General features: G+C 39.9%; 4 protein-coding genes and 1 long non-coding RNA gene across 14 annotated transcripts in view; 2 read left to right on the forward strand and 3 right to left on the reverse strand.

Annotated features, from left to right (window-relative positions):
* The window catches only part of mfhas1 (multifunctional ROCO family signaling regulator 1), a 68,231-nt gene extending 66,076 nt beyond the window's left edge, over positions 1–2,155 (reverse strand). The window contains exon 1 of the mRNA XM_022666493.2: positions 1–2,155. This exon is cut by the window's left edge and continues 1,184 nt beyond it. Coding sequence (XP_022522214.2) covers positions 1–1,685 — 1,685 coding nt within the window. The 5' untranslated portion in view covers positions 1,686–2,155.
* A 3,268-nt stretch (positions 2,156–5,423) lies between these two features.
* Positions 5,424–16,177, reverse strand: eri1 (exoribonuclease 1). Its single transcript, XM_022666521.2, has 7 exons — positions 15,801–16,177; positions 13,881–14,047; positions 11,283–11,496; positions 9,722–9,805; positions 8,815–8,924; positions 8,570–8,684; positions 5,424–7,075 (listed from the first exon to the last, which is right to left on the reverse strand). Exons 1-7 carry the CDS (start codon positions 15,891–15,893, stop codon positions 6,833–6,835), a joined length of 1,026 nt encoding a protein of 341 aa, XP_022522242.2. The 5' UTR covers positions 15,894–16,177; the 3' UTR covers positions 5,424–6,832.
* Positions 16,178–19,357: 3,180 nt separating this feature from the next.
* ppp1r3b (protein phosphatase 1, regulatory subunit 3B) lies at positions 19,358–28,262 on the reverse strand. Its single transcript, XM_007236699.4, has 2 exons — positions 28,025–28,262; positions 19,358–20,443 (listed from the first exon to the last, which is right to left on the reverse strand). The coding sequence occupies exon 2, from the start codon at positions 20,412–20,414 to the stop codon at positions 19,515–19,517; it is 900 nt and encodes a 299-aa protein (XP_007236761.3). The 5' UTR covers positions 20,415–20,443; positions 28,025–28,262; the 3' UTR covers positions 19,358–19,514.
* A 16,525-nt stretch (positions 28,263–44,787) lies between these two features.
* LOC125782415 (uncharacterized) lies at positions 44,788–47,202 on the forward strand. 2 transcript variants are annotated; one of them, XR_007425068.1, is made up of 4 exons: positions 44,788–44,954; positions 45,038–45,084; positions 46,071–46,183; positions 46,473–47,202. It is a non-coding gene; the product is annotated as an uncharacterized LOC125782415 (long non-coding RNA). The 2 variants fall into 2 exon arrangements; XR_007425067.1 differs by having other exon boundaries at positions 44,791–45,084.
* Positions 47,203–50,207: 3,005 nt separating this feature from the next.
* tnksa (tankyrase, TRF1-interacting ankyrin-related ADP-ribose polymerase a) overlaps positions 50,208–72,089 on the forward strand; it is a 164,634-nt gene continuing 142,752 nt past the window's right edge. For 8 of the 9 annotated variants that reach the window (XR_007425061.1, XR_007425064.1, XR_007425065.1 and 5 more), the window contains exons 1-3: positions 50,209–50,746; positions 53,491–53,715; positions 65,117–65,212. Coding sequence is in view for 3 of the 9 variants with exons in the window: in XM_049466373.1 (XP_049322330.1) it covers positions 50,236–50,746; positions 53,491–53,715; positions 65,117–65,212 (832 nt within the window). In the remaining 6 variants the exon portion in view is untranslated. Of the gene's footprint in view, positions 50,747–53,490; positions 53,716–65,116; positions 65,213–72,089 lie in introns of all 9 variants that reach the window. The other variant, XM_049466375.1, reaches the window with a different exon arrangement.

Consider the following 72,089-nt stretch of genomic DNA (forward strand, 5'->3'; position numbering starts at 1 on the left):
GGGCTGGATGCCCGGACGTCGTAGCCCTGCTCCAGGGCCTGGTCCACCTGCACAGCAAGTGTATGTAGACAATCAATGTCTCTCTTCTCCTGCAGGGAGATCTGTCTGTGGATGTCCAAGCACTTCTCCTCCAGCTCCATTTCCTCACAAAGGTCAGTGTGGGTGCCCACAATGCACACCACAGCGTGGGGTACTTTAGCACTGAGCAGGTGAAGGAAATACCCCACGCTGGAGTAGAAGGTCCTGCACGTGTAGGCCTTTAAATTGACCACTAAAATGTACAGAGCTCCAGGTGAGAGGAAAAAGGGTTTGATGAGGTCATAGTTCTGCTTCCCTGATAAGTCGTACACGATGAACGTGAGACTGCGATGCAAGTCCGCTACCCAGTTGGTCACGTCTATTCCTCTATCACCAGGTATCGTCTTGGCGTCCAGCGCTTTGCTTACGATGCACTGCCTGAGCCTAGTTTTCCCTGCATTTTTCTGCCCCATCAGAACAAGCTTTAATCTTGGTTTAACAGCAGGTTGAGAGTGTGCGAGCTCCTTCTGATAGGCAGCAATATAAGGGATCCCCTTCATGCAGACCTCATACGGAGGCTGTATGAGAGGATTGTCCTTCACTTTCCAAATGTTGACTTTGGCGAGTTTACCGAAGTTGTCTGGGAGTATGGCTATTTGATTACCCTGTAAAACCAGCTCCTCCAGTTTCTCCAGCTCTACGATGGAGTCTGGAAGGAAGGTTATTCTATTGTTGTCCAGCCACAAGTTAGCGAGGTTAGACAGCAGGCCCACTTCTTCTGGAAGAAAAGACAACTGGTTTCGGCTCAAGTACAACTCCTCCAAGCGAGCGATTTTAAGAACGACCTGAGGGAAGTCTTCAAAGGAGTTGGACGAGAGATTCAGCATCTTTAGTCTTTGCAGTTTACCAAATGACTGCGGCAGGGCTGTGAGCAGGTTGTTGTCGAGCATCAAGCTCTCCAAATTCTGCAGGTCGCTGAACGTCTCGGGTAAGGAGACGATGTGGGTGCTGCTCAGCCAGAGTATTTTAATGGACTGGAGCATCATGATATTGCCCGGGAGACCTTCTAGCTTGTTGCCAGAGCAGTCAAGCTCCTCCAGGTCGCTCAGAGCCAGAACCTCTGGCGGGAAGTGCTGGAGCTTGTTATGGTCCACGTCAAGGGTCCGCAGCCTCCTGAGCTGGGAGAAGGACCTGGGGAAGTCGTGGAGCTCGTTGAAGCTGATGTCCAGCTCCTCCAAGCACTGCAGGGTGCCAATCTGCGAGGGGAGGTACTGGATCTTGTTATGGCTGATGCAGAGCTTTTTGAGGCCTTTCAGGAGGTCAATGTCCTCCGAGAAGTGCTTGAGGCAGTTGTGGCTGAGGTCCAGCTCGACCAGCTGGCTGAGCTGGAACACTGCAGAAGGTACAGCTGCAAACTTGTTCCTGCGGAGGATGAGGATGCGCAGCCTGGTCAGGGTGGATCCCAGTCCTTCTGGCAGCTCCTGCAGGGCGTTGTTGCCCAGGTTGAGCACCTCGATCTCCTTGATGTCTTCAGGGAGGGTGATGGTCTGGCTGTCGTTCTTGGTGCTGAGCGTGAGCTGCCTCAGGCTGCTCCTCAGCTTCCTGGAGCGCAGGGCTGCGTCCCTCCACAGCCTGGCCGTCTTTAGGTTCGCCTCGTTCTCAGCCATCCTGCGTGCCTTCTCATTGGGCACAGCCGCTTGAGGTTAGCCGGGCAGCGCGCTTCTGGACGTGTTCGTGGCCATTGTGCTCGCCTGGCGCACAGCCCAGCTCGGTCCTACAGTCCCGGGGGAGGTCAGCGTTCAGCAGCAGCAGAAGAGCGCGGAGGTGAACCCCACCTTCAGAGCAAAAAAACAGCCGGAGCGCAGAGAGGAACCGGGCGGAGGAGCTCCAGCAGCAGCAGCAGCAGCGGCGCGTCGCTCGTCCTCTCCCCCCGCGCCATCGACTGCAGCCCGGCTTCATCACGGGTGTGGCATGCGGCAGGCGCTGCTGGATGCTGCTCTCCACTCGTTTACTCTCCGTGTGTTTCTGTTTCCAGCAGCTGAAAAAGAAGGAGGAAAAAGAAGCAGCTCCTGCTGGATAATGGAGCAAAACAAAAGCAGCAGTAGCCTGAATACAGCTCTCTCTCTCTCAGCCACGCCCTCCTCCTCTCTTAGCCCCGCCCCTCCTCCCTCTATCTCTCCATAAGCCCCGCCTCCCTGCGTCAGATCACCTCGCCCACACCTTCCCTAAAGAAAAAAAACAATATTATAGTGATGTTTTTCCATTTTAAATGACAAAAGACATAATTTGTTACATTGGATCTATCTATCTATCTATCTATCTATCTATTTACTATCTATCTATCTATCTATCTATCTATCTATCTATCTATCTATCTATTTACTATCTATCTATCTATCTATCTATCTATTTCTTTTTTTATTTATTCCTATCTATCTATCTATCTATCTATCTATCTATCTATCTATCTATCTATCTATCTATCTATCTATCTATCTATCTATCTACAAATCTATCTATCTATCTATCTATCTATCTATCTATCTATCTATCTATCTATCTATCTATCTATCTATCTATCTATCTATCATACAGCTCTGAAAAAAAATAAGAGAACACTTCAGTTTCTGAATCAGTTTCTCTGATTTTGCTATTTATTGGTTTATGTTTGAGTAAAATGAACATTGTTGTTTTATTATTTATTTGCAAAAAATGAGAAATGTCTAAAATGACAAAAAAATGCGAAGAAAACAGTTCAGAAATCAATATTTGGTGGAATAACCCTGGTGGTTTTTAATCAGTTATTTTTTGTGCATCTTGGCATCATGTTCTCCTCCTCCACCAGTCTTACACACTGCTTTTGGATAACTTTATGCTGCTTTACTCCTGGTGCAAAAATTCAAGCAGTTCAGTTTGGTGGTTTGATGGTTTGTGATCATCCATCTTCCTCTTGATTATATTCCAGAGGATTTTTTATTTGTTAAAATCAAAGAAACTCAGCATTTTTAAGTGGTCTCTTATTTTTTTCCAGAGCTGTATATTTACAAAGAATTATTTGGAATTATTTATGGAATTCGATTTATTTTTGGTGTTGCTTCCACTTTAGAGCTGTGTGCACAATAAAGTATGTTAAAGAGTTAAATTGGTTAGTTGGAGAATGTGAGATTTTTTGTTTTGTTGTTGTTTATTTGTATTTATTTATTTTTCGATTTTCTTGCTTGTATTATGTTGGAAATTGGAAATTAATAAAAAGTTACAAGTGCACTGTGTAGCAAGGAAAAAAAAAACAATATCAGAGTGATATTTTTTATTTTATTTTAAGGTGGTCTCTAATGTTCTCGACCTCAAAGACATAATTTGTTACATTGAATTAAAAAAAATGCTGTTAACTTTTATTATATATTCTAGAAAAATTTGAACTTTTGGAAGGAATTAAGTTTTTATTTTTTTATTTTTTACTTCAAAGACACAATTTGTTACTTTGAATAAAAAATATATAATCTCTTGAAACTATAGATTTTTTTCTTTCTTTCTTTTTTTGTTGATAATAATAATGATTTGTATTTTACAGTCAAGCATGTGTTACATTTTTATTGTATTTATTAATTATATACTTCTTGGAGTAGGAAATAGCAGCATTCCCTTACCACACTTTAAACAAACTAAACGTTTTAAAAGGACAGCAGTTATTGTGCCAGTAATGCAATTCCCCTGGAGTCCAAAAGGGAAGCAGGGTCAGAAAATCTAAATAAGAATAATATTATTGAAGCTTATCTACTTCCCTGTAGATTCACAAACGAACCTTTGAGATGGACAGATGTCTCCATCTACTGGTCGCACTGGAGAGATAGAAAGAGTGTTTAAAAAAAGAGATATGTTGGATTACATTTGATTTTGGTCATCCTTAAATATACAACCATTATCTGTTTTATCAGCTCCACTTATCATATAGGACAATTTGTATTTCTATAATAATTAAAATAATATTTTTTCTCTGTATACTGCATTATTATCCTTCTTTCACCCTGTTCTTCAATACTCAGAACCCACAGATAGATAGACCACCACAGACGTACAGCTATTATTATTATTATTACTATTAATTGGCTAAATAAGAACAAAAGAGAACATCAAAAACTTTATTTTGGAGAACTGCATTCTTGTAAACGTCTTAGTGTCTTAGTGCACAGTTTGATGCTCATTGCTACCTTACACCCTGTCAACAGTCTATTTTCACGCCTTCCACTTACATTGTTTAAATAGCAACAGTGCTTCTGAATGTATCTACACTGATGGGCGTGTTGGTCTGGAAATGAGGTGTTTTCAGGTAGATTTCTGGTGTATTGCTATCTTAGCAATAAAAAACACAGGTGTCTAGACAGACACCATTTCATTGCTATTATGTACATATAGACACTGCAGTATCGAAATAGCAATCCATCTCAAAAAACGCACCTGGCTCTTAAAGGGAAAGGAATGAGGCATGCTGATTGGTTTTTATTTTTGGAGGAAAATAAGAAACACCACTGCTTTATTGGCATTTTGGCATTGGCATTCCCCTAACAAATGGGAACTAACTGTAAACAGTTGCAATAAAGCAAAAAAAACATTTAGTTTTAGTAAGTAAAAAAATATGTTTTTCCTTTTGTGTATTCATGCATGTATATATTTTTTATTGATTAAAAAAGGTATTTAAATGTAAACATGTAAAGAAATGTACCAAGTGGTGTATTGAATCCCACGTGGCTTTGATTCATAAAAGGAGCCTAAAATCAAACCTTAAATCAAACTCCACCCCCTAATTTTATTGGATGTAGACATGCTGTGACGTTATATTTCAAAAAGAACATAATTAAAAATAAAGGGATGGTGCAATAAACAAAAAAAGGTTAAAGAATCAGTACACGGCTTTTGTATGTTTTCAAGCCATGCAAGGTGTACTTTTCCTGTCGTTACGATAGCAAAGACACACTGACACTCTAAATCAAGCTGTATGGTTAAAGGCTCACCCAAACATTACTATAATTATTATAATAATAATTATTATATTAGTATATTCTGATCCTTTATAAGCTTTTTTCTAAGGAAAGTATTTGTAAGTATAGCCTTGTTTCCAATTAATACATCTAATTAATTAATCAGAAAGGCCTTTAAATAGTCTTTGCAATTTATGGAATGTAAAGTTATCACCATCACGTATTCTTAGGCATGTACTCACAGGCCTCTATGTTACCTAATATTGAACAACTGCAACATGTTTGTTAAAACGACAGGAAAGAGAGCAAAGTTCAGAAGAGTTTAAATAAATCCACAGTGACTGAGGAAAATAAACACAATAAAATTCAATTACCTGCAAACGCTTAACTCTATAACACAAAGATAAGAAAGACGAGACCACACAGGAGGACAATTCAACATAAAACTGAAAAGAAACGAAAAGAAATACAGAAATGACACTTTTTATTGGTGAAAAATATAAAGAATTGTGATGGTAAAGTGTTTCTATTAATGTGTGTGTGTGTTTGGCAACAAAAATATAACTTTAATAAGATTAAACATTGAATTTACTCACTGATGAAAATGTTTATTGCAATTTTTTAAAGCATATTGAGATATCATTTTTTTAGTCATATTGCCCAGCCCTAATTCTTTCAAATTTTCTCCCAAATTTACGAGGCCGATTATCTAACCCACTCATTAGGACTCCCCCTATCACTAGTGATGCCCCAACACACCAGGAGGGTGAAGACCAGCACATGCCTCCTCTGATACATGTGAAGTCACTGAAGACCCCGACATCTTCTTTTTGAGCTGCTGCTGATGCTGTAGCATTGCCGAGTAGCATCACAGCGCTAACGCTCGGAGGAAAACGCAGCAACTCGATTCTGATATATTAGCTAATAAGCAATGTAAAAAGTGTTTTTAATAAACTACCTGTGCATTTTAAAACTCTCAGTGCCTTGTTTAAATATCAGAATTCTACCAATGAAGTGTGGAGCTACTTTGAGTTTGATACTGGTGGTGATCTGATATTTAAAAACCATGATCATCAGACTGTATTTAAACATACAGTACAGGCCAAAAGTTTGGACACACCTTCTATACACCTCATTCAATGCGTTTTCTTTATTTATTTTCCATTGTATTTACATTGTAGATTCTCACTGCAGCATCAAAACTATGAATGAACACATGAGGAGTTTTATGTACTTAACAAATAATTAGCTGTCCTCCACAGTCACCGGACCTGAACCCAATCCAGATTTAGGGTTTGGGGTGAGCTGGAGCACAGAGTGAAGAAGAGAAAGGAGCAACAAGTGCTAATAAACACCTCTGGGAACTCCTTCCTTCCTTCCTTTAAGACTGTTGGAAAACTTTTCATTTCAGGTGGCCACCTCTTTAAGAAGCGCATTGAGAGAATGATGCCAAGAGTGTGCAAAGCAGTAATCAGAGCAAAGGGGGGCTATTTTGATGAAACTAGAATATATATTTATATATTTTTTTGTACATAAAACTCCACATGTGTTCATTCATAGTTTTGATGCCTTTAGTGAGAATCTACAATGTAAATAGTCATGAAAATAAAGAAAACTCATTTAAAAAAGGGGGTGTGTCCAAACTTTTGGCATGTACTGTATATACACAGGTGTATAAACACAGATTTTGTTAGAAAGAGAAAGAGAAATAATCAGAAAAATCGAAGGGTATGTACATGACAGATATTCTCTGATGTAATCCTCACATCTGTCCGCGGATTCTGTAAATCAAACAACATTAAAAAAAAAAAAAAAGAAGGAAATAAAGGAAATAGTCTCTAGTCTCTACTTTTGGGCTTCTGAGGAGGCGGGGCTCCTTCAAAAGGTGCATTAATAGGCACGCTCTGTAGTTCATTTCCGTGCATGTGTTCATTGACCCTCAGCTGGCACCCATCCTTCAGCATACGGATGGCAATACGTGCAATGTTGCGCGAGTCATCAAGGCCACAGTGGGGTCTGCCCTCGTAGTGCATCCCCAGATTCTCCAGCATGCAGTTGAGTTTGGTCTGGTTGCGAGCGACCTGTGTTACAACAGCAACAACAACAACAGCGGGAGACTATTACATAACCACACTAATCTCAAGCAAAACAGTGCTGAATTTACTTTAGGTTATGTTGGATTTTTTTACAAAGAAGAAAGAGATGATCATACACTGCTCAAAAAAACAAAGGGAACACTTGAATTACACATCGATTTTCAGTAAATGACAGGGGGGATTCTAGGATTAGAGTTTTAGGGGTGCTTAGCTTTCAATTAACTTTATTTTAAGATTTATTTCAAATGCCATTTTTCTCCCCAATTTTAGCTCTTTTTCAACTGCTGCTGATGCTAGGTTGTGATACATCAGCTCACAGACGCAGCCTTGTGCTGATCCACATCACTCTAGGAGTGATGAGCGGAAAGAAAGAGCGCCATCTACTGTACTGTACCCACCCAGAGAGAGCAAGGCCAACTGTGCTCTCTCGGGGCTCTGGCAGATTTAGATTCTTCAAAGTAGCACCTCTTGCTTAGATGGTAGAGTCACCTGAAATTCAGGCTTTCAGTTAACAGCTGTGCTGAACTCATCAAGAGTTAATTACTTGAACTTCTTGCCTCTTAATGTGTTTAGGAGCATCAGTGGCAATAACTACTCAACTAAGTAAAGAAAAAAATACTTTAAGAAACAAAGGTCAGTTCATCTGAAAAGAAGAACTTTAATAACTTTAAAAGTATTTTCAAGTGCAATATTTCTTCCATTTTTCTCCCCAAAATATAGCAAGGCTGATTGTTCCACCCACTCAGCTGCCACAACACAAGCAGGGTGAAGACTAGCACATGTGAAGTCAGACTTTGCCTCTTTTTGAACTGCTGCTGATGCTAGGTTCTGATACATCAGCTCACAGACGCAGCCTTGTGTTTATCCACATCACCCTAAGAGTGATGAGGGGAAAGAAAGAGCGCCATCTACTGTACTGTTCCCACCCAGAGAGAGCAAGGCCAACTGTGCTCTCTCGGGGCTCTGGCAGCTGATGACAAGCTGCTTGACAGGGATTTAAACTGAATAGCAATCTCCCAATCATAGTGGTATCACTTTAGCCTGCTGGACCACTCAGTGCCGTTTATAGAACAACTTTTAAACAAATTCTGCATACCATCTCATTGTGTTATAGTCGTTTTCTTACAAAAAAAGACGAATAAACAATAAACAAAACACAAACACACACACAAAAAAAAAGAATTATTGAGTTTAGATCCACATATTGTGCAGTAAATCGATACTGTAAATATCATGGCCAGCTTAATTGTTCTTTTTCTGAGTCACCAATTTTTCTGTTCAACTTTACAGTATTTAAAAAAGAGCAAGAACTAAATGCTTTCTAACTTTTAACTGACTTTGCCTTATCCTGTGATGACTAAGTGTTCCCTAAATTTCCTTTTTTAAGCAGTGTATAACCTTATATATGAGACTTACTTGAACTATTACCAAAAAATCTGTAAGTGAAAAACTCTTAATACAAACAACATAAAACATTACCTTGTAATAGTTTCCATAGGACTTTCTAATGTTGATCCACTTCCTGGCAAACTGAGGGTAGCGAATTCGACTTAAGCGGCATTGTGTGTAAAGGAATTTACTCATATCCCAAGACCTAAAAACAACACATATATGCAAAACAACAAGTATTACTACTACACAATAAACATTACCCAACTCTACTTCATGCAATATTGGGATCACATAGAAAATGCCACTATTAAATATTTAAATGCATTCTTTACCCGTCTGTTAGTAGAGCGTATTTGTACTTGGTGCCGAGCTCTTTCTTCTGAAGCCAGGAAACCACTCTGCGAAAAACCTTAGGAAAAGTATCTGCCTCATCTACCATTTCCTGTCAACAGAAAAAAAATATATATATATATGTGTATATATATATATATATATATATTTTTTTTTTAATTAGGTATCACCGCAATGAATTCTTACATATACAGTTTGGACACACTAAATTAAGTAATTTCCCATTATTTTAACATGATATGCACTGTAATTATTACTAAAGCCATCCAAACTATGAAGAAAAACATGGAATTATTTAGTAAACAAAAAAAAAAGAATACTAAACAAACCAGTATATGTTTTACATATTTAAAATTCTTCAAAGTAGCACCTCTTGCTTAGACAGTAGTACATCTCTGCTGGATTTTCTCAGTCAGTTTTATAAGGTAGAGTCACCTGGAATTCAGGCTTTCAGTTAACAGCTGTGCTGAACTCATCAAGAGTTAATTACTTGAATTTCTTGTCTCTTAATAAAGTGTTTGAGAGCATCAGTTTTAATAACAACTCAACTAAGTAAAGACTTTAAGAAATGAAGGTCAGTCAATCTGAAAAAAGACCATCAAAAACTTTATGATTGAACTGGCACTCATCAGGAACGCCCCAGGAAAGGAAGAGCAGGAGTTTTCTCTGTTGTACAGGATAAGTTCATCAGAGTCTCCAGCCTCAGAAATCACAAGTTAACAAAAAGCTCCCCAGATAAGAGCTTATCTAAAAGTTTCACAGAGTAGTTTAATTTGTTTAACACTGTTTTTAAGTTACTACGTGATTTCTTATGTGTTCCTTCATAATCTGGATCACTTCAGTATTCATTTACAATGTAGGGAAAATACAAAACTCCATAAGACATACCTGTGTTATTCCTGTTAGTTCAACGCAGAAGTCTGAAAGCTGAGGATTCAGCTCTGGTTTCACATACTCCTGAAAATAATCTACCTGTAAATCACACAGACAAGTAAAAAACGTCAGCTTTTCCACATAAAACTAACAAAAACAAGACTTTCTTTTTAAGAATCTTTGCTGTCACACAGAAACTATGTATCTCTGTTAGAGCTGCAACAGTTAATCTTTCATTTGTAATTGAAATGCACTATAAAATGTGCTGGGCACAGAAAAACAATGGGGAGGAATACAGGCTGCTCACTCAAATCACCCAAAGATCAGATCACATATTTATTCACTAAATACCAACATTGCTCCATGTTTAAAGCTCATTTAAATTCTATGTTTTTCTGTCTCTGTTGTGTTGGAGTGATGGACAAAGCAGAGAGCTTTAGTGTTATGTTAAAGAAAAACATACACTGGAACAGAAGCCACGCCCACAGAAAGCATGGAGAGATTAAGAGCATTAAAAAAAGTATCATTGACAATGAAAATCATCAGTTGCAGCTCTAATCTCAATTTTTAATATTTGGCATAATGCAAGTTTTGACCTTACAGTCTATATTCCTATCATATATTAAAGAATTAATTAAGTTACACTTATATAACAACACCACACACACCAGTAAGAAGCGGCAGACAATCACACACAGCATACTCTCAACCGGAAACCACTGTCCACCTGGAAAATTGCATCAGGCACTGAAGCACTTGAGTTGACCCAGCAAAGAATGCCAATCCATATCTGGGCATACAGTCATACACAAGTTCAAACTAGGGGTGGGCGATATTGCTCTAAAGTAATATCACAATATTTTACGGTATTTTTGCGCAAATATAATCTTTGCATTAACATTTTTTAAAAATTAATTTATATACTTCTACAACAAAATAAATATGAATATTACTAAACGTTTATTTAGCATAAATATTGGAGTTTCATACAATCAGTAGAAAAAAAAAATCTAAAAAGTGTCTGTTTTATAAACTGTAACTTAATAATAGTTATAATAGTTATAATAATAATAATAACAATAAAATACAAAAAAATATACCAAAATTGAAAATAATATAAGAAAATCATCCCCCTCCCAAAAAAGGGACAAATATTCACTACATTTAAACTGGAGAAAAAAATGCTAATACAGTAAATTGCAAAATAAATACAAAATGCTTTCAAAAATATTGCATTATCAAGATATAGCGTTTTTTTTTTTTTTTTGCCGATGTTATTGTGTACGATACGATATGGCACACCCATAATTCGCACACATACATATTTTATAATATCACACACAAACACACACAGGCAATTTAGAGTATCCAATTTATCAGATCTCCATGTCATTGTACTGTAAGACGAAACCAAGGACATGAAAAGAACATGAAAACTCCACCCACACAGGGACTTGAACCTAAGACCCCTAGTAATAGCACTGTGAGGCGAACATGCTAACCACTAAGGCACAGTGCTGCTATATGACCCAACACAATGCTACTACAGTGCTATTATAGTCTCTCACTCGCTCACCATCTCCAAGGTGTGTGTGTCGATCAGAACAACAGGAAACTCAATGATTTCATGGACGAAATCTGATGGATTATTCTCTTCACATGTAGCCTCGAAGTCCACCACGCAGATGTAGTCATAGTACGTGTCAGCTGGTGCTCCTGCAGCCGCCTGCTTCAGCTTCTGCTTCTTATAGTAGTTCTTCAGACGTTTATTCAGAACATCTTTAACTCCTCTAACAAACCAGATAAACAAACAATTGTTAGAATCAGCCTTTTACAGGAAAATTATTCATTTACATTACCAGTTAAAAAAATTTAGAACACCCCTATTGTTTAACAAGCTGCTAGATTATTTTATCTTTATCTTATCAATGATTTTATTACTGCAGTTTTTCTCCTGTCTCACTAACTCTAATTCTAATTCTCAGTTCTGATGAAACTGAGACTCAGTCCTTAAATCATGTTAATCTGAGCTAAAGGCTAAAGCTGCTGTTTCCATGTGGGTCAGCCAGACGTCTTCCTGTAGCAGTTTTTTTTCTCCAGTTTCTAAGAGTCTTTATTTGAAGGTGTAGGAAACAGTACTCACCGCTCTTTGCCTTTTTCTGTAATTTCTCTAAAGAAAAGAACTTCTACTTTTAAAAGTTACAGAGTTTTTTGTAGGGGTGTGACGAGATCTCGTGGCACGAGATCTCGCGAGATTAAAATGTGACGATATTTCTCGTCAAGCTTAAACGTGTCTCGTGGGAAGAAAACAGTTTAATGTGGACTTTTTAAGAGGGATCTGGCAAAACAGTAGTGATAGCAGCAAGTGTGGTGGCTGAGCAGTGAAAGCAGCTCTCAGCAGAAGAGGAAAATTCAGGTATTTGTATAGAAGATGATTCTGCTACTTTTAAGTTGTATGTCTGGCTGTATTTTGGCTCCAGTGGAAACAATAAACGGTAACAGAGTGACCAACAAAACGCAAACCATATATAAATACTGTAAGTAAATCCTACACGTGACTGTTTCATAGACAGCTGTAGTAATCCCTTAGCTCTGTACTGTATTTAAAAACATGTTCTGTCTCTGTTTCACTTCAAGCATAGTCTTAATATGACTGGTTATGGTTCTGCATAGTTAAATTACAAGAGATTCAGGAGAAAAAAAAAAAACACAAACCATAGTCTTAATATGACTGGTTGTGGTTTGCACTTATTGTTTGCACTATATAAGACCTAGAAAAGTTTAATTCTTTAAATTTTTATTTTTAAATCTCATCTCATGAACCCAATATCATGTCTCATCTCGTCTTGTGATATTAGTGTCTCGTCACACCCCTAGTTTTTAGTATTTGTGTCTTTTTTTTAGTTATTATGATGAATATTGTTAACGTCTCCTGTTGACGTATAAAGCCCTACATGGGCTCGCTCCTGAGTATTTACAAGACCTCATCTCCTGTTATGAACCACCGTGATTACTTAGATCTCAGGGTGCTGGTTTATTAGTAGTCCCTAAAATTCAGAGGAGCTCTGCAGGAGGAAGAGCTTTCTCTTATAAAGCGCCTCAACTCTGAAATAATCTCCCCGAATATGTTCGGGACTCAGACACAGTCTCAATCTTTAAGTCTAGACTGAAAACTTACTTGTTTAGCTTAGCTTTTGGTAATTAATGTTTTCCCTTTAGATAAGGCTGCAGATTCAGGGGTTCATGGACAGAGGAAATTGTGGTAAACTGAGATGCTGGTGCTGTTGTTCTCCCACTGCACACGGTCACTCAGGTTTGTGGACGGTGGAGTGGGTGGATGCCAGTGTTTCAGGGAGCCTCCATGTCTATGTTACCTTCTGGCTCTCTGCCTTTAGTTAGGCTGTTTTATTTAGATCTGCCGGAGTCATTTGCCACACTCTGATAATGTTTTAATATTCTCAGTTTTGCATAAATCCAGTCAAAACTAATTCCATCTCTCTGCTCCTCCGAGTTACTGACTGCCCACCTGTCTGACCCGATACCGAGGGATGTTGGACCCTCAGGCTCTCATGTCCTCTGTCTGGCCAGACTGGAAGTTTCTGAAGTCAGCTCTTCTCCATCCACCACCACAGATCAGCTGCTCATCATCCATCTTACTCTATAAGCCATTAGTGGAGCTGCTATACACCTGAATATATAAAACCTATGTGGATGTATGAAAGACTTTTTAAAATTAATTTAAAAGCCATTTGACCAGTGGTAGGATGGTCCCCCCTTTAATGTGAGTCTTGGTCCTCCCAAGGTTTCTTCCTCCTCCTGCAGCTCTGAGGGAGTTTTTCCCTGCCTCCGCGCTCACTGGGGGTTCTGTATTCTGTATTTTCTGTGTTTAATGTTTTGCCTGATTCCTTGTCCTGTAATCATGTTTCTGTAAAGCTGCTTTGTGCCAACACCAGTTGTAAAAAGCACTATACAAATAAATTTGATTTGATTTGATTTGAATATTGTCAATTTACTGCTATCTAAAGTTTGTATTATTTAACACTGGATTTAAGACAATCTCAGGTTGTTCACTGGACCTGAAGAGCTTCAATGGCAAGTTCTAAAACTTTTCACTAGTAGTGAACATCAATGCATTTTAAGGTCACCAGTGACAGAAACAGAATGTCAGTCTTACCGTGTGTCAAGCTTTAGCTCCGCACATTTAGCCCGCAGTTCATCCTTACTCATCTGGTTGATGGTGCCGTTTGTAAGTGCTATCTCTTTATACACAGGGTCACTAAAATCCCCATGGGCTTTAGATGGAGGATGTGCTTCTCCACAACAGTCAAGTTTTTGTTCAGACTGAAAAAAAGAAGGAGAGTAAATAAAGTTATTTATGAACTGAATTAAGCATCATGTAAAGCACCACACAGAGGAAAAAACTGATTAAAAACAGCATAGTATGTTTAGCTGGTCTAAGTAAACAGTATTTTAGCTTCAATGCTTCAATAACTGTGACTCCATACACACAGTGTGGACTGCAGCAGGTGAAGAAAAAAACAATATATTTCCCAAACTATGAGTAATTAATATTTTGTCATCTTTAAAAGGGTAAAACTGCTTTGTTATGCTATTATATATTCATTGTGTCATTGGAATTCAATAGTATAAAAATTATGATAATAATTTTGTTTATTATCTACTAATACATGATGATTATATAATGCTGTGATAATAATTGAAATATATAAAAAAAATAATAAAATAAAACTCTCCTATACAAGTGAAGCTGAATAAGTCAGACAGTTAGTTAGTTACTTAGTTAGCTGGTTAGCTAGCTAGTTAACCTAACAAGACAGGTTATACAGTTAGTCAGCAGTTGAACCTGGATAAGTGAGACAGTTAGCTAGCTGGCTAACCTCTGCAGGTGAAGCTGGATAAGTGAGACAGTTAGCTACCTAGCTTAGCTAGCTGTCCACTTCAGGTAAAGCTAGACAAGATGAAGCTAAATAAGTGAGACAGTTAAGTTAGCTATCCTCTACAGGTGAAGCTGGATAAGTGAGACAGTTAGCTGGCTAGTAAAATATTCTTTACAGGTGAAGCTGGACAAATCAGAAAGTTAGTTAGTTAGTTAGACAGACAGCTAGTTAACCTCTACAGGTGAAACTAGACAGATTATACAGTTAGTTAGTTAGCTAGCTAGATATCCTCTAAAGGTACAGCAAGACAGGTTGGAGAGTTAAACAGACAGTTATACAGACAGACAGTTAGTTAGGTAGTTAGTATTTACAAGTGAGGCTGGGCAAGCTAGACAGTAATTTAGCTAGCTAGCTAGCTGGCTCACCTCTACAGGTGAAGCTAGACAGGCTATACAGTTAGTTAGCTAGATAGATAACCTCAACATTTAAAGCTGGATAAGTTAGACAGTTAGTTAGTTAGTTAGTTAGTTAGTTAGTTAGTTAGTTAGCCAGCTATCCTTTACTGATAAAGCTGGAGAAGTTAGACAGTTAGTTAGCTAGCTAGCCTCTACAAGTGAGGCTGGGCAAGCTAGACAGTTATTTAGCTAGCTGGCTAACCTCAACAGTTCAAAAGCTGGAGAAGTTAGACAGTTAGTTAGCTAGCTAGCTATCCTCTACTGATAAAGCTGGAGAAGTTAGACAGTTAGTTAGCTAGCTAGCTATACTTTACTGATAAAGCTGGAGACGTTACACAGTTAGTTAGCTAGCTAGCTAGCTATCATCTACTGATAAAGCTGGAGAAGTTAGACAGTTAGATAGTTAGCTAGCTAACCTCTACAGGTGACACTGGACAGGTTATACAGTTAGTTAACTAGTTAGTTAGCCTCTACAGGTGAAGCTGGACAAGTTAATTAACTTAGTTAGTTAGCTAACCTCTACAGGTAAAACTGGACAGGTTATACGGTTAATAAACTTGTTAGTTAGCCTCGACAGGTGAAGTTGAAGCAGTTAGACAGTTATTTAGCTAGTTAGCTATCCCTCTACAGGTACAATTGGAAAGTTAGACAGTTAGCTATAAGTTAGTTTAGCTAGCTAACCTGGCGTTATAACACTCCTGTGATTGTTCTGACAGGTTATATTCTGTAATAAATACTTACACCGCTCCCGTTAGAGCAGCCGCAGTCCTCCTGCTGATCTCCAGACTGTGTATTTTCGGGTTTTATGGGGATATTCTCTCTGTTTTCCTCCATTATTTCTCTACACTGTTAGCATTAGCTCAGCGCTGGGAGGAGCAGCAGCAGCTCATGGCTGTTTGGCGCCTAAACTCACAGAAACAGCCTGTTCTCCGCTATTAACAGCTCTGACAGTCTTTATACTCAGAGCTCAGGTATTCTCCGTGCTGATATAACCACTGCTCAGGGTACAAATTTACCCCAGATTATATTAAACACTCATAAACAGAGAAAAACGCCACGTTTAACAGAGCTATTAGCACAGCAGCGCCATGACCAACTCTAGCCAAATTCCCTTTCAAAATAAAAGTCCGGACTGGATTGCCACCTTTCATTAAAGAAAACTAGAGAGGTCCAACCATGTTCTTCTGTTTTATTTTGTGTTTATGTTTATTTTTTACGTTTTACTTTATTTATTAATAAACTGAGTTTATACATTTTCTTAAATTTTTATTGTTGTTACTTTTTATTATTAGTTTTTTGTTTCTTATGATCTTAGTTCATTATTATTATTTCTTATCATTCTCATAATTGTATTATTATTCATCGATATTAAATGTATTTATTTAAAGTGTGTATTTCCTTTACTTAGTGTTATTTTTTCCTATTTCTAATTTCTTATCTAATGGTTTCAATCCCTTTTATACTGTGTAAACACTCAGCTGCATTATAAATAAGTTCACCCTCAATGTCCTCCTGAGTTAAAATAAAGGTTGATTAACTGATTTTAATTTATTTAATAGTCTTTTATTTTGTTTATTATATATTTGTGTAAATGTTTGCATCTTTAATTTATTTAATATTATTGTATATTAAATTATCATTCATTCAACTTTAAAAATTAAACATCATTTAACATTGCATTTAATTTATTTTGTTATTTTTATTACTTAGCATCAGTATCAGTTAACTTAATTGTCAAAAAAAGGATGATTCCATATTTAAATGGACATGGGACAATCCTAGCATTACAGCTGTGGTGATGAGTCTAATTTTGATAGGCCTGTGATTTTTGTATTTTATATATTTTTTTTGTAGCAGTCCATTCCATGCTGAGTATATAAATGAAGCCCAGGAAATACTAAATAATTAATATTTTGTACATTTTTACATTAGTAATTTATATTACATTTTAAAATTTGGTAATAAATTAATTTAAGCAACAAAAGTTCTGAAAAGCCATTTGGGAGCTGATCGAGTTGTCAAAGAGTCAAAAAGAGCCAAATGTCCCATCACTACAACAATTTTTAATAATTGTCGATTATACCCAGTGATTAAAAAAAAAAAAAAGAACAGAATGAGTAGTATATATATTTTTTAAAATAATTTAAAATAAAATGTATTTATCAAAAGGTATTTTTAATTAATTTATATCAAATTAATTTGGTATAAAACTGCAATTTACACATCACATCACCATTTTTTAGACCCAATCACACCTTTTAATTTATTTAAAGAATAGACTAAGACAATGAATTAATATTAGATATATTTTTCAGCAAAAGCTGGATTTTACGCAATTCATTAAATTCTACAGAATACATTTTACAATTTCTTTGCATGGGTAACTCTATGCCCCATCACTAGTATTGCAAGGCGCTGTATTTGGGAATACTTGAGGAGAATAGAGGTGGGCTATTCAAGCAAAGTTCATACTCATTATAATGTTTAACTACAACCCAAGTCCATTTCACACCAAATATCTCATTTAAGGAATTAAAGGATATCAATAACAACAACAGAGTAACTTTTTTCATTTTAACATCATTCTTTATTCCATTTCAAATTAATGAATTAATTAATTATTTCAGACAACTAAAACACTAAAAAGCATCAACATCCCAGAAAAAAAAGATACATTTTTACTTTACTAAACAATTCTGAAAGGCGAAAAACTAATATCAAAGAGAAACGGAACCAAAAACCTAAAAATTTCAAAAAATGTGGCGTTTTAAAACACTGCAACCGGTATCTGAATCAAAGTGCATCCTTTCACCAGAACAGAGTGACACATATTATACAGAACAGAACAGCAAACAGAACATGGTGCATTAATACTCATAAAGGAAGACTGGGCTAGACTCTGAAATAATACAGCAAATTAGAGAAAGACATTTCCTCAACATTTAAAAAAAAAAAAAAAACACACATGATTATACAGCAAAAATCGACAAACGAGTCAGGGTGTCAGACATTGCATTGACTGGTGAACCAGAAAACACATAAAATACTACAAAAAAGTAAAGTATTGCAAAACAGTGTTGATTCAGGTCTGTTACATTGCATTTATAGCAAGGTGTGTTTGAGAAGGGAGGCCTGTGGTGGACTGTGGACCTCCAGGACCAGAACTATGAGAGGATCCCAGTCTAAGATTCACAGTGTTAGCAATACGAGAACCTGAATTTCAGTATGTATATATGTATAGAATAACTTTTAACACATTTATTTATTCATTTAAAGGCATTAAAGGCAGCAGCAGCACAGGGTGGACCAGTCCCAACTATAGGAACTACACTCCTGTAAGAAAGTTGATTTACACTGAAACAAAAATTAATTATTATTACTACTATTATTATTAGGGGTGGGACAAAATATCAATATTGCGAAAAAAATTTAGTTTTATTTATTGAGTATCACAGAGTCACAGTATCGTGATCTCATTGTTATCATGGGCAACATATCGTGATAATATTAAATACAATATAGTAAATGCCCTAGGATTCCCACCCCTAATTATTATAATTCTTATTTTTATTATTAGTAGTATTAGTAGTACTGTATTGCACAGTGTTAAGAAAATAAATAGCTTGATCTACTACTGAAAGTGTAGCGTCTTGATATGTATTGTAGCAGGTAAAAGTGACCCAAATCCAAGAACACACTGAATCTGACATTTTCAATCCTGTTTTTGGACACTTCAATAAGTTGTATTGAAATCAGATACAATTTGTGATGTTAAACCGAATTCAGCACCCCCGCCAGGAAAAGCACCCCCTCTGGGGAGCCGGAAATTTCCTTAGAAAATGGAAATACCCAAGATGCTGTTCTAAGCTACACTGAGTCCTTAGAAATAATGAAAAACAGTCATGTTACCTGCAGCCTCTCCTGAGAGGGGGTGCTTTTCCTGGCGGGGGTGCTGAATTTGGCACGATAGTACTGCCGAAATCTGCATCTCCGCCACCAAAGGCACCCACTCTCCTGCAGCACATACGTTTTCTTAATAAAAGTGGCAATGTGATCTTTATATCAAGAAAAAGAAGGGGGAATGACATGTCCTTTTTACAGCGAGACCCGAGTGAATTCTCAATGATTAGCTCGAGATTCTGACGAGGCTGAAACCGAAACTTCACGTGAAGCGCTTTTGCTGCTGTTTTGTGCATGTGCATCAGGTGCACACTCCTAAAACAGTTCAGACTGATGTAAGATCTTAAAATAGATGTCAGAAAATCTGATTTGGGCTACTTTTACTTGTTTTTTACTTGTGTGAATCTAAGTAACCTAAGTGAGGACTGGTGATGACGACAGGGAGATAAACCTGAGGTTGGAATTATGGCTTTGTATTATAGATTATTTCCTTGTTTTAGAGTTTTGGGGCTTTCTGTTTGTTCAAAGAATGAGAGACGAAGGTTGAAGGATGAGTCAGTAATATGGGCCAAGTTCCTCATACCCAGCATAGCTTGGCCACTCAGCGAAAATCCCATGTGAACACCTGGGGCTTCCGTACCTGTCGAAGTGTATGTCCCAGTCACCGCCGCCGCCGTAGCGCTGGTGGGCGCTGCTGCTGCTGTTCATAAAGTCAATCGAACTCCTCTTCAGGGACGAGTGGATAATTCTATAGTTCTGTCCTCGGTTGCTGTCCCAGTACGTGATGCCGTTCACCACGTAGAAGACGGCGAACTCGATTCGTTCGTGAGGCGGCACCTGCTCAGGTAAATTCACCTCGAACGAAAACGTGTCCCGGTCTGAGCCGACGTAAGTGTCCTTGATGTACAGGCAATCGACGTCCGTGTGACTCTTCCACGTGTCGAATGTGATGCGCACTTTTACAAACTTCTCGAAGGAAAGGTTTTTGACTTTGACGGTTCCCGCCACGGCTCTGTCCTTCAGCATGCAGTTCTCCAAGCAGACCAGGTCCTCCTCCAGGCGCTGACGAAACCGCAGGTAATCTGCAGACGGCTGCGCAAAGTCGAGGACGAGCTTATTCTCCTCTTCGGAGACGCGAAGCGCAGAGGAGAACAGCTGCTGAATGCTGAGCGGGACATCAATAGGATCGTCGAACTTGGAGAAGATCTTCACCATGGTGAGGGCCAGCCCCTTGTGGTCAGCGAAGGACACCTGCTTCTTCGTCCTGCCGCGGTCCTTCAGAGATGACTCCTGCACCCCGTTCCGCTCGGGCTGCTGCGGAGGCGAGCGGAAGCCGAGCGGGGGGACCCGGTTCGGGTGCAGGCATGGCCGCAGGGGTCTCTTGTACTTGGAAGACTTTCTGCTCTGAAATTCGTCGTTGGCGTGGTAAATAGGCATAGCCAATTCCACCGGCATAATGAGAATCGTCGCAGGAACAGCATGCACTGAAAAAAAAAGAAGAAGAAAATAAAATGTTAAATTAAATCTCATAACTCTTACCACCTCCATCCCTTAAACTTTTCTCAAAGCTCTATTATAAGTTCCAACGAAATTCAAGCTTCAGTGCATCAGTGTCAGCGCGAAACGACGTAACGGCAGGAGACCCAGGAGGACTCCACTGCTAACAGAGAGACAAGAGACAAAAAAAAAAGCAAGACTGCAGTTTGCCAAAAGTGTGAGAAATGTGAGAAAGCCATAATGCAACTTTTAGACACTGATAGTTTGATGTGACTTTAGGTAATATAAAAAGGCTGTGTGTCTATTTCAGTGCTGACAACGTTAAAATGTTAACAGTTTACAAACTAAACTAACCACGTGACTAACTTTTATAGAGTCTTGTATTTATGCTGAAATATGGATTAAATCCCATAACTAACTCTTACCACCTCTATCTCTCAACGTTTTCTCAAAGTTCAATCAAGTTGCAATGTAATTCAAGCTGTCCTGCAGGCATCAGTGTCAGCCATGGCTGCATTACTGACTGGGCAAGTGGGCTCCGCTCCCAGAGGCCCCTGAGGGGCCTTGGCCAAAAACATTTTGCGATGCCCATCAACATTTATGATACAATATATTTACAATATATTTTTATTTCCGAGGGCCCTCTATTTTAATCATGCTATGACTATGAGGGACATGCTATGACCCCCAGGGCCTCTTGGGGGCCCTAGTCATGCTTTTGGGCCCCTTATGAAAATGGATGAGGTGTTGTGGCACTGCTCTGACTTTGACGTCTAGCTATTAGGGGTCCTAAAAAAGAGAGGGGCATATCAGATTATCAGATATCATATTATGGGTCCCTTGATTTCCATAGAAGTTGTTTACCATGGCTCCTTGTCTTTCTGGGGACCTACAAATTGCCAGGCGAGCTACTTTATATATATATATATATATATATATATATATATATATATATATATATATATATATATATATATATATATATATATATATATATATATATATACACTGCTCAAATAAATAAAGGGAACACTCAAATAACACATCCTAGATCTGAATGAATGAAATATTCTCATTGAATACTTTGTTCTGTACAAAGTTGAATGTGCTGACAACAAAATCACACAAAAATCATCAATGGAAATCAAATTTATTAACCAATGGAGGCCTGGATTTGGAGCCACACACAAAATTAAAGTGAAAAAACACACTACAGGCTGATCCAACTTTAATGTAATGTCCTTAAAACAAGTCAAAATGAGGCTCAGTATTGTGTGTGGCCTCCATGTGCCTGTATGACCTCCCTACAACGCCTGGGCATGCTCCTGATGAGGTGGGGGATGGTCTCCTGAGGGATCTCCTCCCAGACCTGGACTAAAGCATCCGCCAACTCCTGGACAGTCTGTGGTGCAACGTGACGTTGGTGGATGGAGCGAGACATGATGTCCCAGATGTGCTCAATCGGATTCAGGTCTGGGGAACGGGCGGGCCAGTCCATAGCTTCAATGCCTTCATCTTGCAGGAACTGCTGACACACTCCAGCCACATGAGGTCTAGCATTGTCCTGCATTAGGAGGAACCCAGGGCCAACCGCACCAGCATACGGTCTCACAAGGGGTCTGAGGATCTCATCTCGGTACCTAATGGCAGTCAGGCTACCTCTGGTGAGCACATGGAGGGCTGTGCGGCCCTCCAAAGAAATGCCACCCCACACCATTACTGACCCACTGCCAAACCGGTCATGCTGAAGGATGTTGCAGGCAGCAGACCGCTCTCCACGGCGTCTCCAGACTCTGTCACGTCTGTCATGTGCTCAGTATGAACCTGCTTTCATCTGTGAGGAGCACAAGGCGCCAGTGGCGAATTTGCCAATCCTGGTGTTCTCTGGCAAATGCCAAGCATCCTGCACGGTGTTGGGCTGTGAGCACAACCCCCATCTGTGGACATCGGGCCCTCATACCATCCTCATGGAGTCGGTTTCTAACCGTTTGTGCAGACACATGCACATTTGTGGCCTGCTGGAGGTCATTTTGCAGGGCTCTGGCAGTGCTCCTCCTGTTCCTTCTTGCACGAAGGCGGAGGTAGCGGTCCTGCTGCTGGGTTGTTGCCCTCCTACGGCCTCCTCCACGTCTCCTGGTGTACTGGCCTGTCCCCTGGTAGCGCCTCCAGCCTCTGGACACTACGCTGACAGACACAGCAAACCTTCTTGCCACAGCTCGCATTGATGTGCCATCCTGGATGAGCTGCACTACCTGAGCCACTTGTGTGGGTTGTAGAGTCCGTCTCATGCTACCACGAGTGTGAAAGAACCACCAACATTCAAAACTGACCAAAACATCAGCCAGACAGCATAGGTTCTGAGAAGTGGTCTGTGGTCCCCACCTGCAGAACCACTCCTTTATTCAGTGTGTCTTGCTAATTGCCAATAATTTCCACCTGTTGTCTATTCCATTTGCACAACAGCAGGTGAAATTGATTGTCAATCAGTGTTGCTTCCTAAGTGGACAGTTTAATTTCACAGAAGTTTGTGTATATATATGTGTATATATATATATATATATATTTTTTTTTTTTTTTTTTTTTTTTTTTTTTTTATCCTCGCAGCTGTATGGATTAACTACTAATCCAGAGCTACAGAGCTAACCTCTCTGGATGTGGACATAAGAGAAAAACTGATGAAAGGTTGATACAGATGGTGTCAGGATGGTGGATAAGCAGCCCTAATCAAGTTCCAAGGTAATTTAAAAATGTCCTGCAGGCTCAGGGTGCATCAGTGTCAGCATTAACTATTTGTTGAAATTCGAATAAAATGAAATGCTATGGCAGAAAAGCCAGGAGGACCTGATTGCTGATACAGAGACATTAAAAAAATAGAAAATAGACAGCAGATTATAATAGAAGAGTTTTTCAAAATTCCAGTTTAAGGTTTAAGAAGTTGATGATGTTTTTTGTTGTTGTTTAAAGGTTGTGCAACCAAATATTAAGCCAATAATTTTGTGCCATTTCTGGAATTGTGTGTGAAGAAATACTTCCACCAACACTTTCAGCCATTACCATATACATGTCCCCTTAACATGAGGGTTATCTGTTAAACATTAAGTGAAGCCAGTTAAATCAAAGCTAACAGCAAGTAGGTCACAAGTTCTTTAGGTCAGACAGGCCTGAGTTCAGTCCGAGGCTCAGAACTGAGTATTCAATAAAAAAGCATGAAGAGAGATGAAAAAGTGGTGTTTAGTACCCTCTAGTGATGAATTAGAGATATATTGAGATATCAATAAAGCCAGTGCTCTAAGCCACAGGCCTACACAACCCAATACATAAATTTAAAAATATACATAAACATATTTTTATTCATAAACATAAAACATGTGATTTTTTTTTTTACGTTACTGGTGAAACCTTTACTCAGCACATTTAAATATACTATAGTTAGTTACCAGAGTAACATAATCAAGAGGTTTGGTTGGTGTGGTACAGTAGATAGCCCTACTGCCTGCCAGTGAGATACCATGTGATAGTCTGGGGTTCAATTCCAGGCCTGGGTGACTGAATGCTGTTCTACACCAATTAGAGTCCTTAGGCTAGACTCCTAACACTACTTTGGTCCACCTCTGTAATAGGAATAGGTTTGCAAGTCGCTCTGGATAAGAGTGTCCGCTAAAATGCTGTAAATGTAAATGAAAATGTAAATATAAAGCACTGTGGTATAAGCTTATGTACACAGTTTAATATGTAGACAGTAACACAATTAAAATATTATGTGGTTAAATAATAAATATGTAGATATAGAAAAAAAACATACATATTATTTTCATGGTCCCAAAACAGTTAACTAACCAATTTCAGATGCTGAAATGGGCATTCTTTCTCAAATGGGCTGGACTTATGGGTTATGGTTTATTGCAGGACTGCACAAAATGTATTTAAAAAAATATATACATGCACTATATGGTAAATGCAATATATGGCCATAAAAAAAATTAGACACCTGCTCTTGTACTTCCTCCAAAATCCTTGGTATTAAAAGGATTTTATCCTGCTTTTAATGGAGTAACTGTCTGTACTCTCTCTACTAAAAAAAAAAAAAAAAAACTACAAAAAAAAAACCTTGCACTAGATTCTAGAGCGATGCTGCAAGGATTTGATTGCATTCATTGACATGAAAAGACAAGAAGTCAGATGAATAAAAGGACTAAACTTACTGCCTTCATTAAAACCCACAATATAAAGTTTATGATTCAAGAAAAGAAGTAAGATTGAACAACATTCTGAATTATCAAAATTAACATTAGAAACTTAATTTAAGAATTTAAGATGAATTGCCAATTTCTAGAATTTAATTTGTGCAAAATGTGGACAGATGTAATCTTCTTTACAGTTAATGCTTAGACATATGCATTTACAGTACCAGTCAAAAGTTGGACACCTCTTTGGTGTAGATTATTATAAAAAGACATGAAAATTATTAAGGGACACATATGGAATTACCTCCAAACCCCCTGATCTAAACCTGATTAACTGAGATGGTGATTTAATTGGGATGAGCTGGAGCTTCACAGCATGAAGGAAAAGCAGCAGCTATTGTTCAGCACCTCCAGAAACTCCTTCCTTCTAGATGCTGAGAAAACTATTCCAGGTGACTCTCCCTCATGAAGACACGGAGATTAAAATCTCACCAAGAGTCTGCAGATCTGATCTCTGAGAAATCGGATACTTAGAACGATCTAAAGTATTAAAAACATTATTTTTTTTAAACAAAATTATTTTTTGTTTACAGAATAATTCTGAATGTGTTCCTGTCTATCTTTAATATAGTCTTCAATATTAAATTTCCAATGCAAAAAAAAAAATCATAAAAAGAAAGAAACTTATTGTGTTTTAAGAAAATATGTGTTTAAGCTTTTGACTGGCACTGTGTATTAACATAAGCCATATATTCTGTCTAAACCAAGGTCCAGAGCCATTCAATTATAAGAAAAAAAAATACTTTTTTACTCATTCCTTTTTAACGTATGTGAATAAAGGAAACTCTTTACTTGCACTGGGTTCGCACTACACTACCCAGCTCTGACATGCAACAAAGCTCTTTTTGTTTTTAGTTAGACAGACAAAGTCATGCCAATGTCAAGGATTTTCCAAAGGGAATCTGCCTCTGCTCTGCTCCTATTGGTTGCTGAAAGTCACATGTGTGTACTATGCATAACATCACCAAAGTGCTGCCATATTTGAGGTATAGTTACTGTCAGCTGTGCAGTAAAAGTACGAGAAACAAACTTGCTTTTAAAATCTTTGGAGGAGAAACAGAAGTAAAATGAGGAAATAGCTCCTCCAGATGAGCTAATCTAAAATACCAGAGACTCTGGTGATAAATAATCAATACCACCTGATTATCTCAAGCTAAAAGGGCATTTCATCTGCATACAGCCTCATAACATGACCTGGATATTACAGATATTATCTTATTTACAGCTTGAGAGTTTACACCTGTAAACACTTCTGAAACTAGGCTTTAAATCCCACTCTTTTCCTATTTCAACTGAAGCTCCAAAACCCAGTCTGACTGTTCTAACAGTAAAGATAAGCTAGATGCAAGGCTACGGTGTTAGCATTAGCCACTTTAGAAGAAAATTACAAAGGAACGCGAATAAAAATAAGGCTGACTGCAGAACAGCCTGACCACAAGTTACCTTTAACATGGTGCTTAAAGCAAACTCGCCTCAATAGGCTTGCCACCTGTCGTGTAAAATACTGAATTATCCTTTTGCTATTTTGCAATTAAATGTTGTGTCCCGTAATCGTGATTTGTTCGGTAATATATAAAGTTATCCAAAAGCAGTGTGTAAGACTGGTGGAGGAGAGCATGATGCAAAGATATATGAAAACTCTGATTAAAAACCAGGGTTATTCCACCAAATATTGATTTCTTTTTTTTATTATTATTCAGACATCTCATTTTCTGCAAATAAATGATTTAAATGACTATTTTTATTTGGAATTTGGGAGAAATGTTGTCTGTAGTTTATAGAATAAAACAACAATGTTCATTTTACTCAAACATAAACCTATAAATAGCAAAATCAGAGAAACTGATTCAGAAACTGAAGTGCTCTCTTAATTTCTCTCTTATTTTGCCTATTAAAAGACATATCATACTAATGGAATTGCAGTAAATAAATAAATAAAAAGAGTTTGTATATGTATAATTAAAAATGTTTGTATATGTATGACCCAATTATTACAGCAAGGGGCATGACTTAGTAAGGCGTGGGAATTATCTAATTAAGTCATGGGGATGGCTTATATAGCCAGAGCTTACTCATCTCTTATCTCGTTCCCACACCTTATTAAGGTATGTCATCAACACGACTTAATCATCACGTTCCCATGCTTTAATAAGTCATGGGCCACACATTTTTTTTTTTTGCATGAGGTCACCTTGGGGGCTCCATACAAAAAAGTGTAAACTGCAATAATAAGAATAAGAAGAAGAAGAAGAATAAGAAGAAGAATAAGAAGAAGAAATAAATATATATATATATATATATATATATATATATATATATATATATATATATATATATGATCAAATACTAAAAATAGAAAATTTAACATTACTAATCACATGCACTACTTGTAACTTTGCCCCGATGCAGTAAATCTGTTTGAGTTATTTAGTGAAATATCCTAATCTAATTAATTAACCTAGACTTTTGCCAGGAGCATGATCTAACAGGGTGCTTCTAATATTATATACTATTAATATTTTACCTTTAGCTTTTAACCATGCATTTTTACCATTTAGAGGCTACAGGTGTTGTATGACACAAAATCCTCTTTTTTTTTTTTCAAAAAATTTGAGGGTTTGAAATCTCCTACAGGACACTGGGAGAAGCTGCCTGTTTTCTCTCTACTCCACTTAATAATAATAATTAACGATTCCTTTTCAGTAACAGGAATCAACCCAAATTCTGCAGATTTAAAATGAACTTTAAAACCCAGACAAACATAATGAAACTTAGGAAACATAAGGAAACTTAGGAAAGAGCCAATTTTATGATTTTTATTCATTGTATTTTGACATTAGCAGATTTACTTAAATATTTTTTTAAATATTTTCTATTACAATTACAATTTGAATTTGTAGTGACGTTTTAATAAAAAAATAAGCTTTTTTGTAATGCTTGAATAGAAATCATCAAGACAGAATATTGACAAAATGCTGGGCTGTTAAGGGGTTAAATAATTATAAAACGTTACACCAGCACTGGAAACCTCACTCTGGCTAGAACATTGTGCTTTATTGTGCATTTAAACGCCAATAGGCTTTTATAGCTAGGGTTAACTAACTAGCTAACTTAAGTTTAAGTTTCTTTCCTCAAGTTACACTTAACTCGTAGGTTTTGTGCAAAAACACAACATAAGCTTGCAAAATGCATCACTTTTCAAATAAAATAAACTAAAATAAACTAAAGTAAAGTAAACTAGGGTTAGATAGGCCTAGCTCCCAACTGGATCCCACCTATTGATTAGGAGTTAAAAGCTGATCAGCAGCAGCTGCGGCGGCTTACCTCTCTTTGTTCACAGCATTAGAGAAACTAAAGCAGGTAATACAGGTATAAATTGGGTCAGATCAGTCCGGTTTGAGTAGTTTCTGAAGGTTCTGGTTCTGGCTCGAGCTCGCGACCTGCTGGTGTTGAAGGTTACCAGACTCCGCCGCCGGACCGGGGGGTTAGTTTTCTTGCCGGACGCTCCACGCGCATTAACAGACTGCCGGCGCTTCCAGCCCCTGCCTTTCATTCAGCGCAAAATCCCGATCACTCCGTGTTCACGTGAACAAGCCGAACCAGCCAATCACCGTGCGCGACTCGACGCGTGCATCACACAGCCGGTTGATCGATTAATCACGTGACTCTGGGAAGAGCAGCTGTGTGCGGAAAGCTGTATACAACATTCCTGTTGTTTAGACACGAGGTTCGTGGGGAAGAAGCATGATCAATACTTTTAAAGGTGAACTCCGGTGTAAAATGGACTTTGGTTGCAAGAAAAACATGATAAAAAGAACTTCCCTTTGATGAATAGCTCACCTCCGCTCTCCCACCGTTCCGAGATCCAGAAATGTAAATAGCAATAGTAACATAATTAGTTAAAAAAAAGAAGACTTATACTTCTATGTCTGTTCCTTCCCCTCCTGAACTCTCTTCTCATCTTTCATCTTTTACATTTTTTTCATCGCCTTGTAATTTCTTGTAGTAATCTCTCTCTCTCTCTCTCTCTCTCCTTCTCTTTCTCTCTTTTTCATGCTGTCCTTTATGTCGTAAAAAGTTGTCAAAAATAAAACTGAAATGAAAACACTAAAACAAAAACGCAAATACCATTTTGCAATTTCTATTTTCAAACATGTAAAAAAAATATGATAAAATTAAAAACAAAATTAAATCACTTCATTTGCAATATTTTTGTTTTACTTACTTGCATATCTTGGGTCATATGTGACAAAAATAAAATTTTAATTTAAAAGGCTTTTTTCCCAATTCATTTTCATTACCATACTGCTATTAATTCATATAAATAAAAGCTTGCCTTTTTGTGACGAACTGCATAAAAAATGTCAAAAATAAAATGAAAATGCAATTGTAACATTTTTATTGTTATTATGTTATTTAAATGTTAAAATGGCTGCGGTTATTTTTAAAAGTAGCCCAGAAAAACGCACCCTGCCATCCCTAATTTGTCACCCGCAACTGGAATTTCAAACAAGCAACTCTGATCTGATCTGAAATCTGGCAACTCTGATCCCCCTGGATGTGTTCTTTAAATCAGGGGTTCTCAACCTTTTCTACCTTACGGCCCACCTGTTTACAACATGAAAGCGTCAAGGCCCCCCAAATAATAATTACAATAATGATCAAAAGTTCTATAACTCTGTTTTCAGCTTCTCTGTGGTTGAAAGGCAGTTGTTCTGTGTGTAGAGGCTTGTGTGTGTGTGTGTGTGTGTGTGTGTGTGTGAGGTTCTTATGTGCCTCTCTCACACACAGCTGAACTTTTTTGCCTCTCTATTGAAATGAAAAGGATGCGCTGTGCTGGTGGACAGGGAGAGAATGCGTCTTTTTTGCAGGCCGCACTAACACAAAAATGTTTTATTTCAAGTCGCGGCCCACAAAAGTCACTACACACTACATTCTCCCTCTGAGTATGAGCCTGCGGACCCCTAGAGGGTGCTTTGCGGCCCCCTGATGGTCCGTGCCCCCCCGGTTGAGAAACCCTGCTTTCAATGGTAATTTGACCTTAAATTCAGAGGTCTGGTCTTGTCTGATTGGATATAACTGCTCAGCAGCATCGCAAAGACTTTCCTAAAGAAACTCTGGAGTAATTAGCGTCTGCTTACAGCCTGGTTTGTGTATGTTGACTAAAGAGCAATGTGAATGTGTTAAAACCAGAGACTGTAAAAAAGATGGACGCCGTGTCTCCATTCCCATTCATTCAATGAAAATGAAGCCAAAATCTTCCGCCATGTTGGCGATCCTGCCACCTGATTCTGCGCAGTAGAGACCAGAGGAGGGAGAAAGACTGTGGATAGCAACCTACTCATTTAAATAACCCCGCCCCTGAGGGCTGCCTCGCGGTCACAGACTGCAGAGCGGGGCGGAGCGGAGCTGACGGTCTGTTATTGGTCCCGCCCATAAGCAGCCCTTTTACCATAACCACACCTTTTTTGAATAGAGCCAAATAAAGTTTTAAAAACCGAATTCTGTGGGGATATAAACATGTAACAATATAAGCAGAGGGTACACTAGCTGCTGCATTTAAATAATGGAGGTAGAATTACAGTATATTAGAAAAAAACGTGATTGAAAGTTGTCTGTTTTGCCATTGAAACCTATGGGGATGGGTGGGGTTACACAGCTTTCTGCAACCGAACAGCAGGGGGCGCCCGACATGTGGTGGCTTCACTTTTAAGAGACGATGCTCTATACAGTCTATGGTTAAAACTGATTCAAAGCCAGATTTAGACAAAGAGCTGATAATTACTGACTGTCTATAGACATTTTACACTCTGAGGGGTGGCCAGTTTATCCAGTTTAGCCAGTTTTGAGGGCTATTTATTAAGAAACCTCTATGCAAATAAAACAGACACAGCCTTATAATGAATTTATGACCAGTACAGTAATAACCCTTGTGTTTGTTTATGAGCTTTAGATAAGGGAGTTTATGTCTAGCTGAGAATAAAATGCTAGCTTTGTGTGTCTGAGACTGAACTGAATGAAGCTTCTCAGCAATCTGACTCAGTCAAAATAATAACTAATAGACTGTATATAATGTGTACATAATGCAGAAACAAGTCTTACACTAGCTTTTTTATTTCCATTTAGTTAAAACTGCATAGACGAGCAGAAATTACATTAATATTCAAACACAGCCGTCTGGATTTAGCTTATCTTAGCTAGTCCTCACACAACACCCCACACATTATAGCGTTTCACCTGCTTCACACATACCTGATCCAGCTAATCTGATCATTAACAACACCTTACTGAGTCAATATGAACGTGTACTCTGAAGTGCTATCACTGTGATCTGAGGATCGCTGGCTTGAATCCCAGATCATGCTGCAGCTCCATCAGCAGCCAGAGTCAGAACGAGAGCAGAATTGCAGATGTTCTCACTGGTGGGTAGGTGGTGCTGTCTCCCCTCTGTCATTAAGGGGACTTTAATAACAACAATTATTATTTATTTAAATCTAAATCAGTAATTTGGTTTGGAGAAGGGACTGAAATTTCTAATAAATTGCATTACAGTTTATTAATAAAGGGATTGGATTTACAGAGGTGAACAGAAACAGGCTGAGTCAGAATCAAAATGGCAGCGATAGATAACAACATACCAGTGAGAGTGAGAGCAGGCAAAAAGGTAATACTTGGAATATCCAAAACAGGTAAAAGGGCAAAGCAAAAAGAGTAGACTTATGACAAGAAAAATCAGTACAAGGCAAGGCAAGAGAATAGTACAAATATATAAAAATGGGTCGGTAACAAAAGAGCAATATACATAGGAAACACCAGGTAGAAAAGCTGGAGATTAACTGAAAACAAGAGGTATATACACTAGCAGGACAGGTGTGGGTAATTAGAAGCTCGGCGAGTTTGAACGCCATAGCGTCACATGATCAGCAAAGTCCGAAAGGTCTGGTGCAGGTGCATGCTAGCAGTTGGAGTCCTTAGGGGTAGTGTATTAGAGTTTATGGCAGGCAGACTGACACACTGTGCTTCTGTGGCCGTAATTGCAAAGCCAAAAATACAGTACCAGTCAAAAGTACCTTGGACACACCTTGTCATGTCTGGTGCTGAAAGCACGTCTGTGTCTCCCACATCCAGCTCTATCTGCGATTCTCACAGTAACAACTACAATACCCAGAACGCACCACTCCATGACACAACACACACTCCCGATCACATGACACGTCACATGACGCCACCAGGAAGTCCCGAGTACTGATTACTCTGTGTATTTAAGGACCATGCTCACACTCACACCTCGCCGAGTATCTGTTTGGTAAATCCTACAATACAAAGCGTTTCTCTTGCCCTTGCTATTCTCCGTGTATGATCCTGTTTTTGTTTTCTACCGACTTTGATTTTTGCCTGCTCCCTTGTGTTGGATTACCGTGTATGACCTGGACTGTTTATTGTACTTTGGATTTTTGCCTACCCTGTGATACTGCCTACCCGTGTATGAACTCTGGACTGTCCTCCGGTTATGGTATGGTTTCTCTACACTGTGTATTTTTGGTATTGACCCTGTTTCTGTTGACTACCCCTGTCTACTCTATAACTTTAATAAAAGTTATTTTATTGTATCTGCACCAGTCTCATTCCTGTCTGGCCCTGACAAGATACTCGGCCAAAATGACAGAGACTGCGGATACAGAGTCTATTAAGTCTGGTTTGGCTAACCAGGGTCGGCTTTTAGGTCAGCACCAGCAAACGCTCGCTGGTGTGACTCAAGCTGTTGACGAGCTAGCACGCCACCAGGTTAACCAACAGCAGCAGCTAGCCGAGATTATGAGTCACCTCCGGGGTTTGTCCACCCAGAACCCTAGCACAGTGGTTAGTCCTGTAGCCAGCCCTAACAAAACCACTACTCCCTTTTTCGCTGTGTGTAAACCCGAAGTCTATGACGGTAACACTGAGAAGTGTAATGGATTTCTGCTCCAGTGCTCCGTGTTTTTTAGCAACTCACCTCCTGCTTCTGATAAAGCTAAAATCGGGTTTATAATTTCTCGCTTGTCTGGCAAGGCTTTGGACTGGGCTACAGCTATTTGGGAGAATATTTCTGAATCCAGCTACGACACTTTTTTGTCTATTTTTCGCAGCGTTTTTGATCATACACGCTATGGGCAATCTAGTGGAGAGCTTCTGATTACCCTGAAGCAAGGTAAACTATCTGTGGCAGCCTTTGCTCTGGAGTTCCGTACGTTAGCCGCTAGCAGCGGTTGGAACGACCCTGCTCTCATCTCCATGTTTCGACACGGACTTAACCCCGAGATTCAAAGAGAACTGGCATGCAAGGACGACTCACTCACCCTGGATCAGCTGATTGCCCTGTCTATCCGTCTGGATCAGCTCCTTTCCCGTAAGCCCAAAGCCGTTAGCCACACTCCTGTGGTTCGCCCTGCACTACTCCAGTCCAGGAATCCAGTTCCGGAATCTGTGCCTGCACCCAGCTCTGAGCCCATGGACATCACACGATCCAGGCTATCCGTCGCTGAGAGGCAGCGTCGCATGCGCCTTCATCTGTGCCTCTATTGTGGTGGTCCAGGTCATCTAAGGGCTAACTGTGAACTCCGGCCCAATTCTGCTCAAGCGTCTGCTCTGGGACAGCGCGTGGAGAGTACTCCACGCGCTAACGCGGTATGTACCCCTGTTTCTGAACTTAAAGAAAAATGTTTCATGTTGCCTGTTATTATTACCACTCCAACGGATGTGTTTTGTGTCTCAGCGCTTGTAGATTCTGGGTCGGAGGGGAACTTTATCAGCCTGGACCTGGTTGAGGAGCACGCCATACCCACTAAAGTTCTTCCCAAATCGATCTCCATCCATGCCATCGATGGAAAGACTGTACGCTCCAAACCTGTGACCCTGCAGACTCTTCCTCTCACCCTTCAAGCCAGCGCCCTACATGTGGAACAGCTCTCTCTCTATGTGCTCCCACGCACGGAACATCCACTGGTTTTGGGGGCGCCATGGCTAAAGACACACGACCCCGTCATTTCATGGAGCCTGGGAGACATCACTGCCTGGTCTCCTTTCTGTCGTGAGAACTGTTTATCTTTAAATTCACTCTCTTTGCAATCTACCTCTGTTGAAAGCCCTAATTCTGTAGATACCCCTGCTATTCCCTCCGAGTACCATGATTTTTCTGATGTGTTTAGTAAAGCTAAAGCTACCGAGTTACCTCCGCATCGCCCCTATGATTGCTCTATTGATTTAATAGAGGGTTCTGTACTGCCCAAAGCTCGTGTGTACCCATTGTCTCGTGATGAGGAGAAGGCTATGGAGGAGTATGTTAGTGAAGCTCTTGCGCAGGGTTTCATTCGCCCATCCAAATCCCCTGTTGGTTCCGGTTTCTTCTTCGTGAAGAAGAAGGATGGGGGTTTGAGACCCTGCATAGATTACAGAGGCTTAAACGACATTACTAAAAAGTTCGCTTACCCGCTCCCGTTAATCCCTGCAGCGCTTGAACAGTTACGTAATGCCGTGTACTTCACCAAACTCGATCTCCGTAGCGCTTATAATCTCATTCGCATCAGGGAAGGTGACGAATGGAAAACGGCGTTTTCCACCACCAACGGCCACTATGAATACCTGGTCATGAGCTACGGTCTCGCTAACGCCCCAGCTATATTCCAGTCGTTTATGAATGACATATTTCGCGATCTCATTAATCACTCTGTTGTTCTTTTTATAGACGATATCCTTATCTATTCACCAGATCTCCCCACACACGTTCAGCATGTCCGCCAAGTTCTCCAACGCCTGAGAGAACATAGCCTGTTTGCCAAAGCCGAGAAATGTGAGTTCCACACTCAAAGGGTCACATTTCTCGGCTACGTTATCAGTTCCTCCGGTGTCCTTATGGACGATGAGAAAGTAACTGCCGTTACTAATTGGCCTGTGCCCCAGACCATTAAAGAACTCCAGCGATTCCTTGGCTTCGCTAATTTTTATAGGCGGTTCATCCGTAACTTTAGCTCCATTGCTGCGCCCCTTACTGCCCTCACTAAGGGGGCTGCTAAAATCCTGAAGTGGTCAACCGAAGCGGATCGCGCTTTCTGTGAGCTGAAAGCTGCGTTCACCTCAGCCCCTGTACTTAGGCACCCTAATCCCGAGTTTCCCTTCGTAGTGGAAGTGGACGCTTCCGAATCGGGTGTTGGCGCGGTTCTCTCTCAGCGTAGTGGGTCGCCACCCAAATTGTTTCCTGTAGCCTTCTTCTCACGCAAGCTTTCCCCTGCGGAGCGTAACTATGGGATAGGGGATAGGGAACTTCTTGCTGTGAAATTAGCTCTAGAAGAATGGCGTCACTGGCTGGAGGGGTCCGTTCATCCGTTTACTGTGTATACTGATCACAAGAATTTGGAATACCTCCGTACGGCTAAACGACTTAATCCGAGACAAGCACGTTGGTCTCTTTTTTTCTCTCGATTTAACTTCTCGATCTCGTTCCGTCCGGGAAACCGTAATACTAAAGCTGATGCGCTGTCCAGGGTTTACAGCACTGTGGACAGCGCATCCCAGCCCCGGGAGGCTGAACGCATTCTTCCTCCCTCTGTTCAGATCGCAGCCATTCAATGGGAGTTAGACGATCAGATTCGCCAAAGTAACGCTAATCAGCCCAATTCTGAGGACTGTCCTCAGGGTAAAACGTTCGTACCCGTCCAGTTTCGAGACAGGCTCATCACCTGGGCTCATTCCGCTTTAACCTCTGGTCATCCTGGTGTCACACGCACGTTACAATTACTCTCTGCCCGTTACTGGTGGGATTCTATGCGTGCTGATGTTCACTCATTCGTTACCTCCTGCTCTGTCTGTGCGCAATGTAAAACGCCTAAAACCCTTCCAGCCGGTAAGCTACTACCTCTCCCTGTACCTGAGAGACCTTGGTCGCATATTGCTGTTGATTTTGTCACTGATCTGCCTGTATCTGAGGGTTATACTACAGTTCTCACTGTTGTTGATCGTTTCTCTAGAGGGGTTAAATTTATTCCATTCCCAGCTCTGCCTACTGCCTTCCAGACTGCTCAAGCTATTTATATGCATGTATTTAGACACTTTGGTATCCCTGAAGATATTTTGTCTGACCGTGGTCCTCAATTTACCTCTCGTGTGTGGAAGGCATTTTTTGAACATCTCGGTGTACATGTCAGTCTCACTTCTGGGTTCCACCCTACATGTAATGGTCAATGTGAGAGGGTTAATCAGGAACTCGGGAAATTCCTCCGCACATACTGCTTCAAACATCCCACTGATTGGTCACAATACCTCGTTTGGGCTGAAATTGCTCAAAACTCCCTTGTTAACACTACCTCTGGCCTCACCCCCTTTCAGTGTGTTCTGGGTTTTCAGCCTCCTCTAGCTCCTTGGACAGCGGTGTCCACTGATGTGCCGGCTGTGGATGAATGGATGAAGCGCAGTGAGCAGGTGTGGGAAGACACGCATCGTAAAGTCTCTGAGGTACTGCGCGTGTACAAGGAGCGTGCGGACAAGCACCGTGGTGACAGCCCAGACTACCAACCAGGAGATCGGGTGTGGCTTTCTACCCGGGACTTTAGGTTTGAGGGTAGTTGTAGAAAACTCCTGCCTAAGTTTATTGGTCCTCTTAAGATTTTGTCACGTATTAATGAAGTTACTTACAAGGTGGAGTTACCCCCTCAGTATCGTATTAATAATTCTTTTCATGTATCTCTCCTCAAGCCTATGGTCCCGGGTCCGCTCGCTGACGCTGCACCGGCTGATGTTCCACCCGCGGCTGTGGAGGGGGAGGGGTCGTCCACGTATGCTGTCCGGGAGGTGCTGGATTCACGCAGACGTGGGGGTGTACTCCAATACCTTATCGATTGGGAGGGGTATGGTCCGGAGGAGCGTTGTTGGGTGGCTGCCAAAGACGTGCTGGACCCTGCCTTGCTCGTGGAGTTTCATGCTCGTTTTCCTGGTAAGCCTGCTCCTAGGCCCCGTGGACGTCCCAAGCGTCCTCCGACCTCCTCTGCTCCAACTCGTCGGGTTTCTCGCTCGGGTGAGCCCCGTCTGTCTGGCACCTCCGCTCCGACACCTGCACCTCCCGCTGGTACTCCCTGTCCGCCGGGTGGTCGTCGCCGGGGTCGGCCCCGATCTGCCTCCGCTCCGGTCCCTCAGGGGGAGGGTACTGTCATGTCTGGTGCTGAAAGCACGTCTGTGTCTCCCACATCCAGCTCTATCTGCGATTCTCACAGTAACAACTACAATACCCAGAACGCACCACTCCATGACACAACACACACTCCCGATCACATGACACGTCACATGACGCCACCAGGAAGTCCCGAGTACTGATTACTCTGTGTATTTAAGGACCATGCTCACACTCACACCTCGCCGAGTATCTGTTTGGTAAATCCTACAATACAAAGCGTTTCTCTTGCCCTTGCTATTTTCCGTGTATGATCCTGTTTTTGTTTTCTACCGACTTTGATTTTTGCCTGCTCCCTTGTGTTGGATTACCGTGTATGACCTGGACTGTTTATTGTACTTTGGATTTTTGCCTACCCTGTGATACTGCCTACCCGTGTATGAACTCTGGACTGTCCTCCGGTTATGGTATGGTTTCTCTACACTGTGTATTTTTGGTATTGACCCTGTTTCTGTTGACTACCCCTGTCTACTCTATAACTTTAATAAAAGTTATTTTATTGTATCTGCACCAGTCTCATTCCTGTCTGGCCCTGACACACCTTAAATTCTGTGCTCTATTTGAGTAATGTTCTAATCCACATTATACAAGACTAAACTAAGTAAAGAAAACAATCACTTTAGGAAATGAAGGTCAGTCAAGCTGAAACATTTCAAGAGCTTTGAGAGTATCCTCAAGTACAGTCACTGCAAAGACCATCAAAAATATATATTGATGAAGCTGGCTCTCATCAGGACTGCCACAGGAAAGGAAAAGCAAAAGTTTATTCTGTTGCACAGGACAAGTGAGTTATACCAGAGTATTTTGGTTTATTTAACACTTTTTATAAAATAAAACACATATCGTCGCTGCCCAATGAAAAACAGCAACTTTACCGGAGAGAGAAAAAAACTTTGACTGGAAGTCAATGTAAAATAGTTTATTTCAGGTAATTTTGAAGTACAGGGGTTGGACAATGAAACTGAAACACCTGACCACAATAATTTACTTGCTGTCTTGGTCACAGATGCTCCAGCAAGACGTGCACCAACAATTTGTCCTCTTTTGAACTCTGGTATGTCTCCCATAATGTTGTGTGCATTGTAATATTTTGAGCAGAACTGTGCTCTTACCCTGCTAACTGAACCTTCACACTCTGCTCTTACTGGTGCGATGTGCAATTAATGAAGATTGAACACCAGGCTGCTCCAATTTAGCCATGAAACCTAAAATCCCACACTAAAATGATGACAGGTGTTTCAGTTTCATTGTCCATCCCCTGTATTTCTCTTGGTCTGTTCATCAAGAAATTTTGGCACAGTGTAAGGGACAATTAGTGTGCTTAAATTATGTAGTAAATTGAAAATCTTTTTTTCAGTTTAATGTTTTTCATTGGAAAACAATGATATGTATATATATGTGCAAACTGTATATGATGAAACCTATTAGAAATAAGAAACTGACATACATACAGTATATGTCTGGCCCATACAAAATATGTATATTTATATATACGTCCGCCTCCACTGCCTAGCCATCTCTGACACAAATCCTATGTACTTGCATAGATTAATTTAACCCTTGTGTGGTGTTCATATTTTTGTTACTCGCTTACTTTGTTACTTGTATTTAATTCAGCAAAATTAAGCAATTTTACATTAAAATGCTTTACACATGCTTGCTTCACCTAAATTGCAAGCAATATAAACAGCTTACATGGTTAATACTTACTTTCTTATGTTACATTTCTTTCAAAAAGTGCTACTCTTTTTTTTTATTAGTTTTTTTAATAAAATGTAAAAGAAAATGAATTAAACTCAAGATATGAGTAGAAAATTTGTTTACTTTCAAATTTACAAATGAAGCAATGTTTATTAGCCTTACTGTATGTAATATAAATGTGTGTGTGTATGTGGGGGGGGGGTGGAATGGGTGTACAGTGTGTGTTTATTGAAAATGTGTTTTGATATATGTTTCTCACAAAAAATGAGCCAATGTCAATGAGTTTGAGTTAGAATTTTTTTTGATGAAAAATGAAAACGTGTCCCACAGACCCGAACACCACACAAGGGTTAATATATATGCCCAACATGCATAAATGCAACATATTATACCACATGAATATGTATGTACATATGCATATTTTATTCTGTGTATTTTATATATATGTTAGAAGCTTATATCTACATATATGCAAAGGAGATAATGAGATATAATCTTATAAGTAACATATATGGAAACACTCATTTTGAAATAGAGACATATATGTAATATATTGCATTCCATGGGCCATTCATACCAAACCAGGTTGGTAAGAGTTATTACAGAATGGCACACTGAGCTATTTCAGCAACTGAACCATGTTTACATAAAGCCATAAAGCTGTAATCCACCGTTATCAGTCTCACTCCCAGCCCTGTCCTGATAAGTGCTGAGTAATGAAGTGTGCAACATGTGCAACAGCCTATTGTGCAACAGTGGTGAAGGGAAAGGGATTCAGCCTCATCCAGCCCTCGCTGCTGTTAATGTAACAGGACAATATGACAGATCTGTTCACAATTATCCTCCACAGCTGGTTCTGCAGTGAAATAATGGAGCGATCTGTCAATCAACAGAGTAAACCAGGCCTGGAGCAGTCACGGTGACCTACTTTAGTGATCTATAGGCGAGCTGTCAATTATGCACCGTGCAGCTTGATTTAGGGCATGTCTGTAAGTCTTTGCTATCGTAACAACTGGAAAAGTACACCTTGCACTGCTTGGATGCACCTGTGTTGACAGTTCACTGCCAAGATAGCAATGAACATTTGACTGCTGATGTCTGCCTAAAAGGGGTGATATGGCCCTGACATAATATCATGATATTTCATAGTATTTTTGCAATAACGATACTCTTGGCAACATGACAGAACACTAAATTACAAAAAATAATAATTTAAGAATACACTACTGCAACATAATGAAAATATTTTTTTACTGCATACGATATGACATGGCAGACCTCTAACTGAGATATATATATATATATATATATATATATATATATATATATATATATATATATATATATATATATAAATACAATAATTTTATCATATTTGTAAAAGTATAAGTCAATGATCCAGAATTTCATGATATTAATAATGCACTTCAAATATCTCCATATATCCAGGATTAAAGTAAAATAAATGATATTGGACAGAGATATAATCTGTCTCTAGTAGATATATAATAGGAAATGAGAACAAAATAGATTTTTTCTTGTGATAAAAACAGTAAAATGTGATAATTAGGGCTGGGTGATATGGTAATGGTGACATTTCAGGGTATAATATCATTCACCATATTCAAAAATGTTGGTGATATTATCGCGTATGATACAATAATGATATAGCACACACCTACTGCCTGGATTGTTTTCAGTCAGTGATGCACCTGTATTTTCTGTTGCCAAGATAGCAATACACCAAAAATTTACCTGAACACACCTCACTTTTAGACCACAACACCCATTGGCAGAGATATATTTACAAGCACTGTTGCTATTTAAACAACACATACGGAAGGCGTTAAAATAGACTTGGTGTATAGAATGCTCAGATGTCGATTAAAATGTCTATTTACAAACCTGCAAAAAAAATAATTGCTGGTCAACAGCTTCAACTCTTCTGGGAAGGCTTTCTACAAGGTTTAGGAATGTGTTTATGGGAAATTCGATCTTCTGCATTTGCGAGACACTGATATTGGGCGAGAAGAGAAGGCCTGTCTCACAGTCTCAGAGGAGCTGAGCCAAACTCCTGAAAATCAAACCCGAGACCATAATCCCCCCTCCACCAAACTTTTGCTGATGTAAGGCTTGGGAATAGAGCTGCTTGGCCATGGAAACACAATCCATTAAGCTCTTGTGTTATAATATAACTGACAGTTGACTGTGGAAAATTTAGCAGCAAGGAAATTTCACAACATTAGGACACATAGTTAACGTGCTGTTTTTTAATAACATTTACAAATTTGTATATCACCTTAATTAATTGATAAGAGTAGTAGATTAGTAGATAAGCGTTTTATCCTTTACCATACATCAGATCAGGTAAAAAAAACTGTATCTTCTAATGTCAGCAAAAATAAACATCACTGCATGGGAACAGAACTACAGAACTGAACTTCCAGTCCTGTTTACACGCTGGAATACCTAAAATAACACCCAGAGTACAGCAGATATGGGGTAGAGACTGGGGTAAAGGCTGCTGGTGGAACAGTAGTAGGGTCACTGTTCTGGTTGCAGGCGGACGTATTTGGAGCATACCTGAAACTGAGGAGAAAACACAAGTGGACACGTCAGCTGTCAAAAGGTCATACAGTACCACTGCTAATAATAGCATTTACATAGTTTACAGTCTGAAGATATTTTACCTATACAACACACGAGCCAGGAGCTGAGGAGTGCAGAAAAGCTTAAACCCATTCTCATTTACACTTACTTTCATTTAGAGCTGGACGATAAGGACAAAATTTACATCACAATCTATTTTTAAAATTTCTGTTAATACAATTTAATTTTGATTTCTATATGAATAATCTGTATCACGGCTGAAAGCTTGGCGATATACTATAATATATGGGGGGATTTTTTACAAGAATCTTTACATGTAAACTAATATTTAAAAATGTGTACATGTTTTAAAAACATATATAGTATTGCAAAAAATACTTAAATACATAAAAACAATACAATATACATATATATTTTTTACACCGCAGGCTGATAGATAGATAGACAGACAGACACTTTATTGATCCCAAAGACATAAATTAAAGTAGTTAAATATGTAGATAGACAAATAGATGGACATATAGACAGATAGATGGACAGATAGATATATGGACAGATAGATAAATAGACAGTTAGATAGATAGCAAACAGACAGACATATAGATAGATAGGTACATATATAGATAGATAAACAGACAAACAGGCACATAGAAAGACAGACAGACAGACAGACAGACATACAGACAGACAGATAGATAGATAGATAGATAGATAGATAGATAGATAGATAGATAGATAGATAGATAGATAGATAGACAGACAGACAGGCAAATAGACAGACAGACAGACAGACAGACAGACAGACAGACAGACAGACAGACAGACAGACAGACAGACAGACAGATAGATAGATAGATAGATAGATAGATAGATAGATAGATAGATAGACCCTTTATTGATCCCAGAGACAAATTCTGGAGATAAGTTAAAGTAATTAAGTATATACATAGATGGACAGATAGACAGATAGATAGATATATGGACAGATAGACAGACAGACAGACAGATAGATAGGTGCATATATAGATAGATAAACAGACAAACAGGCAAACAGGCAAACAGACAGACAGACAGACAGACAGATTGTGTGTATAATACATAATATTTTAGTTATTGTTGTTTCAGCCATACTGTAACTCAACAATGCTGATTGGAGTGTTACAGGCATGTGGCTCGACTTTCTGAGCAGGAGTGGACGAGGGTCAGGTTGCTGTCACTCAAAATATAGTATATATGTTAAAGGGTAATATGTGAACCTGATGAACCGGTGTTTCATGTTCAGTCTTAACATGAAGCCCACTTCACTTCACTCCAGCGAAAAAAATCTGTTAAGTTTTCTGGATGTTCTTAGAATGTTTTTATTTAACGTTTTTAAACCTTCTGGTAAAGTCACTGCAACGTCAACTGTGTCAGTGTTATAATGTTTGGAAACTTTACTTTTAGTTTTTGTGCTCGTGGGCTCCCCCTACAGTTGTAGAGAGTAATAAATGTTTCAGGCTTATTAGTTTTGTCTTTCTCGTTTTCTGGCTTTCACAGACATATTCGGTCTCTTTCCAGCTTCTGCCAGAGTGTCTGTATGTTAGTTTGTAAAGAATGAACCAGTAGTTTTTGTAGAACTGTTAGAACTAAAGGTCGGAAAGCAGGTCGCAGTTCTCGCGAGCGTTGGTCGCGGCCACCTCGGAAGGAGCTCCGGCACAGACACGAGAACACCACTTTTCCTCCTATTACACCTCAATGCAGCGCTGCAGTGAATTTCAAGCTGTAACTTCTTTAAAAAGATAAAAAATCAAGGAAATCCTACCTAGTGCTGCTTTAATCTTCTTCTGACAGGAAACCACAATATTTAAAAGAAGATATATTCACAATATACAGTATTTATCTCTTTAGACATGATTGCAATCAAAATGCATCAGCAGTGACAGATCCTTAAAAAACTTGATAATTAATAATTCTTTAAAAATGTTGTATAATTTCTCTACTCTGAGCAGCAGTAGTGGAATGATTCTGGTTAATAAACAGCGAACAGCTGCTCAGCAGTTCACATAGGACAACTAAATGTAAACACAAATAGAAGAGAACCTGCAGTGATAACAGTGCCATGATATCAAGTAAACACAGTCGTTATGTAATTCACATCCAGGCAGCAATTAAACAGGCAAATGAGTGAAGTGAAGACACTGATACAGATACTGCACCTGACTCATGTGTCAGTGGGTGTTTACAGCGTAAAAACACTTTAAAGAGAAGAAAGACATTTTTTTTTACAATGAAGCCTGTATGCATATGGCACCACCGATGGACTTAAGGTTGCCCCTCCTGCCCCCCTTTGGTGCCCCCATGATTAAAAAGGCATCACTAAAGTGATAGATAGATAGATAGATAGATAGATAGATAGATAGATAGATAGATAGATAGATAGATAGATAGATAGATAGATAATTAAATATTAAGTAATTAAATATATAGATAGACAGATAGACGGACAGATAGACTGATAGATATATGAACAGATAGACAAATAGATAGACAGTTATATAGATAGTAAACAGATAGATAGATAGATAGATAGATAGATAGATAGATAGATAGATAGATAGATAGATAGATAGATAGATAGATAGATAAACAGACAAATAGACAGACAGTGTTACAGACAGTCTTAGAGTCTCTGTAAAACACAAAATCCACCGGAGATCCTATTTAAACCTATAGTTACTTACACACAGAGGTGGGTAGTCCAGATCCAGAAAGTAAAAATCCACCCCGGCAGTTGGAACTAAACCCGGGATGGATTTTTACTTTTAACTAGTGTAAATAGAACTGTTTTAAACATACACCTTCCTATCTCAATTGTAACTGGCTGGTGGTGTTTTTCCTCCATAGACTAATTCTTACCATTTGTATATAAAACACTGATGTGTTATTCACACAAATAACACAGGAATGAACTGCATGCTGTTCCTAGCACTGTTAGTTAGCTCCTATCTGACGAGACGGCATATCTGCCCGGCTTCAGCTCTGTCTGTGGGCGGTCCAGAGCCGAGGTGGGCGGGGCCATGAATGCTAATTCACGGGTTGATGTAGACACGGTGCTTTTCCTGATCGACTCGTTTTTCTAAAATATTTTCTTTTACTAGTTACTGCAGACAATGGAGGTTGAGGAAGAGTTTCATCATGTGCAGCATCATAAACAACTCTATATAGAGAGACCTACTGTATTTTACAAACAACAAGAAAAAGTAGATTTTAGCGGAAGGATACCTTTAATTTGGATTGTAATAGTTACTACAGGGGTCAGGATCTCGCTGTCCTGGCTGTGACTGTTACGATGGAGGACCTGTGTCCAGATTTGGTCAATATTGGATCAGAGTTAGATGGTTTGCTTAATGTGGTTCAAGGTAAAAAGTGACAGGGGCTTTTACAAACAGAGGCTCGCCAGAAACACATCCAGACTTTGAACTATTGCTTTGAATGTGATCCTATAAATAGAAATGCCGTGATCATGCAGAGAACCTGCCTCAACTTGACTGTGTGGTCGTGTGAGATGTGGTGAAGAAACACACTTAGAAACATTAAGAACATAAGTTTTTAAAATAAACTCTGAAGCTACATGAAGTTTGGAGGTGTGTAGTGATGAACTCTGAAGCTACATGAAGTTTGGAGGTGTGTAGTGAGTGATGAACTCTGAAGCTACATGAAGTTTGGAGGTGTGTAGTGATGAACTCTGAAGCTACATGAAGTTTGGAGGTGTGTAGTGATGAACTCTGAAGCTACATGAAGTTTGGAGGTGTGTAGTGATGATAAACTCTGAAGCTACATGAAGTTTGGAGGTGTGTAGTGATGAACTCTGAAGCTACATGAAGTGTGGAGGTGTGTAGTGATGAACTCTGAAGCTACATGATGTTTGGAGGTGTGTAATGATGAACTCTGAAGCTACATGAAGTTTTGAGGTGTGTAGTGATGAACTCTGAAGCTACATGAAGTTTGGAGGTGTGTAGTGATGAACACTGAAGCTACATGATGTTTGGAGGTGTGTAATGATGAACTCTGAAGCTACATGAAGTTTGGAGGTGTGTAGTGATGAACTCTGAAGCTACATGAAGTTTGGAGGTGTGTAGTGATGAACTCTGAAGCTACATGAAGTTTGGAGGTGTGTAGTGATGAACTCTGAAGCTACATGAAGTTTGGAGGTGTGTAGTGAGTGATGAACTCTGAAGCTACATGAAGTTTGGAGGTGTGTAGTGAGTGATGAACTCTGAAGCTACATGAAGTTTGGAGGTGTGTAGTGATGAACTCTGAAGCTACATGAAGTTTGGAGGTGTGTAGTGATGATAAACTCTGAAGCTACATGAAGTTTGGAGGTGTGTAGTGATGAACTCTGAAGCTACATGATGTTTGGAGGTGTGTAGTGATGAACTCTGAAGCTACATGAAGTTTTGAGGTGTGTAGTGATGAACTCTGAAGCTACATGAAGTTTGGAGGTGTGTAGTGATGAACACTGAAGCTACATGATGTTTGGAGGTGTGTAATGATGAACTCTGAAGCTACATGAAGTTTGGAGGTGTGTAGTGATGAACTCTGAAGCTACATGAAGTTTGGAGGTGTGTAGTGATGATATACTCTGAAGCTACATGAAGTGTGAAGGTGTGTAGTGATGAACACTGAAGCTACATGATGTTTGGAGGTGTGTAATGATGATGAACTCTGAAGCTACATGAAGTTTGGAGGTGTGTAGTGATGATGAACTCTGAAGCTACATGAAGTTTGGAGGTGTGTAGTGATGATAAACTCTGAAGCTACATGAAGTTTGGAGGTGTGTAGTGATGAACTCTGAAGCTACATGAAGTTTGGAGGTGTGTAGAGATGATGAACTCTGAAGCTACATGACGTTTGGAGGTGTGTAGTGATGAACTCTGAAGCTACATGAAGTTTGGAGGTGTGTAGTGATGAACTTTGAAGCTACATGAAGTTTGGAGGTGTGTAGTGATGAACTCTGAAGCTACATGAAGTTTGGAGGTGTGTAGTGATGAACTTTGAAGCTACATGAAGTTTGGAGGTGTGTAGTGATGAACTCTGAAGCTACATGAAGTTTGGAGGTGTGTAATGATGATGAACTCTGAAGCTACATGAAGTTTGGAGGTGTGTAGTGATGATGAACTCTGAAGCTACATGAAGTGTGGAGGTGTGTAATGATGAACTCTGAAGCTACATGAAGTTTGGAGGTGTGTAGTGATGATGAACTCTGAATCTACATGAAGTTTGGAGGTGTGTAGTGATGTAGTAACTCTGAAGCTACATGAAGTTTGGAGGTGTGTAGTGATGAACTCTGAAGCTACATGAAGTTTGGAGGTGTGTAGTGAGTGATGAACTCTGAATCTACATGAAGTTTGGAGGTGTGTAGTGATGAACTCTGAAGCTACATGAAGTTTGGAGGTGTGTAGTGAGTGATGAACTCTGAAGCTACATGAAGTTTGGAGGTGTGTAGTGATGAACTCTGAAGCTACATGAAGTTTGGAGGTGTGTAGTGATGAACTCTGAAGCTACATGAAGTTTGGAGGTGTGTAGTGATGAACTCTGAAGCTACATGAAGTTTGGAGGTGTGTAGTGATGAACTCTGAAGCTACATGAAGTTTGGAGGTGTGTAGTGAGTGATGAACTCTGAAGCTACATGAAGTTTGGAGGTGTGTAATGATGAACTCTGAAGCTACATGAAGTTTGGAGGTGTGTAGTGATGAACTCTGAAGCTACATGAAGTTTGGAGGTGTGTAGTGATGAACTCTGAAGCTACATGAAGTTTGGAGGTGTGTAGTGATGAACTCTGAAGCTACATGAAGTTTGGAGGTGTGTAGTGATGAACTCTGAAGCTACATGAAGTTTGGAGGTGTGTAGTGATGAACTCTGAAGCTACATGAAGTTTGGAGGTGTGTAGTGATGAACTCTGAAGCTACATGAAGTTTGGAGGTGTGTAGTGAGTGATGAACTCTGAAGCTACATGAAGTTTGGAGGTGTGTAGTGATGAACACTGAAGCTACATGAAGTTTGGAGGTGTGTAGTGATGAACTCTGAAGCTACATGAAGTTTGGAGGTGTGTAGTGATGAACTCTGAAGCTACATGAAGTTTGGAGGTGTGTAGTGATGAACTCTGAAGCTACATGAAGTTTGGAGGTGTGTAGTGATGAACTTTGAAGCTACATGAAGTTTGGAGGTGTGTAGTGATGAACTCTGAAGCTACATGAAGTTTGGAGGTGTGTAGTGATGATGAACTCTGAAGTTTGGAGGTGTGAAGTTTGGAGGTGTGTAGTGATGATGAACTCTGAAGCTACATGAAGTGTGGAGGTGTGTAGTGATGAACTCTGAAGCTACATGAAGTTTGGAGGTGTGTAGTGATGATGAACTCTGAATCTACATGAAGTTTGGAGGTGTGTAGTGATGTAGTAACTCTGAAGCTACATGAAGTTTGGAGGTGTGTAGTGATGAACTCTGAAGCTACATGAAGTTTGGAGGTGTGTAGTGAGTGATGAACTCTGAAGCTACTTGAAGTTTGGAGGTGTGTAGTGAGTGATGAACTCTGAAGCTACATGAAGTTTGGAGGTGTGTAGTGATGAACTCTGAAGCTACATGAAGTTTGGAGGTGTGTAGTGATCAACTCTGAAGCTACATGAAGTTAAGAGGAGTGTCATTAACCTTCTAAAGGTGCTTGCACACTGCACGCGGTAGGTGCGGCGCGGTACGCTGACCCCCATAGGACTCAATAGTGTCTAGAGCGGTAGAGCGGTGCGTCGCTGCCGCGGAGCAGAGCGGAAAGCGGCGCGTTTCCCCGCCCATAACCACGCCTCCACCGCGCTACCGCTTACCGCGGGCAAAGTTCAACATGGTTCAACTTTGACCTCGCGGCAAGCGGTACCTCGGCAGAAAACGCATGACGTGAACTCACGCGACTAGAGAGAAACTGTAGTCCAAACAACAATAAACGTGCGCGAGAGACTAATAATAGCGATTAGTGAATCCCCTCAGCTGTACATCACTTCCCTACACTCATATAGAGATAACAGGAGGAAGAGAAGAATCAGAGCTTTGTTCTGAGGCTGAGAAACATATACAGATCCACAGAGGCTGTAGAGACTCAAAACTACAAAACACCGCTCACAGAGGTGATGGGTTTTAGAAAACTCCGCCTATTATCAGCAGGAGACGCTTGGCGTCAGCAGCAGCGCAACGCACCCGCAACTGACCAGCGTAGAGCAGAGCGGCAGCACAGCGGAATGCCGCGCGGCATACCGCGTTCAGTGTGCAAGCACCTTAAGACCCGAACTTCTGCATGGAATGCATTTTTTTTATTTTTCTTTGCTATTTGGGCTAATTGGCACCAAATAAAAATATTGTCATTTAGAGCATTTATTTACAGAAAATGAGAAATGGCTGAAATAACAAAAAATAGAGCTTTCAGACCTCAAATAATGCAAAGAAAACAAGTTTATATTCATAAAGTTTTAAGAGTTCAGAAATCAATATTTGGTGGAATAACCCAGAGTCTCATGCATCTTGCCAAGTTCTCCTCCACCAGTCTTACACACTGCTTTTGGAAAACTAAATACAACTCCCATGACCCAATGCATTAGATTAATAAATTAATTAATTATCGCCAATGCACAATGCGCCTAATGTATGGTATGTAAATTTGCACAAATGTCCTTAAAGCAGACTTTACAGGAAAAACACATAATAAAAAGAGAAATATTGAAAAAAGGTCCCTTTAAGGCCCTGCTACTGCAGCCTGACAGGGACCTGAAAAATGAGACCTTCAGAGCAGGACATAAATGACCCACTGTCTCCATCTTAAGTTCAAACAGTGAATTAACAACCTGCTAACCAATTTCTCTCCTTCCCAGACTCACACTTCATTATATCCATATCTCAGCCTGTCACAACACTGAACAGCAGATGTTTTGCCCTTTTTGGAGAAATATTTGCTGACTTTGCTGCTAATAAAGCAGCATTATGTAGCACTTTTACCTTACCTTAAACTGTATACCCTCTTACCTTAAATAACACCAACAAAATCACTGGGATTGGAAAATAGTGTCTATAATAACTGTGGTGCTCTGGGCTGATAACAAGGGATGGGAATCACAGGGCATCTCACAATACGATATTATCACAATACTCTGAATCTGCAATATTTGATACATATCACAATACTGTTCTCTACTATATTTCAGAGTGTCTGTGTTTTTAAAGAGAACAAAACACTCATATCAGGAATTATGCATTTATTGGTGTTTCAGTTTAACATAATTTCACAACCAAAATTCTCCACCTATGTGAAGTTTAAAAGCACCTATGTTTTATGAGAAGTTTAAAGCACCTATGTTTCAATAAAAAGATTAATATTTGACTTAATGTTTCGATAATGTATCACAAACAAAAACGTTACAATATATTGGGATACTGATATTTTGTGTTTTTACCCATAGTGTTGCTCTTTAAAGAGGCACTTAACCATTTCCTTCGAAGAAATTAAACATACCAGTCCTGCTTAAAATTTTTTATAAACAATTTCTAACCTTTAAGAAAGGAAAAAAAATATTGTGGTAATTTCAGCTTCTGTAGCACCTTCTCAGGTTCAACTGTGTCATTTGGACTATATGCAAATCAGTCAATTAATAATATTGCCCCCCTGCTGCCTCTAAACCCATACATCACCCAGTGCCCCTCCCCATTTTAACCTTAAACAACTAGGTTAGTGCTGCAACTAATGATTATTATCATAGTTGAGATGATTATTTAGGTAATTAGTCGACAATTACTTCTGCCATGCCAAAAAAGAATGAATTAATGAAAATTAAAAATTGCTCAGAATATATATAGATATAAATATATACAAATTAAAAATAATAAATAAAAAAAAACATGGTGTTGTGCTGAGTTTGTGCACGGGACAAATCCTGCAACCGGAAGCTCGATCCCGACGCTTGCCGGAAGTATTCCAGAGCTGTTTTTGTTGCCTGCTAGAGGGATAGTGGTGAAAATGGCGACGTCTCGTCGCGCTGCTCAACAGCAGCAGCAGCAGAGCTTCTCCTCCCCGCCGCGGGCCGCTCCAAGCCCGCTCACCCCGCCGGCCTCTCCCCCGGCCGCTGCCGCCGGGGCGGCGGTGTTACCTCCGGCCGGAGCGGAGCAGCAGGAGAGCGGCGGAGAAGCGGAGGCCAGCCCGGCCTCCCCCGACACCCCCGCCGCTCTGCTGAGCAGCAGCAGCGGCAGCAGCAGCACCTCAACCTCCCCCAGCTCCACCTCCACACCCGGCGGGGCCAGCAGCGCCTCCAGCCCGGACTCCGGCACCGCCAGCCCCGGCGGCAGTAGCGGCGGCGGCGGAGGAGGAGGAGGAGGAGGAGGAGGAGGAGGAGGAGGAGGCGCGTTCAGGGAGCTTTTCGAGGCCTGCAGGAATGGAGACGTGTCCCGGGTAAAGCGGCTGGTGGACTCGGTCAACGTTAACGCGAAGGACATGGCCGGCCGCAAATCCACTCCGCTACACTTCGCTGCGGGTAATGTAGCTATTTAATAACGTTTTGATAATGCTAAGTTAAGTTGCTAACTTAACAGTTACTTGTGGTTGGGGTGGTGCATCTGCCAGTGAGCTAGTTACACTATCATGTGGGAGACTGGGGTTCAGTTCCTTTTCTGGGTGACTGAATACTGTGATACACAAATAAGAGACCTTGGGCTAGACTCCTAACACTATCGATAAAAGAGTGTCAACTAAAATGCTGTAAATGTTAATATACTAACTTACTACAGTTAATTTATCTAGCCATATCTAACCTATATACCTACCTACCATAAGCTGGTTAACACCACTATCTGCAAGTGAGGTTCAGTTCCAGGTCTGGGTGACTATACTGTGCTACACCTATACACTACACTGGCCCACCTTGTAAGTTGTTTTGGATAAGAGTGTCAGCTAAAGGCTGTCAGTGTAAATGTAAATAAGCATTTGTTTTTACCAGAAGCCAGCGTATCAAAACATCTGAAATTATTTAGTAAAGAAACAAAAAAAGTTTGTTAAACAAACTAAAATATGGTGTATATTTTGGATTCTTCAAATTAGAACCTCTTGCTTTGGCCACGTTACAGTTTTTCTCAGTCGATTTGGTACGTTTCTCACATCATGCTTTACATTGGCATCACAACAAGTGCATTTCTCAAAACAGTTGGTGCAAACAGCAAAACTCAATGAAATACCTGCAGAAGCACGTAACTCACTCAGTATTCTTTGTTTTTGCTTCGAAAGCAAATATTTGATTCAATCAACTGGTCGGTGCCATCAGAAGGCATAGTCTGTGTATCATTGCCTATGAACAGACGCTCAAAATACTTAGTCATGTTATCAACTGTATTCTGATTGAAATGACCCTTTTAGTCAAATTAAATAAATTAAAACTGTATGTGTTACACACAAAATACAAACTTACAAAAAACATAGTTAATAATAAACAAAAGTTTATAGAAATAACACAAAGAAAAAAATACAAAATTAGAAACTTACTCTAAACATTCAAAACAACCCGGGACAACAACTTAAGGAATAATGGTGATTTCTTTTTTATGCATTCTGACTCTCCTCTCTGTTGGGTCTCATGTTTTTATCCACGTCACACTGAATATCTTCCCTTGTAATGCAGCGTGGAAAAAAATCTCCTGACAAATGAACAAGTTTGCCTAATTAACTGAAGGCCAAGATTCACCTGAGGACAATTTCTTTAATTTAGGATCAATTACCAAAATGTGCCAAAAAAGTTTTATAGAAATGTATAAATTATGTCTGAGGGATTATGACAACCTGTTCAGCACTTGCTTTTAATGACTGTGGCAATGACCTAAAGCCTAATTGTTTTTGAGTATAAGACAATTCAACAGATAATCAGCACATCAAATTTTGATGAGCACGACATAAGCAATGGATAAAGCAAAAAACAGCTGAAAATTGTACTCAACCATTTGCATGAATGACAAACGCATTTGTAATATGAGAAATGCAGTTATGATGTGCACAAGTGAAAAGGAAATGTGGAGATTAAATGAACTGTTTTGAGAATTTCAATTCTGATCTGAGAAATGTACCAAATCAACTGAGAAAAACTGTAACATTACAAGCCACATTGCATTGATTTGTGTATAAACGTCTCCTTCTTAACCAACAACCAAAAATCCTCATATTAGAGAGAGCCGAGAGACTCGTAGCTTTATAAAGGGAAATGGATGAGTTAATATTAGCAGCTCATATGTGGAGCATCTTTTGCTGGAGTGGAGAGTAAACAGCTGCTCTGAAGTTCATGCTCAGCTCCAGGAGGTGAAAAAAGACGGCGTTTTGAAAGAAAGCGGTTTGCTTTTGCTGTTTTTTTGCAACTATAGCTGCACAGCTGCACTAAGAGATGCAGTGTGGGTACGAGAGAGAAGCACGTAGAGCATGCGTAAAAGAAAAAGAAACCCACTTAAGCTAAAGATGCTCCACATATGAGCTGCTAACGCATCCATTTCCCTTTTATAAAGCTATGAGTCGTCTCTCAATTTTTTTAAATGTTTTTTTATGTTGGTGAAGAAGTAGACATTTAAAGAGGTATCAATGTGCGCATGTGAGGTGTTTCAGGGTCAGATTACTATTTTCTTTCTTTCTTTCTTCAAGTTCATTCAGTTCAGTGTTCTTTATTACTATCCCTCAAAACTGCAGTATTAATATATTTAAACAGGGCTGTAGTTTCTGCTCTTGATGCTTTTTTGCACCTCGTATCCAGAGTTTTATATCTTGTGCTGAATAAATGATTCTGTACTCAGACAGATTCTAAAGATTTTTTTTTTCTGAGCTGTGGATTAATTGTTTAAATCCATCCATCTCTTTTCTGAGTGAATAATTGGATTAGCCTGTGTAACACATAGCATTTAGATCAGTGTTTCATCATATCCTCAACAAGAATATTGTGTCATATACACTGGGATATCGTTGATAATAGGGGTGTCACAATTTCTATATTTCATTAAAATCGATCGAAATTATGTCATGGTCTCGAGCCTCGAAGTCAAAAGGAGGATTGATCGAGAATCGAGAATCGAATTGAATCGAATCGTGACCCTAAAATCGGAAATAAAATCGAATCGAGGATTTAGAGAATCGTGACACCCCTAGTTGATTGTTTTTTTTTTATATATATTTTATATATTTTTGTACCATATCATTCATGTTTTTTTCAGTTTTCTTGCACACTGTTTTAAATACAGCACTTATTCTGTGCAGGTTTTGGACGTAAAGACGTGGTGGAGCATCTTCTACAGACGGGGGCGAACGTTCATGCCCGAGACGACGGCGGATTGATCCCTCTTCACAACGCCTGCTCCTTCGGCCACGCGGAAGTGGTGAGCCTGCTGCTGTGCCAGGGAGCCGACCCCAACGCTCGAGACAATTGGAACTACACCCCTCTACACGAGGCTGCCATTAAAGGAAAGATAGACGTGTGCATAGGTAAATGTTCTCCTCTTCTACTGTTCCTCTCATTACCTGCAGTGAAGCTAATATTCCTGCTTCATTTCCTCTCCGCTTGATTTAGACGCTCGCTTTTTCATTTATGCGCTTGCAATTTTGTGTCGGCTCTTCTTTACTCCTTTATCAGATTGGTTTCTCGTTTATGTATGCAAAATCCGGGCTGCAAATTAAGGCGGACGTGCTCGTTCTCTAATTGTGGGCTTATGTGTAATGATTGAGTTTTAGTAGAAAGGCTCTGAGGATTGTTGGGACTTATTCAGCCCAGCTGTGTTAGTAAGAGCGGGAGATGTATGACTTTAATTTTTTTGCCGTTTTGCCTTAGGAATCGTTTTCAGTAGGGGTTAACCGTGTGGCATTTCTCTTGATTAGCTTTGGTGGCTGACTCTACAGTTATTAATCAATTCCTCACTCGTTTGTATTCATGAGAAATTTACAATCATATCTTGGGGGTGAGAAGAAAGACAGCGCAGGGTCATTCGAGACTCCAGTCCTGCATTTGCATTTTTGCGAAATATTATCTTTCTCAGAATAATCTGTGAGGAATCGTCCTGACTGTTGATTTATCATGATTTGCAGGTTTTTCCTTTGAAAGCTTAGTCTGGAAACTAAATGGATTTTTGGTAAAAAAAGGAGAAATAAGCCCTGTAAGTTGCTACAGTAGAATCAGCCTTTATTAGACTTTAAAGGAGAAATCCTGGGTTGTAGTGAAACATGACAAAATAATGAGTACAAAACAACAGGCATCCAATGCTAGTGATATGGGGCATATAAATTCTTTTTTTTTTTTTTTTTTTTGTCATTAACAAACTCAAATTACCTCAATTACAAAAAACGATGGAGGAAATTTCTCTGCCTCGAGGAATCGTTTATTTAACTTTATAGCTCAAAGCACAGTATTGTGCACAGACTACTTTTAAGGTGGCGCACTCAACATTGGCGACACAAAAATCTTACCTTGTCAGCATAAAGCATATACAGCTTTTTTTGCACCAGGAGTAAAGCAGCATAAAGTTATCCAAAAGCAGTGTGTAAGACTGGTGGAGGAGAACTTGATGCCAAGATGCATGAAAAAACTGTGATTAAAAACCACCAGGGTTATTCCACCAAATATTGATTTCTGAACTCTTAAAACTTTATTAATATGAACTTGTTTTCTTTGAATTATTTGAGGTCTGAAAACTCTGCGTCTTTTTTGTTATTTCAGCCATTTTTCATTTTCTGCAAATAAATGCTCTAAATGACAATATTTGTATTTGTAATTTGGGAGAAATGTTGTCTGTAGTTTATAGAATAAAACAACAATGTTCATTTTACTCAAACATAAACCTATAAATAGTAAAATCAGAGAAACTGATTCAGAAACTGAAGTGATCTCTTCATTTTATCAGAGCTGTATATGATCTAGAAAGAAATGCTACCGTTTGTAAGAACTAAAGCAGCATTACTCTCTGGTGAGGATCTGTGATTAATCCATTGTGAAAAACGCTCAATAATAATCTCTCCTTTAGAGTTTCTTTTACTGTAAGTTTTTGTGACTGTTTTACTGCTTTATTTCTCAGTTTTTCCTGAGTTCTGAAGTATAATCCAGTTTCTCAGGAAAGCTCTGTGTCGTCTCTTAGTTTCCCTGTGGTTGTGTTTACACCAGCTCAGAGCCTAATGCAAGCATGGGCTTCTAAACAGTGTTTTGAATCATTGACTCCAATTTGCACTCAACTCATCATTCTAAGAGCTTTAAAGTGTCCAAACACCACACAGATTACATAACGACACCATTTGTTTAAGTTTTTGCTAAGCATAGTGTGAATTAAAGAAATAGAACTCTCACAATTTATTTGGCCAATTGTCCCATCTGTTCAGCTTCTACTGAATAGCTGTATTTCGTCCCCATTACTAGTAATGCCTTAACAACAGGAGGATGAAGACTAGAACACGTCTCCTCTGATGCATGTGAAATCAGACTCCGCCGCTTTTTGAACTGCTGCTGATGCAGCATTACCGAGTAGCATCACAGCGCACACGCTCGGAGGAAATGCAGCGACTGGGTTCTGATATATCAGCTCACAGACGCAGCCTTGTGCTGATCCACATCACCCTAGGAGTGACCCAGAGAGAGCAAGGCTAATTGTGCTTTCTCGGGCCTCTGGCAGCTGATGGCAAGCTGTATCACTGGGAATCTAACCAGTGATCTCCCGATAATAGTGGCAGCCCTTAGGCCGCTAGACCACCCAGAGCCAGAACTGTTGTCTAAAGAAGAAAACCAATTGGTTGTTCATTATTAAAGGAAACATTTTGTCTTGTATATTTGTAGTTGCCCTTTTCCCAGTAAAATGTGATTTATCTAAATAAATTAATTAGTAGGGGTGGGCGATATGGCTCTAAAATAATATCATGATATTTCAGGGTATTTTTGCGATAACGATATACTTGGCGATATAGGAAAACAGAAAAATAATTCACTAATTTCAAGAATATAGTATAATAGTATAACAGTATAATCATAATATGGCAAAATAAATAATATAGCATAAAATAATATAATGCAGCAAAAATATTGCAGAATATTTAGTGCATGCATATAAACTGCAAACTAAAACAATTATACAATAAATACAGCTAAAGCTTCACAGTAAATAATAGACTACTTTTAAGACAGAACAGCCCTATTATCACGATATGGATTTTTAATATCATGATATTTCTGCGTCACGATATATTGTATACGATATAATATTGCCCACCCCTATTAATGAGTACATTTCACATCGGATTTCTCCTTTAAGGTCTGAATTTTGTCTGTTTTTAGACACAGTGTCAAAAACCACATAAACAAGTGTTTTTCAGATTTATTAGGTAACGTCTCGATGCGGTTTGGGACTAGCATTTGGTGTTTTAGCTGCACACAGTTTAACACTAATTAGAGTGGTGTAAGCGTCCACAGTTTGCCACATTATCCCTCCAACGCTTGTATCTCCAGTTTAGAAAGTCTAAATGAAGCTGTGTATGGATACATTTCACCAAACTATGTTTTGCAAAAGATTCAGCCACCCCTTTTAGACATTTACAGCACAGGGAAAGAGACATTTGTCATTTGAAAAAGGTGACGGTAGCACAGATTTTGAAGCAGTCAGCAGAGCCACTCTCATCCAGACAGGGTGATCTATTGAGTGTGTACGCTAATGCTTAATGCTTCTTCTGGGGCTGCATTTGTTCTTTATGAAAGGTTGCAACATCTTTTGTTTTTTCACTTTCTTCTCCTTCTTCTACGTTTTCTTCAAATTTGAGTGTGTGTATTTACATTAAATCAAAGCCTCCTCTGCAGACCAAATCGCCTGAGCCTGAGCCGTCACATTAGTTCCACACAGGTGTCTGGATACGCTGTAATTTCTGTGGTAAATTAAGTGTTGGAAGTCTGATTAGTTGCACAGGAGGACAAATAAAATCCTTGAAAAGAGATTGTATTAATAAATCACTCTCCTGAACCCTTTGGAACTTCACGGCGTGTTTGCTAAATTGAATATATATACAGTTTTTGCAGGCGTTTAATGCTATTTTATTAATTTACCAACAATCTGATTGAAAAATAGGCTAAAATGCTTCACATCAGTTTAAAAATGCAGTAAAATACAGTGATTAAAAATCTCAATTCATATTGTGCAGCGTTTACACGGGGGAGTCAAGTGCTTAACATTCTGTTCCTGTAGTGCTGCATCTCCACTAGCGTGAAAAGATGTGGCATCAGCCTACGTGCAGCCTACATTTCAGACCAGTATCAATTTCCACAGATAACCCGCCGTATAAACACAGATCTCACCGGCCCAGAGTTCCAGCACTTTTCTGACAGGATGCAGTTTCTGACTGAAGCTTATTCTAGTTTTCTGTTCCACCTTTCCCGGCTGGGGCGACCCGGGTCTTTCTGTGCGGAGTTTGCATGTTCTCCCCGTGTCTGCGTGGGTTTCCTCCGGGTTCTCCGGTTTCCCCCCACAGTCCAAAGACGGCACGTTCAGGCTAATTGGAACTTGGTTGAAATTGCCCCTTAGGTGTGAGTGTGTGAGTGAATGTGTCTGTGCTGTTACCGACCTACGAGTCCTCTTCTGAGGACGAGATCATTGAACCTTGTGAATAAACGTTACCTATCCTGCCACGAAATAGCTGACGAGCTGATGTGGCGTTAAACTCGACTAACCTGACCTGACCTGTTCCACCTTAAAACTGTGTATTTGCACATCCTTAAAGTCGTAAAAGTCTTAAATCCATCTCACAAAGATTTTAAAAACGCCACAGACACTAAATAAAGTTTTTAAATGTGCCAGAAAGCTTGTAGAGCAGGGGTGTCCAAACTTTTTTTGTTGGGGGCCAGAAGGAGAAATATATTTGAAGTCACGGGCCACAGACTCTGTAATAAAACAAATAATGAATATACCACTTTAAATAATACATTTTCCTGATTACTTTCATTTACACATCATTTTACTTGACTTACTATCTTTATCTATATTTGACAGTGTTGTGTAAACTAAGATTTTTCAAATTGATGTTTAATTTCATGATGTCTCTTAATATTAAACTCCTTAATTATGGCAACTTTTAGACTCTTTGGCCCGTTTTTCTGCGCTAGAAATGTGCACCCTCTCCGCTTTTAGACTCTTTGGCCCGTTTTTCTGTGCTAGAAATGTGCAGCCTCTCCGCTTTTAGACTCTGGCCCGTTTTTCTGCGCTAGAAATGCGCACCCTCTCCGCTTTTAGACTCTTTGGCCCGTTTTTCTGCGCTAGAAATGTGCACCCTCTCCGCTTTTAGACTCTTTGGCCTGTTTTTTCTGCGCTAAAACTGCGCAGCCTCTCCGCTTTTAGACTCTTTGGCCCGTTTTTCTGCGCTACAACTGCGCACCCTCTCCACTTTTAGACTCTTTGACCCGTTTTTCTGCGCTAGAAATGCGCACCCTCTCCGCTTTTAGACTCTGGCCCGTTTTTCTGCGCTAGAAATGCGCACCCTCTCCGCTTTTAGACTCTTTGGCCCGTTTTTCTGCGCTAGAAATGTGCACCATCTCCGCTTTTAGACTCTTTGGCCTGTTTTTTCTGCGCTAAAACTGCGCAGCCTCTCCGCTTTTAGACTCTTTGGCCCGTTTTTCTGCGCTAGAAATGCGCAGCCTCTCCGCTTTTAGACTCTTTGGCCTGTTTTTCTGCGCTAGAAATGCGCACTCTCTCCGCTTTTAGACTCTGGCCTGTTTTTTTCTGCGCTAAAACTGCGCACCCTCTCCACTTTTAGACTCTTTGGCCCGTTTTTCTGCGCTAGAAATGTGCACCCTCTCCGCTTTTAGACTCTTTGGCCCGTTTTTCTGCGCTAGAAATGTGCACCCTCTCCACTTTTAGACTCTTTGGCCCGTTTTTCTGCGCTAAAACTGCGCTCCCTCTCCGCTTTTAGACTCTTTGGCCCGTTTTTCTGCCCTAAAACTGCGCACCCTCTCCGCTTTTAGACTCTTTGGCCCGTTTTTTCTGCGCTAAAACTGCGCAGCCTCTCCGCTTTTAGACTCTTTGGCCCGTTTCTGACACCTAGCGTTAAAACTTTGAATCTCACATTATAAAAACCTGCGTAACAGCAGCTAACTTTCCTTCTATTTGTAAAATACCTCGCGGGCCGCTCCAAAAAAGGAAACGGCCGCAAATGGCCTGCGGGCCATAGTTTGGACACCCCTGGTGTAGATTTAATGCCACTTTTTCTCATGCATTTGTTGTCAAGCTGCATCAAAAATGCCTAAAATGCAGGAATGTATGTATATTAACAACACAAATTGTATAATTTTTTTTATCCTATACCGATCAAGGTATTTAGATATGAAAGATTATAGAGAAAAAGTGTTGTAATTGTATTAGAAACACACAACTGACCCTGATTAAAAACATTAATGGTTACATGAAGAATTACCTGTATAGTTCGATTAACTTTATTATATTTATTTAATAACACAATAACACTATACGAAATGCAAATATACACTTGGCTGTTCACTAAACATAAACTATTCGATTATTAAATTAGTTGCCAATTGTCTTAAACCCTAAAATGCCTTGTCCTGTATATGGGCTATGGGTGTAGGTGATATAAAAAAAAAAAAATAAACAACAAAAAAAAAAAACTTTTTTTCTGCAGTAAAATATTTAAGTTTTTTACATTCTGTAAATGTGAGGGTTTGAAATCTCCTACAGGACATTTAGAGAAGCTGCCTGTTTTCTCTCTACTCCACTTAATAATTCCAGATCAGTAACAGGAATCAACCAAAATTCTGCAGGTTTGAAAATAAAGACGTACAAACTAGACAAACATAACAAAACTAAAGTTTTGGAGACATGAACTGTCTGATTTGTGATTTACTATTACAATTACAGTTATGATTTTCAGTAGAAATGGTTCTTATCAAACATGAGAGCTTTTTATGTAATGCTTGAACAGAAGCGTGGTGTAATATCAGATAGACAATTGACACATTCAGTTTAAATGGCTGTTTAGGTGCAGTTTAACCTGATGTAGTACCCAGCTAATAATTACTACAGCTATTAACTAATGCAACTACGCTGAAATAGTCTAGAATACAGAACCTTTTTCCTGTATTTATTTTATTAACCCTGCCCTGCACAGCTCTGGCCAATAAGAGAAGGGAATGTGCTCATGTGGTTTGTTGTGACTCATTTTGTCCAATTCTTTTATGTGTTTAGACTAGAGAAACAAGCTACTGGTTGAAAAGAAAATCTTCTGGTCACTTATTGTATGTTTTGGCAGAAATTGTCCAATACCAATACATTGATGGTTAATTTTTTCCATCTGTAACATTTTTCATTTATTTGAAAGTTGGATTGGCTAAAATGAGTGATGGAAATGCATCCAGTTCTGATTCTGGCCAATTCTTGTCATGCATTTTCACGTACTTTCACACCCCTCTGCTTTCAATCTCTACCTTTGTATGTTATATTGCGCCATACCATCCAAATCTGAGCTGTCAGACCCCTACTGTTCACCTGTCCCACAGGTTTCATCACCCCTGCACTTTGATCATGATAAATAAGTAATCTCCCGGCATTCTTCTAATTGGGCTTGCCGCTGGTCTCCTATCATATATTTCAGAGCTCGTCCACACAAAGCTGCAGGAGGGCGATTTAAAATTGGAGGTCGTTTGCCGTCAATCCTTAGTTCAAAGATGGATGAGGATAATGTTGACGGCGTGTCTCCTCCTTTTTGCCATGACCCTGACCTGCCTACTGGATGAACAGGTCCACTCTTTTTACTGCCGCTGGTGATGAATGAGTAAAGACGAGTTGCTCGTAAAAAAGAACCTGCGCTGGTGACGCAGTGGATGACGCAGCCATTGCTGCCGCTGCTGCTGCCGCCACTTCTCCTGGCAGTGCTATTGGCAATCTTCTGCCGCTGCTTGCTCTTATCCTTGAACTGAAGATGATTGCACTTGTTGCTGTTCCTTTGTTGCTCTTACTTCTTATTTCCTTTCTTCTTTTCCTTCTGGTTCAGCACTTCTCCAGCCAGTCCCAGACAGGATCTCATTCTGCTTCCCAACGTTAATTTGGCATTGTCACTTTTGTTTCTCACCTAATGTGCTGAGAGCTTTAATGAGCTGCCGCTGCCGTGTCAACTGGCACTGATGGGCCCGTATTTCAGGGCTGCTCTTAACTCTGATGGCATCGTGATGCATTAACCAAAGCACCGCACTCTCCCAGAGGCTTTCCATTACTCTGCCCTCTCAGTGCCTGACCATAATTATACCACTTTTCTGATCACATCCTAACCACCAATTACCGTGGGTCTGTGTGTCAGCTCTGAAGCGCAGAGGTCTCTCAGAGCAGATGTAGGGCTCAAGGCACCACCTGTTCCAAAGCTGCAGGCGGCCATGAAGCCCATTTACGACCAGGCTCTGCCAAACAAAGTGGCTTTGCTTTTTGTGTTCCAGTTCCTTGTTGATTTGTGCCATTCAGTGGTCGTACCCTGCATTTATACTGACTGAGTGACAAGTGACCAGGTGTTTCCTTTAAGAGGGCTTGATTTAGCGACAAGTGGCAAGCAATAAGACAAGTTGAGATTTTAGCTTGCTTGATTAGCCGCTATGCTGCTAACCAGCCACACCAATTACATGCAACAGCATGAGCAACCTCAAACACACCCACAAGAGACAAACTTGGGGCATCGTAAGTGACTTCCAGTCACTTCCCAGTGAAAATGCAGCATGCACAAGCAATTTCATGTGACGTGTAGTTACGCGGCTATGCCACCAGATCCGCGAATTGACCTTAAGTCTTGAATAAGTATAGTTTACCAAAATGTCAAAGACCCAGTATCCCTACAAGAATCTGCACAACCTATCCTTCTATCCCAACAAGAATTGCCTCAACCCAGCCATCTATCCCATTAAGAATCTGGACAACTTACCCTTCTATCCCAACAAGAATCGGCACACCGTTCCTCTCTATCCCAACAAGAATTGGGGACACTTATACCTCTCTATCCCAACAAGAATCGGCACACCGTTCCTCTCTATCCCAACAAGAATTGGGGACACTTATACTTCTCTATCCCAACAAGAATCGGCACACTGTTCCTCTCTATCCCAACAAGAATTGGGGACACTCTTATCTCTCTATCTCAACAAGAATTGGGGACACTTATACCTCTCTATCCCAACAAGAATTGGCACACCGTTCCTCTCTATCCCAACAAGAATTGGGGACACTTATACCTCTCTATCCCAACAAGAATTGGCACACCATTCCTCTCTATCCCAACAAGAATTGGGGACACTTATACCTCTCTATCTCAAGAAGAATCAGCACACCGTTCCTCTCTATCCCCACAAAAATTGGGGACACTTATACCTCTCTATCCCAACAAGAATCGGCACACTGTTCCTCTCTATCCCAACAAGAATTTGGACACCCTTACCCCTCTATCCTAACAAGAATTGGGGACACTCTTACTCCTCTATCTCAACAAGAATTGGGGACACTCTTACTCCTCTATCTCAACAAGAATTGGAGACATGCTACCCCTCTATCTCAACAAGAATCATCGGCACACCGTTCCTCTCTGTCCCAACAAGAATTGGGGACATTCTTACCTCTCTATCCCAAAAAGAATTGGAGACATGCTATCTCTCTATCCAAAAAAAAAACAACCATCATACCAGTCATGGTATCCCTCTGTTTCAACAAAAATCGCCACACCCTAGCCCTCTATCCCAACATGAATAGAAAATGTTATGCCTCTATCCCAAAAAATAGGGACACTATAACTCTCTATTTTTAGAAGAATCAGGGACTTGCTGTCGGTCTATTCCAACAAGAATTGGGAGACATGCTATCCCTCTATGCCAACAAGAAAGTGGTAGGGGCAAAGGATTGAAACGGGATTGGTCCTCGGTCTGCTGAGCCACTTTCTCTCCTCTGTTTGGAACATGTTGACCTGATCATTGACGTTGAGTTATTGCGGTTGATTTGTAAGCAGGTCTGCTCGTCCAAAATTAATGGAGCTTCAATCTTCAGATCTTCAGATCCCTTTCCATTTGCATCCCTGGCAGGTCTTTTGCGGAGGGACGGAGAGGTTAGCGAGCTTAACAAGGTTAGCAAGGCAAGCGAGGCTGCTCTGAAGCTCCACCTCACCTGCCTGATCTGATGGATAGCGAGGCTGTCGGAGGAACGCTTGCGAATTTTAATCACCCATCGCTGTCATCCTTCCGACAGTACACCCCGAGCCCTCCCCTTTTCTTCTCTCTTCCACTACAATCACCATTCCATTCAACGGCCCAGTGCGTTTATGACATCGTTGTGTGTGTATGTATAGGTATGTGTGTGTAGATGTGTCTTCTGTAGACACCATCATCATAGAAGGTGCATCTATCTTTTTATCTCCTGTTCGTTTTTAACTAAAAAAAAGGATGACGGCTGAAGGCTGCGATGTTGCATGCCACTTATATTATTATAATAAAATTATAAAATCAAAGTCTGCCATTTTCATGTCCCTGTCCTGTCATGTCTTGCCACTCTGTCATGTTACCATACCTCTACAGTATAATGTTTTTCTCAGCGTGGCACAGAGCTTGTCAGAACCGGGCTTCGTTTTTAACAAGAAAAGGGATGACCTATGAGTCACCAAAGTGCCAGCAGCATCAGCATCAACACGAACACGATTGCAAAAAAAAAAAAAAAAAAACGCTCACAAACTGTCCGTTTTCCCTTTAATTTTTTCCCCCCTTTTCCCCTTCATTTCTTTCGTTGCGTCGGTTTCAGCTTTCATGGGCCGACTTCAAAGACGCGATTGCGAAGCACTGCTGTGTTTATTTGGTATTTCTCTTCACATGCGAGAGCTTGGTGCACTCTTGGTGCAACATCAGAGCGCTAACCCTGTGCTCTGCTGTGCTGGATGGTGCGCAGAAAAAGAGTGCGGAGAAAAGAAGAGAAAAGAGGTAAAGGAGAAGTAGTCTCAGTAATTGCCCCTCTGGCTATGATAGCGCAGATGCATTTCGAATGGGAGAGTGCGCGCTGAAGCGAAAGAGAGAGAAAGAGAGAGAGAGAGAGGGCGTACGCGAGTGTACGTGAGCGTACGTGAGCGTACGAGAGCGTGAGATTCACATGCACGGTCACGCTCATGCTCACGCTCTAGAGTGTTGTTGTGATGCGATATGAGGAGGGGGGTGTAGCTGGAGCTCAGGGAGGGGAGGTGTACGAGTGTGTGTGTGTGTATATATATATGTGTGTGAGAGAGAGAGAGAAAGGTTGGGCGAGAGAGGCATGTAGACAGTTTACGGACGCTGGTCGCTCACTCACTGTAGGTGTGCTGCCTCTGCTGCCGCCGCTGTTGCTGCTGCTGCCACGGCTGCTGCCACGGCTGCTGCTGGCTAGAAAGCAGAGCGTAACAAAACAGCAGCAGCAGTTTACTCTCTCTCTTTCTTTCTCTCTCTTTCTCTTTCTTTCTTTTTCTTTCTCTCTCTCTCTCTTTATCTATATCTCTCTCTCTGCTTCTCTCTCTCTCTTTCTCCTTCCTCTTCTGTCTCCGTCTCTGGAGGAAAGCCAGGCAAAAGGAAAGAAGGAAGGATCTGGGAAAAACAGGCTTTGATATTCTGCTCTCATACCTGAGCTCCAGTCACATGCTCCCGCCCGGAGTCGGACTCCCTCAGTAACATGGGCTTTTTCCCTACGTCTCACTGCAGTGTGAGGCGTGTGTCAGTGCGGGCTGCCTCGCTGTCCGCCGCCGCCGCTACGCTTCCGCCGTGCGATGTGTGTGTGTGTCCGCGACATGCCGAGGAGAGCGCTGGCCGTCAGCGGAGGCAGTGGCCCCGCTACTAGCCTGTGCCTGCCTGAGTTACGCTACTGCTTGTGTTTCCCCTGCACAGTGCTGCTCCAACACGGCGCCGACCCCAACATCCGCAACACCGATGGCAAGTCCGCGCTGGACCTGGCCGACCCCTCTGCCAAAGCCGTCCTGACAGGTGAGTACACTTTTTAAAATATATATATAAAAGTGTATTTGTGTGTATTGTCTTGTTTTGTCTTGTCTGTTTACTACTAGTACTACTATTTATTATTGCTACTTCTTGTTTTGCTCTGTTTTTAGGCTGAACTGAAAAGCCTTTTGAGTCTTTTCAGTCCATAACACACACATGCACACATGTATAGACCCTGGAATAGGGCTGCATAATATTACGGGAAATAAAAGAAGAATTTATTCCACTATACAGCTCTGGAAAAAAAATATTAGTTTATTAGTTTTATTCTAAAAACTACAGACATTTCTCCCAAATTCCAAATAAAAAAATTTGTAATTTCAAGCATTTATTTGCAGAAAATGAGAAATGGCTGAAATATCAAAAAAGATTTAGAGCTTTCAGACCTCAAATAATACAAAGAAAACAAGTTCATATTCATGAAGTTTTAAGTGTTTTGGTGGAATTAATCACAGTTTTCATGCATCTTGGCATCATGTTCTCCTCCACCAGTCTTACACACTGATTTTGGATAACTTTATGCTGCTTTACTCCTGGTGCAAAAATTCAAGCAGTTCAGCTTCCAGAGCTGTATATAAAAATTAGAGGGCAGGTCTTTGGGAGTTTAGAGCACCTATGCTGTTGAAACATAGTTGCTCTGAACTCGCTTATAATTCACACCCCTATTAGACTTGCTAAAGTTACTGCTTCATTGTTCCACATGGTGGCGCTATAATTAAATGAATAGGGTTAATAATCCTGTGTTATAGAATATTGGTTGTTAAATTCTAAAGTGAAACACCAATAAATTCATAATTCCTGGTATTTGTATGTTTAGGAGTATTTTATTATCTTCAGTAACACAGATGCTTTGAAGTATCATAAGGAATTTCTTGCGATATCAAAAAGATGCTTAGATTAACATTAGATCAACTATGCCTTTCATGGTATACAGGCTCGATGATTTGGCCAAAATATATCACTACATCACAGTATAGTTTTTCTAACTGTGGTTGATATAATTCCAATATCAATATAAACAGTATAAATGCCCCCATCTTATGGTGAATGTGATTATGGGCTGCTAAAGCTAGGCGATATGGTGTGCTATTAGGATGTTAAATCACAATATTTAAAAACAGTTTCACGATATCACAATATTTTGATATGGCAGCAAATGGCATCAGCCATGAAAATGCATGAAAATTATTATTTATTTTTTAGCATTGCTTGTACCCTTGTTGATGCAATAAGTAAATTTATCACAGTAGAGTAAAATATTGTCATATTGACCAGCTCTGCATGGAATTGCACATGCTGTATTAGGGTTTCATTATGAAACAATATCACGATAATTGAAGAGCATAAAATACTCATAAATCAATAATTAAATAACAGGAATTATGGATTTATTGGCGTCAGTTTCACAAGATTTAACCACCAATATTCTTAACCACCGGTTTATTAACCCAATTCATTTAATTGTAGCGCCACCATGTGGAGTAATGAAGCAGCAGATTTCTAAAAGTAAACTAGACTCTAAGGGAGTTTAGAGGGCCTTTGTTTCAATAATACTGCTTTTTTCGGACTATAAGATGCACCAGATTATAAGGCGCATTAAGCAACACTAGTAAGGATGCCTAAATCAGTTTTTTTATTCTAATGGGGAAGCTGGAGGAAGTGCCTACGTAAAAAAAAACTGAAATTCTTAAAAAAAAAAAAAACAACAACATTGTCTTTTAAAGGCAGACTGGATGTTAATCTACACAGATTTCTCTCCTGAAAACTGTTTATTTGGGTGAAATAAAGCACGTCCATTTATTTACAGTAAGCTCAGATTTCCAATATTTTGCCTAAGGGTGAGTTTTTTTCAGTGAAGTCTCTCCAGCACTAAGGCTGGGTGCAGCAGCATTAGTATTAGCAACTAACCATATTGCTAGTGGGACGTAAATTCCATCTGATAGCGCTTCGTCCCATGTAGCTTGTATTAACACGGCAAACACGCAGACTACAGTCTGATATACTCACCTATGAATGATAAAAGGGCTAGCACTGCGGTTAGTGGCTAATGCTTATACTGCTCCAGCCTTAGTGCTGGAGAAACTTCACTGAAAACTCACCCTTATAACGCTGTACTTCAGTGGAGGTAGAGTTTATACATACGATGCACCAGATTATAAGGCGCACTGACGATTTTGGGGAAAATTAAAGGATTTTAATTGCGTCTTATAGTCCGAAATATACGGTAATATCTTTAATATCTCAATATATTGTGCAGCCTTAACTCTGGACCTGTGTCTGTTAATCTTTGGCTCTTTAATTAATGTTCAAATGAGTGTTGTGTTCGGGATCTGAATGTGGATATGGATGTGTGCTGCAGGAGTAGTGTTGCTGTATTTGCAGTGCCTCTCTCTCTGTCCCTCTCCCTCTCTCTCTCTCTCTCTGTCCCTCCTTCATGTTCTTTGGGCAGCGATCAGAGATTCATACATAATGAGGCTGCTGTACTTATCTTCACACGCAGCGCCTCTCAGACACATTCGGCTTGTTTACTCTGTGTTACATCATATCTTCCCCGGTTAATACATTAATGTCACGCAGGGAACTGTGGATGTGTGTAATTTTCCTTGCTGAGAACAATCAAGAGTCCAACAAGTATCTCAATCATCTGCCTGTCTCTCTCTCTTTCTCTCGTTTATGCAGCAGCTTTGTGCATATGCACAACCGATGCCTTAAAGGACCAAAAGAGATTATATTTTCAGTAGTACATAATAAAATTATTAGACTGTATCATCAGATATTAAGGAAACATGCTATTCGGACTGTGCAGTGCATCACAGTGTCTCACCTGCTCTCCACCTGCTACTCATTCTGCAACACTAACTCCACCACCGAGGTGGCCAGTGCACTACACAACAGTGAGCGAGCGGTGCTGCAGCATGGAAGCTAGTAATCAGGGAGGTTCAGCTAAAACCTTAGCTGCTACACAGCCTAAAAAGCCTCAGCATGTCTCACAAAAGCTCAGTGAGCAAAAAAGGAATAAAACAAGGAGGAGTGTTTATCGCCACTGATTTCCCAGTCTGATTATAATCCAAAAGCTCCCTATTCGATTTAAAATCTGTTAATTTTGGAAAATTTCACTTGCAATAGAAATTGTAGTTTGATTATGAAATGTTGTAATTATACAAGGAACACTAAAACTTCCATTATTAAAATATTAGTGTTTATATTATGAAGACTGAAGACTGAACTGAAGTGCATCATGGGTATCTGTGTTTGTTTTGGCCTCTGACTCTGCCTGCTGCTTGTTCCCCAACACTAACTCCACCCGTGAGGTGGCCAGTACAGTACACAACAGTGAGCGAGCGAGTGAGCGGTGCTGCAGCATGGAAGCTAGTAATCACTGAGGTTCAGCGGAAACCTTAGCTGCTACACAGCCTAAAAAGCCTCAGCATGTCTATATATAAAAAAAAGCAGTGAACAAAAAAGTAATGAAGCAAGTAGGGGTGTTATCCCCACTGATTTCCGAGTCCGATTAGATCGGGGTGTCCAAACTTTTTTTGTTGGGGGCCAGAAAGAGAAATGTATTTGTAGTCATGGGCCACACTCCGTGATAAAACAAATAATGAAATATACCACTTTAAATAATACTTTTCTCCTGATTATTTCATTTACACACCATTTTACTTGACTTACTATCTTTATCTGTGACAGTGTTGTGTAAACTAAGATTTTTTAAATTGATGTTTCATTTCATGATGTCCCTTAATATTAAACTCCTTAATTACGGCAACTTTACTGGCCCGTTTTTCTGCGCTAGAAATGCGCACACTCTCTGCTTTTAGACTCTTTTACCCCGTTTTTCTGTGCTAGAAATGCGCACCCTCTCCGCTTTTAGACTCTTTGCCCCGTTTTTCTGTGCTAGAAATGTGCACCCTCTCCGCTTTTAGACTCTTTGCCCCGTTTTTCTGTGCTAGAAATGCGCACACTCTCTGCTTTTAGACTCTTTTACCCCGTTTTTCTGTGCTAGAAATGTGCATCCTCTCCGCTTTTATTCTCTTTGGCCCGTTTTTCTGCGGTAGAAATGCACACCCTCTCCACTTTTAGACTCTTTTGCACCGTTTTTCTGTGCTAGAAATGCGCACTCTCTGCTTTTAGACTCTTTGGCCCGTTTTTCTGCGCTAGAAATGCGCACACTCTCTGCTTTTAGACTCTTTGGCCCGTTTGACACCTAGCGTTCAAACTTTGAATCTCACATTATAAAAATCTGCTTAACAGCGGGCCAACTTTCATTCTATATCTAAAATACCTCGCGGGCCGCTCCAAAAAAGGAAACGGGTCGCAAATGACCCGCGGGCCGTAGTTTGGACACCCCTGGATTAGATTATAATCCAAAATTTCCCTATTCGATTTAAAATCTATTGTAGTATGAATATGAAAAGTTATAATTATACAAGGAACACTGAAATTCCCATTATTTGTTTATTCATAAGTCATTAAGATGACTTAACACAGCAGTTACATTGGACACTAGACCTCTGGACAGCACTGGAAAACAACTTAAAACAGTGTTAAATGTAATAGTTTAATAAACACAGGCAGCAGTGAGTGGAAATACACTGCTTAACTGATCACCCCAGCCAGAGGGCGGTGTTCGAAAAAGGATGCTGCAGTACAAGTACATTTTTGTTAGAATTCTACTCAAATCAATAGAAACCCTGTTTTAGAGTCCTATAAGTCCTATATTTATCCTGGTGTCTACAGTTGGTTGTTTGGCAGGCGTAATGCAGATTGAGCACGTTGTAATGAGCTTTGTATTGATTTTTTTAGGAGAATTTAGATACAAATTTAGATGTCTCAGCTGAGAGACGTAGCGTTAAAATGTAAAGTCTCACTGGATATTTCACCTTCAAAACAGGTGTAGTTCTGTTTGAGTAGAGTGTGTGTCTGTTCAAGTAAAATATGTTGAAATGTATTTTATATTTAATTAAATTAAACTTTATTTATATAGTGTTTTTTATAATGTCACAAAGCAGCTTTATAGAGATACGGGTCCAAGACTTAAGAGTAACACCATAGTGATGGTGGCAACAATGGCGAGTAAAAACTCCCCCATACTAAAGGCTCAATTCCAATTCTCTTTTGTACCCCTACCCCTTGTTTTCGAGCTAAGCTAAGTAAACAAAACTGTAATTCTTAAAAAAAAAAAACATTTTCTTTCAAATTCAAATGAGTGTTGGATGTTAATCTACACAGATTTCTCTCCTAAAAACGCGCTTCAGTTTATTTACAGGAAGCTTAGATTTCCAGATTTCCAGTAAGGCTAGGTGCAGCAGCATTAGCATTAGCATTAGCCCTAGTAAATGCAGCCCAACAACACTACACTGAGGAACCCTGAGTGTTCCAGTAAGCCAGGGCGATTTTAGCTTGCGGTTTGTCCCGCATAGCTTGTTTTAACATGGTAAACTTGCACACAACAGCCCAATATACTCACTTCTGAGCGGCAAAAGAAAAAAAAAAACGCTGTTGGCGTGGTTAGTGTCTAATGCTAGATAGCTATTGAGATTAACTGCTTCCTTTTTTGTGCTTGTTATGAAGAAAATGGCTATAATTCTTTGAAACTACATAGTATTGTATTGTATTATTGTGGTTATCTTTATTTTTAACAAGCAAAATACTCGAATTTGTGGAATTCCTTTGTGGCTTGTGCTGCAACATCTTAGCAGTCATACTCATATGGCCCCTCAAAAACATTTTTTTCATGTTTTTGGACTTTAAAACACGTAAACACAGATTCACCATTGAGACTTCACCCAGGTAGAGACTTGAACCCAAGACCCCAGAATTGACTGAGTTTTTCGCCCCAAAGAAGACTTTTAATTTAGGTTTTAATTAGGGCTGCGGCTAATGACTATTGTAGTAGTTTGATTTTCTTTTTCGCAAATTGATAAGCCCCCCACACCTCGCGCTTCTCAGGCAGCAGCAGCCTGTCACTCACACAGACACAGAGACAGCGCTGTGTATCTACTTCTTGTGTCAAGGATCAAATCATTACAACATGAGGTGTTCGATTTAATTGCTTTAAGTGACATTGCACGTCCTGCAATGTGACTATTGCGCATGTGCACATCGCCATGACGATGCTTAAGCAATATATCGTGCAGCCCTATTTTAAATGCACCAAATAAAGACCTCTAGCAAGAGAAGAGATTGCAAAGTGCTTCATCGTTCCTTAAGTACGTCTACAGTGCAATAAATGAGGTCCCAAATGTGTTTTCTTGGAAATGTCACAGTTATGTCAGCTGGTATCAGCGCTGTTATTATTACTCATTTATCACCTGCTGGGTAAATCAGGCTGGAAAGCTTTCCGTCTCAAATTAAATCTATAATTTTTAGTTTTTTTCCGCTGCTGAGAATGAACAGGAGTGATAGTCCTGCAAACTGAAATTTAATACGTATCTGTTCCCGACATTACAGGTTAAACTCTCACACACCACACACATTTCTGTCTTTCTGAAGGTGTGCAAGGTTAATGACATTTCTGCATCGCTTTCACTGACAAGTACTTGCTAATATGGTATGATATACATACGTGTGTGTATGTGTATATACATATACATATATATATATACATATATATATATATATATATATATATGGTAACCCTGATGAACTTATATTGTACAGCAGAGGAAACTCTTGCTCTTCTTTTCCTGGGGTAGTCCTGATGAGTGCCCGTTTCATCATTATACATCATAATGTTTTTGATGGTCTTTGCTATGACTGCAGTTGAAAATACTTTTAATATTGACTGACCTTCACTTTTTTTTATTTAGTTGAGGAGTTGTTGCTTCTCATAACCTGGATTAGAACATTACTCAAATAG

The sequence above is a fragment of the Astyanax mexicanus genome, chromosome 17, assembly GCF_023375975.1.
Source record: "Astyanax mexicanus isolate ESR-SI-001 chromosome 17, AstMex3_surface, whole genome shotgun sequence".
In the NCBI taxonomy this organism is placed as follows: Eukaryota; Metazoa; Chordata; class Actinopteri; order Characiformes; family Acestrorhamphidae; genus Astyanax; species Astyanax mexicanus.

Bases quoted from the DNA above. Each gene is read 5' to 3' on its own strand.
- eri1 (XM_022666521.2), bottom strand. From the start codon at position 15,893: ATGGAGGAAAACAGAGAGAATATCCCCATAAAACCCGAAAATACACAG. The intron at 14,048-15,800 runs GTAAGTATTTAT...TCTTTTTTTCAG, and splicing joins GCTGCTCTAACGGGAGCGGT to TCTGAACAAAAACTTGACTG. The intron at 7,076-8,569 runs GTAATGTTTTAT...GTTGTAACACAG, and splicing joins CCTATGGAAACTATTACAAG to GTCGCTCGCAACCAGACCAA.
- ppp1r3b (XM_007236699.4), bottom strand. From the start codon at position 20,414: ATGCCGGTGGAATTGGCTATGCCTATTTACCACGCCAACGACGAATTT.